Source organism: Callithrix jacchus, chromosome 22 (assembly GCF_049354715.1).
Source record: "Callithrix jacchus isolate 240 chromosome 22, calJac240_pri, whole genome shotgun sequence".
Taxonomy (NCBI): Eukaryota; Metazoa; Chordata; class Mammalia; order Primates; family Cebidae; genus Callithrix; species Callithrix jacchus.
This window is the reverse complement of record NC_133523.1, coordinates 41,691,238-41,754,248: the sequence shown is the minus strand read 5'-3', so window position 1 is coordinate 41,754,248 and position 63,011 is coordinate 41,691,238. Positions and strand designations below refer to the sequence as shown.

Here is a 63,011-nt window from a genome sequence, read left to right as displayed (position 1 = left end):
ATATAAGAAACAGAGGCCAGGCGCCGTGGCTCACGCCTGGAATCCCAGCACTTTGGGAGGCAAAGGTGGGCAGATCACAAGGTCAGGAGTTTGAGACCAGCCTGGTCAACATGGTGAAACCCCGTCTCTACCAAAAATACAAAAATGAGTCTGGCATGGTGGCGGGTGCCTGTAATCCCAGATACTCAGGAGGCTGAGGCAGGAGAATTGCTTGAATCCTGGAGGCAGAGGTTGCGGTAAGCCGAGATCGCACCATTGCACGATCTGGGTGACAGAGTAAGACTGTCTCAGAAAAAAAGAAAGAAATAGAGGCTGCGCATAGTGGCTCACACCTGTAATCCCAGCACTTTGGGAGGCCGAGGAAGGGAGTTGGGGGGATCACTTGAGCCCAGGAGTTTGAAACCAGCCTGTTCAACATAGTGAGACTCCATCTCTACTAAAAATACAAACACTAGCTGGGTGTGATGGTGCATGCCTAGAGTCCCAGCTACTCGGGAGGCTGAAGTGGGAGGACCATTTGAGCTTGGGAGGTCGAGGCTGCAGTGAGCTGTGATGGCATCACTGCACTCCAGCCTGGACAGCCCAGCAAGCACCTGCCTCAAAAAAATAAAAAAGAAAAAGAACAGAAGTGGCTGGGCGAGGAGGCTCATGCCTGTAATCCCAGCACTTTGGGAGGCCAAGGAGGACGGATCGTTTGAAGTCAGGAGTTTGAGACCAGCCTGGCCAACATGGCGAAACCCCATCTGTACTGAAAATACAAAAATTAGCCAGGCATGGTGGCGGGCACCTGTAATTCCAGCTACTTGGGAGGCTGAGGCAGGAGAATCACTTGAACCTGGGAGGCAGAGGTTGTGGTGAGCCGAGATTGTGCCACTGCACTCCAGCCTGGGCAACAGAGTGAGACTCCACCTCAAAAAAAAAAAAAAAGCAAGTAAAATAAAATAAGGTGTATTCTGTGTTTAGAAAGTTGGTTCCTTTCTCTGACTTCTCTAGACCACATTCCCTTCCTCTTGGGAATGGAATTTGGTTTCACACATTCATGGAAAACAGCCCCCTCTTCATTACTGCTCTGGGCCTCGGGTTTCTCTGGAAAATGTCTCCTTTCCAGCCCACCGGTGGGGCAGTTTCTTCATCTTTAACCTGAGAAGCACCAGCAAGGCTGACTTGGATCCCATTTGCATTAGGAAAGTTAATTAACCTGTCCTGATCCTTAAAACCAGGTGGGGGACAGCTCCTCCCTCAGGGAGCGGCACTGACGTTTCCACAGTGAAGGGGCAGTGCTTGGCACGTAGAGGCCCTCCGCGAAGAGTTTAGCTGTGACTTCATCATCATCGTGTCCCGGGGCACGAGTGCTTTTCCACGGAGGGGACAGAAGTGCAGGAGGAGGGGGCATCATTTCGTTAAAACTCCCCGGAGCTGCCTCCCCTACAGATCATGGGTCTGAACCTAATCCTCGCTAATTCCCCTGCCATTCTGCTGAGGCTGGGCCGTGGCAGTAAGAGGATTGGAGCATTTGCTAAATTAGTCCTGGTCAGGGGCAGAGGAAACAGCTGAGGGGAGGGAGGGACAGAGACATATGGGGGCGAGGGAAGAGATGGAGAGAGGGACCGAGGAGAGAGAAGCACTCGCAGCTGAGACCTGGGGAGGAGGGGGTCTCACCTAGTATCCCAGCACTTTGAGAGGCCGAGGCAAGAGGACCATTTAGAGTCCAGGAGTTCAAGGCCAGACTGGGCAACATAGCAAGACCCCATCTCTACAAATGCATAAATAAAAATTCAAGAACAGGAGTTAAATGAAGGATAGAACATGGAAGGGACAGAGACCAGCAAGGAGGCCTGGCAACCTGACAAGGTGAATATCAAGCCTGGGTCCACCCCTTCCTAGCCTGGGACCTCAGGCAGGTCAGCCAGCCGCCCTCTGCCTCAGTTTCCTCATCTGTGAAATAGGGATCATAATAATCGTATCGGCCAGGCATGGTAGCTCACGCCTGTAATCTCAGCACTTTGGGAGGCCCAGACGGGCAGATCACCTGAGGTCGGGAGTTCGAGACCAGCCTGACCAACATGGAGAAACCCCATCTCTACTAAAAATACCAAAAAAAAAATTAGCTGGGCATGGTGGCTCATGCCTGTAATCCCAGCTACTCGGGAGGCTGAGGCTGGAGAATTACTTGAACCCAGGAGACGGAGGTTTTGGCGAGCTGAGATCCTTCCATTGAACTCCAGCCTGGACAACAGGTCGAGACTCTGTCTCAAAAAATAAATAAACAAATAATCATAATAATAGTGTCTATCTGATGGGCTGTGCTGAGAATTAAAAGACTTAGAACTTTTTGATTTTTTTTGAGACGGAGGTTCACCATGTTGGTCAGGCTGGTCTCGAACTCCCAACCTCAGGTGATCCGCCCGCCTTGCCTCCCAAAGTGCTGGGGTTACAGGTGTGAGCCACCGCGCCCCACTGGATTTGCCTATTCTGAATATTTCATACAAATAGGATAATACAATATGTGGTCTTTGTGTGCGGCTTCTTCTATGAATGTGTTCAATGCCACTGAATTAAGTACCTTAAGATGAAGAAAGTGAATGCATTTTATAGTATGTGTATTTTACCACAAAAATACATCAATGTCTGTTGAGCTCTTACCATGGACCGGGCTACAGGACCAAGTAATTAATATAATAACATCATTGTGTTCTCTTGAGGTGGGTCTTCTTAGATGCTCCATGCTACAGGTGGGGAAACTGAGGCTGGGAGAAATGAATCACCTGAGGTCAGATGACCAGAAGAGGCTGAGCTCGGCTCAGACAGCAAGCCTGCCTGATCCTCCATCCTATATGTAACTCCTATCATCCCCCAACAAAAGTCTTAACCTGGGATTCAGCAACTGAGAGGAATACAGGCAGAGAGAGGTGACCTGGAGGCCGGGTGCGGTGGCTCACACCTGTAATCCCAGTACTTTGGGAGGCTGAGGTGGGTGGATCGCTTGAGGTCAGGAGTTCCAGACGAGCCTGGCCAACATGGCGAAACCCCGTCTCTACTAAAAATACGAAAAGTAGCTGGGCATAGTGGTGGATGCCTGTAGTCCCAGCTACTTGGGAGGCTGAGGCAGGAGAATCGCTTGAACCCCGGAGGTGGAGGCTGCAATAAACTGAGATCTTGCCACTGCACTCCAGCCTGGGCAACAGAGCAAGAACCTGTCTCAAAAAAAAAAAAAAAAAAAGCCTAGAGCTGGAAAAACAGGAACTCAGAGGAAGGCCAGGCATGGTGGTTCACACCTATAATCCCAGCACTTGGGGAGGCCGAGGCAGGTGGACTGTTTGAGCCCAGGAGTTGGAGACCAGCCTGAGCAGCATGGCGGAACCTCGTCTCTACTAAAAATAAAAAAATCGTCAGGTGCGGTGGCTCACACCTGTAATCCCAGCACTTTGGGAGGCTGAGGTGTGTGGATCACAAGGTCAGGAGTTCTAGACCAGCCTGGCCAACATGGTAAAACCCCGTCTCTACTAAAAATACAAATATTAGCCAGGTGTGGTGGCGGGCGCCTGTAGTCCCAGCTACTCGGGAGGCTGAGACAACAGGATCACATTTACCCAGGAGGCAGAGGTTGCAGTGATTCAAGATCGTGCCACTGCATTCCAGCCTGGGTGACAGAGTGAGACCCTATATCAAAAGGAGAGGAGAGGAGAGGAAGGGAGGGGGGAAGTGGGTGGAGGGGAAGGGAGGGGAGGGAAAGGGAGGAAAGGAGAGGGAGGGAGGGAGGGAGGGAGGGAGGGAGGAAGGAAGGAGAAAAAGAAGAGAGGGGGAAAGAAAGAAAAAGGTGAAAATCCATCCAAATGAAACAAAGACCTGGGAGTCTGAAAGACAAGAAGCAGAAAAGAAAGAGAGAGAAGAAGAGACGAGAGAGAAAGGGTGAGATTGAGAAGCTGAAAAGTATCAGGGGAAGAGATGGAAAGCAAAAGGGGTAGAAGAGATGAAGCTGCAGAAGGCTGGATGCTGGGAGCCAAGGCTGGCCAAGACTGGGCGTGGCTCTAAATGCTGGCGATTATCTTCACAACCTGCCACTGAGGCAGGGAGCATTCTCATCACCCCCAGTTCTTTCCAGAGGGGCACTGGAAGGTCACAGATGGGTGAGGCCGGGGCTGGTCCTGGGGACCCCTGTTACTCCTCCTACGTTGTATTTTTCTAAGAGACAGGATCTCTTCTCTTCTATCTCCCAGGCTGGAGGGCACTGGGCAGTCATAGCTCCCTGCAGCCTCAAACTCCTAGACTAAAGCAATCCTCTCATCTCAGCTTCCCGAGTATCGGGGACCACAGGCACACATCACCACGCCAGGGCTAATTTTTTTAATTTTTTGTAGAGACAGAAGTCTCTATGTTGCCCAGGCTGGTCTCAAACTCCTGGCCTTCATCAATCATCCGTCCTCAGCTTCTCAAAGCATTGGATTGCAGGCGTGAGCCACTGCACCCAGCCCCTGATCCTTCGTACACTGACTTTAGGGAGATGTCAAGGAAAGGACTGTGATGAGACAGGAGACACAGAATGGACCCATTCCCCACAGAGAGAAGGAACGGAGCAGTTCCTGTTTCTACCTACCCCTCCCAGAAAAAAAAAAAAAAAAAAAAAAAACACAGAAATTAAAGAATCAGCCCAGACTTTAAATGAGATCCAACATTTTAATCGGTTTCATTCTTCGAGTGGCCAGAGAAGGGGGACCCAGAGGCCAGGGTGTAGGGAAGAGGAGGACAGAGAAAGTGACACCTTCTCAGGGAGGCTCCCGGCTTCTTCCTTCTGCCGCCACCAGCCTTGTCACTCTTCCTGGCTTTAGGGCTGTGCACAAGACACAGCCACCCCCATGAATAAGGAGAAGATTCTCATCCACGCCCTAGTCCTGGGCTCCAGTGCAGAGCGTCAGTGTCTCTGAAGAATGTAACCAATAGTGGATTCTGGTCCCAACGTTCACACAGACCCAGGACACAATGTTACCTCATCCCTGCCCCTCCCGTGTGAGTTTTGTCTGGCTCCCCCAGCCTCCCCAATGACACAGGTTGTCTTCTGTTTATATTTTCATCCCACACTGGACACCTGAGCCATCCCTGGGTTTTTTCATTGTTGTTGTGTTTGAGATGGAATTTCGTTCTTGTCGCCCAGACTGGAGTGCAGTGGTGCGACCTCTGCTAACTGCAACCTCCGCCTCCCGAGTTCCAGTGATTCTCCCGCCTCAGCCTCCCGAGTAGCTGGGATTACAGGCGCCCACCACCATACCTGGCTTAATTTTTGTATTATTCGTAGAGACGGGCTTTCACCGTGTTGGCCAGGCTGGTCTCGAACTCCTGACCTCAGGCGATCCGCCTGCCTCGGCCTCCCAAAGTGCTGGGACTACAGGCATGAGCCACCACACCTGGCCCACTCCTGGGCTTAATGTCCCAGAATCCAGCATGACTGGGGCCCATGAGAGATGAATGTGTTTTATGTTGAATAAAAGCTTCTTTTGGGGCTCTGGAGATCAGGGTGTGCCCCTCAGGGGGTCTGGTGCTGGAAACATCTGACACCTCCCGGCCTCTCTTCACACCCAGCCTTTCTCCTAACATTGGGGTGCTGCTGACAGTGTGTACCTGCTCGTAAGCACAGATGGTGCCCTATCTCTTCCCAGCTCATAGTCCAGTGACCTCAGGTTGCTAGCTTGAAGTCATCCGTGGTTGGAGTATTTACACCACGGAAATTGGCAAACGCTGCACACCAAGCTTTTCTTCTTCCTGGGAGAGCCTGTTGTTAGCTCCTGCCAGCACACCACTGCCCTCCTGCCCGACTTTCTTTTTGTACCTCGACTCCTGAACTCCACTGAAGGGCTCTCCGATCCCGCCTCCCCACCCGAAAATGAAAGGCGAACTCCGACTGAGGAGGCAGGGGCCCAACACCCAACTTCTGAGCATTCAACGACCTGAATCCATCTTCAGGTTCTCACAAGGGCTTGCCTGTGTCACCATGAGTAAAATTCTATTCCAAGAAATAATGGTGCCCCCCCTGGAAAACGTCCTCAAGCCAAGTTCTAGTTTTCAATCCCACCATCAAAACTGAAAAGCAATTAAAAAAAAAAAAATCTAAAAAAGGGAATGTATGTTTGAAACGTAGGGCTGCCTCCTCCACATCTATTTCCCCTCTTCCTGTCTCTTATTTACACATTGGAGGCTCCAGCTTCTCTGTGAAATAGCCACAACTATGGGTGGTTCGTCCCATGCAGCTGCCCAATTCCACCGGTGTCTGGATGAAATTCACCTTTAGAAAATGCTAAAACAAAAGAACAAAGGAGCAGAGCTGGAACAGGCAAGTTGCCTTTCTACCAAATCGATGCATTCCCAATGTGCTAATGCGAGAATGAGTGATAAAATGTCTTTAAGAAGAAACTAAGAAGTACATATATGTGTATCCACGTATATGGATATAGCTCTTTCTCTCTCACACAGCCCCCTACACCTACCGTGTAAGCCTGATATCTGTGAAGTCTGTCAAATTTCCAGATAATTTCTTTTTAATGTAACTGCGTCATTGGCCTAAGGTTTCCCGAAGGGGCTTCTTAAAGTCTGTCTTTGGAATTTCTAGAAGGGTCCGTAACCATATGCTAAAGAAATGTCCATGTGTAGGGCCTGGCACGGCGGCTCACGCCTGTAATTCCAGCACTCTGGTAGGCCGAGGCAGGCGGATCACTTGAGGTCAGGAGTTCGAGACCAGCCTGGCCAATATGCTGAAAACCCGTTTCTACTGAAAATACAAAAATTAGCCGGGCGTGGTGGGGCACACCTGTAATCCTAGCTACTCAGGAGGCTGAGGAAGGAGCATCACTTGAACCCGAGACATGGAGGTTGCAGTGAGCCGAGATCACACCACTGCACTCCAGCCTGGGTGGCAGCGAGACTCCATCTCAAAAAAAAAGGAAAAAAAAAATGTCCATGTGGAAAGTTAAGGAGTCGAGCCCCACTACCTGCTTGTTCAAGGGCATTCAAGGACATGGTGATTCTGACCTACACATGACCCCAAATCAACTTTTGGTTTGATTTCTTCTTGGAGCAAGTTCTCAGCAGCAGTTTCTGAAGCCTGGAGCTCGTGGCGTACTTCAGCGGTCACAATCGTGCCAGAGAGTGTTGGGGTTGAGACAATCACTAGGACCTCTGAGCTGTCCCAGGAGAGGGAGGAGCCTCTCCCTGTGGAGGAAAGGGGTGGGCTCTGTGGAGGTAAGCTGGACCCAGAGCCACAGAGGCCACCGTCTTGGGAAGGACCGCTGGTTCCAGCTGCTTTCTCAGGGATGCCTTCCCGGGATCTAAGCTGCAGGGAAGCAGATTTAGATGAGAGAGGGTCCCGAGGCCGGATGGAGAGAGATGGAGACTGCATCCTCTACAAGATCTGAAACTTCCAGGCACTCTGATCCTTGTAGTCCAGAGGGTCCATGGGATTGTAGGTGAATTTCCAAGTACCCGTGGGGTCCTTGAATTCCAAGCTATCCACGGGGCTGTAGGCGCCATAGCTCTGGCCTGATAGGGAGGTGGGGGACTGCGCCAGGGAGGGCCCTACGGAGGGGCCAGAGAGGGGGCTAAGAGCCGGGCCCCCCAGCTGGGGCACCATGGGAGAAAGGTAGGGGTCTAGGCCACTGAAATAGGAGCTTGGAGACCCATAGGCAGAGGGGGAAGAGCAGAAAGCGGAGGCCGGGGCATAGGTCATGGCATAGGGGGCCGAGGTCAGAGATGGTGCGGAGGCCACCAGCCCAGCCCGCTGCGCCTCAGGCAAAGGGGACTCTGAGGCTGGGCTCCAGATGGACACAGTGGCCACAGCTGTGCTGGGGGAGCCTGAGGGGCCGGGCAGAGGGGGGCTGTAAGAATCTGAGATGCCCAGGGGGTCTGGACACACATCCGTGGAGGGTCTTGGGGATGTGCCCGCCTTCCTCTTGGCAGGCCGGGCCTTGGCCTGACCCCCTGGGGGCTGCTGCTGCTGTTTCTGCTGCTGCCGCTGCTGCCTGCATTTAGCCCTGCGGTTCTTGAACCAAACCTGGGGAGCAAGAGGGGAGATGGGGTGGGTAAGTGGGGAAGAGGCCTAGGAGAGCCGCAGGGTTCCCAGGAATGAGGATGCTTATTGGTGAGAGGTGCCAGGGTCACATCTCTCTACTTTGCTTCCAGCTGTGGAGCATCTGTTCATCCATCTATCCATCCACTCATACATGCATGTGCCCGTGAACACATGCATACATCACACCTACATCCATCATCCATACATGTTGTGTACATGAACACACACATATATCACACCTACAGCCATCCATCCAATCATACATGTGTGTGTACATGAACATCACACCTACATCCATCCATCCAATACAAACATAATACACACATACAATTATACACACACCATACACACATACACCATGCATACATTTACCCATCTATCTGATCATACATACATATACCATACATATATTCATCCATCTGATCACATGAACATACAAATATACAATTATAGACACATAAACTGTACACATATACATCATACATAGCTGCACTTTAATCATACATACATACAACACACATTTCATTTATCAATCCAATTATACATACATGTGTGCACATGTGTACATCATGCATACATCATACAAAATACATGCATACAATTATACACACATACGCCATATACACATTCATTATGCATCCATTCATCTGAGCGTACATGCATACCTCATACATGTATATGTCATGTACACATTCACCAGTCCATCTGATCACACATACATTATCCAGACGCTTACCCATCTGATGATACATACAAGTGTACACACATACATCATACATAGGTTCATTCATCCATCTTATACAATTGTATGTACATACATCATACACACATGCATCACACATGTATTAATGGTCTATCTATACATGTGTACATCATATGTACATTCATCCATTCATCTGATCATACAAGCATACAAATATACAATTATACACACATAATCCATCCAATCATACATATATACCCTCCTACAACACACACTTTGTCCAATCATATATACATGCATACACTCATATATAAATACACCCATCCATCCATTCATGCATGCATACATACAACTGTACATGTGTACATACATCATGTATACCTACATCATGCATGCATACATTCAACCATCTATCTTACCTATGTGCATTCATGCAAACACATATATACATGTATCCATTTAATCATACACAGATACTCATGCATGCACAGACACTCATCCACGCTTCCAATCACACATACACACACACACATATACAGTCACACATACATACATTCATCTATGCATCCACCCACCCACCCATCAGTCAGTCAGTTCATAAATGTGCATTAACCATCTTCTACTACTCTGAGGGTCCATCCATGGAACTGACATTCTAGTTGGGAGAGACAGAGCCTAAATAAACAGTAGATACATAAATCAGATGGTATCTTAGAGGGTGATAAATACTGTGGAAGAAACAATTGAGCGGGGTAAGGGGCAGCATGGAATCAGGGTCGCGGGGAAACACCGAGGGGTGAGATGCTGTGGTCAGTGTGCGTCTCATTGATGGATAAGCAAAGACGCAAACAAGGCGATGGGGCCTGCCATATGGTTATCTGGAAAATGAGCATTTCAGAAAGAGGACACTGAGTGCAAAGGCCCCAGGCAGGGGGGTGCCCAGCAGGCAGGTCAGAGGCCAGCGTGGCCGGAGAGGATCGGAGGGCGGTGAGAGCAGTAAGAGGTGGGGAATCAGTGGGATGGCGGAGGGAGGAATTTTTGTCCCCTTTATAACTGTGGCTGTAACCCTGTGATCTCTCCCTCCTCCCATCACTCTGGGTCCAGGGAGGGCCCATGGAAGGTCACAGGAAGGGTCGGGAGGGGTCCGGGGACCCACCACCGCACCTGAACCCTGGACTCGGGCAGACTGATCTTCAGAGCCACCTCCTCGCGGGCATAGACATCCGGGTACTGGGTCTTGGCAAACAGTGCCTCCAGCTCCTCCAGTTGGCTCCGGGTGAAGGTGGTCCGTTCCCGCCGCTGCTTCCTGGGGGCGCCTGGGGTGGGATGGGAAACAGGACCCTCAGATCATCCACATCTGCTGCCATGAGGAGGCCCTGAGGCTGGTGGGATGCCAAGAATTCCATCCTGGGTGCCATCTGCTGAACTAGGGGTGGAATACACGTTCCCTGCCCTCCTACACCTCACCCTGTCCTGGCATCCTAGGGCTCATGCCTGACCCCAAGGGGAACTGGCTTTAGCCCTACAAGGCAGTGTATCCATCCAATATATGTGTCAGTCATTTTCCCTCTTCGAAACTCTCTCATGCACCGTCTAAGACACATTCAGTTGAAGCATGACATTAACAATTTCTAGCCTATAAAAGTAGCAAGTCCACACCGCTCAACTTAGTGGGGAAAAAAAAACCAGCTAAAGAATAACACTACAAATAACTGAGTGCTCACTTCACTCAAAAATAAGGATCTATAAAAATTAGCCAGGTGGGGTGGCAGGCGCCTGTAATCCCATCTACTTAGGAGGCTGAGACAGGAGAATCGCTTGAACCCAGGAGGCGGAGGTTGCAGTGAGCTGAGATGACACCATTGCACTACAGCCTGGGCAACAGGAGCGAAACTCTGTCAAAAAGAAAGAAAGAAAAGAAAAGAAAGAAAGAGAAAGAAAGAAAAGAAAGAAGAAAGAAAGAGGAAGGAAGGAAGGAAGGGAGGGAGGGAGGGAAGGAAGGAAGGAAGGAAGGAAGGAAGGAAGGAAGGAAGGAAGGAAGGAAGGAAGGAAGGAAGGAAGGAAGGAAGGGGAAGGGAAGGGAAGGGAAGGGAAGGAAGGGAAGGAAGGAAGGAAGGAAGGAAGGAAGGGGAAGGGAAGGGAAGGGAAGGAAGGAAGGAAGGAAGGAAGGAAGGAAGGAAGGAAGGAAAGGGAAGGGAGGAAGGAAGGGAAGGAAGGAAGGAAGGAAGGAAGGAAGGAAGGAAGGAAGGAAGGAAGGAAGGGGGAAGGGAAGGAAGGAAGGAAGGAAGGAAGGAAGGAAGGAAGGAAGGAAGGAAGGAAGGAAGGAAGGGAAGGGAAGGGAGGGAGGGAGGGAGGGAAGGAAGGAAGGAAGGAAGGAAGGAAGGAAGGAAGGAAGGAAGGAGAAAGAGAGGAAAGAAAGAAAGAAAGAAAGAAAGAGGAAGGAAGGAGGGAGGGAGGGAAGGAGGGAAGGAAGGAAGGAAAAAGAAAGAAAGAAGGCTTTGTAGGCCAGGTGCAGTGGCTCATGCCTGTAATCCCAGCGCTGTGGGTGGCTGAGACAGTTGGATTATTGAGACCAGCCTGGGCAACACAGGGAGACCCCATATTCACAAAAAAATAATAATTTTTTGTATGTTTTATTAATCCAGATCCTGCACAATCTACAAAAAAATTTTAAAAGTTAGCCAGCCATGGTGGCCTGTACCTGTACTCCTAGCTATTCGGGAGGCTGAGGCAAGAGGATAGCTTGAGCCCAGGAGTTCAAGGCTGCAGTGAGCCATGATTGCACCATTGTACTTCAGAGTGAGCAACAGAGTGAGACTCTGTCTCAAAAATAAAATATATATATATATACACACATACAAGCTTTGCTGCCTAGTCCTGATGTTTCACACCTGCAATCCCAGCTACCCTGGAGGCTGAGGTGGGTGAATCCCTTGAGCCCAGGAGTTCAAGGTTGTGGGGCGCCATGATCACACCACTGCACTCCAGCCTAGAAGACAGGGTGAGACCCTGACTCTGAAAAATAAATGAATAATAAAGTGTTGCTAACAGATGAAAATTCCTCGCTGTCCCTTCCAGATTGCATCCCCTCTTCCCCGCCCTAAAAGGAACCTCTATCCTAAATTTCTAGGACTGTCCGTGCTTCCCTGCATTCCCAAGGGACATGCATTTCAGATGAACCCAGAGAGCTGGTGTATGGTGAGGTCGCCCCCGTGACTGCCTTCTTCCTGCAGGCAAAGGGACCCACAGGTCCTCCAAGAGATGGGGCCAGCCTGGGGTGCCAAGAGAAGTGAATGTACTCACTTGGGTAGGGCACAGCCTGGTGCATCAGATCCACGCTGGGGCCACTGAGGGCCAAGGTGTTGACGGAATAGTGGGGCCCCGGGTTCATATACGCCATCATGATCTTCAGGGACACTGAGGCCCAAGTCAGGGGCCTGCAAGAGAAGAGGAGGGATGCTCGCTCACTTACCAGTTACTCACATGTGGTGACATGTGGTGTGGGAAGCAGAGAAGTTCCTTTTTCAAGTTTCCTTTCTTGGAAAAAGAGTACGTGTGCTAATAACTCTCTGTTAAGCCCTATGCTATGTAGCTGTCAGACATGCCACACTTACAGTACATTCTATATCCTTGTACTTTAACCAGGATATCTGTGCTGGACGTGCTCACAGGCATGGCCCAGCTCTCCATTGCTTTTACCTGTTGAGAAAAGTTTTAAGTTTTTAGCCAATCAGGTTTTAGTTTAGATTGAGAGGTCTGGCCCCAACCAATGGAGATCAGACACAGCAGTAAGGATGACCCCAAATGCATAAGATATAAATTTGTGTGTTTTCCTTTGTTCTTTGTACTCTCGGGGCAAGGTGGCTAGCGAGGGTACCCTTCCTGCAGTCCAGGAAGTAAAAATTGCTTGCCGGAAGATCCACTGTCTCAGTGCTGATTTTTCTTTGCAGCACCGAGCATCTATTTCCAGCATGCAGGCTGAGATTCAAATCCTGCCTCAGTCTCTTCTTAGGTACGTGGCCTTGGCCATTTATCTCACCTCTCTAAGCCTCTGTGTCCGCACGTGTAAAACAGCCTCTGCTTAAGTTTCTCAGAGCTTCCTTGAGACTCTGCAAAGCAGAGAGCTGAAGCCGTCATGCACCTCATAAGTGCAAGCTCTTCTTCCTACTCTATCCTCTATAAAATCTGGTCCTGGCCAGGCACAGAGGCCCACACCTGTAGTCCCAGCACTTTGGGGGGCCAAGGCGGGAGGATCACTTGAGCCCAGGAGTTCAAGACCAGCCTGTGCAATATAGCAAGACCATGTCTCTTTAAAATAAAAAAAAAAAAAAGTGTTTTTAAAAAATTGAGTGTGGCATTGCACACCTGTAACCCCAGCTACCCAGGAGGCTGAGATGGGAGGATCACCTGAGCCCAGGAGTTTGAGGCAGCAGTGAGCTGTGTTCAGGCCACTGCACTCCAGCCTGGGTGACACAGCAAGTCTCTAAAAAACAAAAAAACGAATCTGATCCCATAACACTTCCTCATCCAAAATCCGTTCTTTCTGTGACCACGGGCAAACACACTCAGCCTTACTTATAACCAAGGAGTGCGGGTCGACCAGCAGTCCCTGTTTGCCCAGAATAGAGGTGGGACAGAATGGAGGATGTGTTTCTTGGAACACAGGACTTTCAGTGCTGAAACCAGAATGGTCCCAGACAAACTGGATGGGTTGGTCACCCTGAGGGAGAGTGGCATTAAAACGACAGTAAGGGTCAGGCAAGGTGGCTCACGCCTATAATCCCAGCACTTTGGGAGGCCAAGATGGGCAGATCACCTGAGGTCAGAAGTTCAAGACCAACCTGGCCAACATGATGAAACCCCGTCTCTACTAAATGTACAAAAATTAGCCAGGCGTGGTGGTGAATGCCTGTAATCCAGCTACTCAGGAGGCTGAAAAAGAAAAAAAAAAAAACAGAAAAGAAAAAGAAAATAGCATTTATGTTCAGGTGGTAACATGGTAAGACTCCCCCATCTCTACAAAAACTTAAAAAACTATGGCAGGGTGCAGTGGCTCATGCCTATAATCCCAGCCCTTTGGGAGGCCAAGGCAAGCAGATTACCTGAGGTCGGAAGTTCGAGACCAGCCTGTACAACATGATGAAACTCTGTCTCTACTAAAAATACAAGCAATTAGCCAGGCATGGTGGTGCATGCCTGTAATCCCAGCGACTGAGGCAGGAGAATCGTTTGAACCCAAGAGGCAGAGGTTGCAATGAGCCAAGGTCGTGCCATTGCACTCCAGCCTGAGTGACAAGATCAGTTTTGAAACTCCATCTCAAAAATAAAATAAAATAAATGCAGCATATTTATAACAGTCAAAGTGCAGAACTAGACTGCGTGTTCACCAAAGGGTTTGTATTAACTCAATTACATATATCATGTAAATCGTTTTAAGTAAAATACGGCATTTCCAAGCAAGAGAATTCTATAAAGTCATTTGAAAGGTTAAGGCTGCTCTCTATGAATTGATTTAAAAAGATTTCTGGTACATAGTTTTAAAAAATTGTTCGAGGGGGCCGGGCACAGTGGCTCATGCCTGTAACCCCAGCACGTGGAAGGCCAAGGCGGGTGGATCACCTGAGGTCAGGAGTTCAAGACCAATCTGACCCACATGTAGAAACCCTATCCCTTTTTTTGTTTGATTTATTTTCATTTCAGAGCTACTAGAAATCAAGAGAAACCCCATCTCTAAAAACAAAAAATATTAAAAAGACAAAGAAAGGCCGGGCGTGGTGGCTCACACCAATAATCAGAGCACTTTGGGAGGCCAAGGAGGGTGGATCACGAGGTCAGGAGATGGAGACCATCCTGGTCAACATGGCGAAACCCCGTCTCTACTAAAAATACAAAAAAAATTAGCTGGGCATGGTGGCGCGTGCCTGTAATCCCAGCTACTCAGGAAGCTGAGGCGGGAGAATTGCCTGAACCCAGGAGGCGGAGGTTGTGTTGAGCTGAGATTGTGCCATTGCACTCCAGCCTGGGTAACAAGAAGGAAACTCCGTCTCAAAAAAAAAAAAAAAATTGCTCTAGGCTTGGCAGTAAGACAAAAGGCTGACAGCATGCCATTTCCAAGTCGTCTGGAGCCTGCCTAACATCTGACAGACCCACCCGAAGTGTGCTTCATATTCTAAGGCAGCAGTTTGGGGTTTTTTTCCTCAGTTGTGGCATATACCTTTGCAAATAAGGGCTGCAGTTTTCAACCTTTTTGGTACCAGGCACTGGTTTCACGAAAGACAACTTTTCCATGGACGGGGGTGGGCCATGCATTCGATTCTCACAAGGAGCGTGTAACCTAGATCGCTCACATGCACAATTCACATTAGAGTTCATGCTCCTATGAGAATCTAATGCCGCCACTCATCTGACAGGAGCTGGGGCTCACCAACTGTGCAACCCAGTTCCTAACAGACCACGAACCGGGGGTAGGGGACCCTATTCTAAGGGACTGTACCTGTGTTTGATTTACTTTTTTTTTTTTTTTTTTTTGAGACAGAGTTTCACTGTCACCCAGGCTGGAGTGCAGTACTCACTGCTACCTCCACCTCCCAGGTTCAAGTGATTCTCCTGCCTCAGCCTCCTGAGTAGCTGGAATTACAGGCACCTGCCACCACACCCAGCTAATTTTTGTATTTTTAGTAGAGATGGGGTTTCACCATGTTGGCCAGGCTGGTCTTGAACTTCTGACCTCGTGATCCGCCCACAGCCTCCCAAAGTACTGGGATTACAGGCGTGAGCCACCTCACCTGATTTACTATTCATTATTGATTAGAGTCTAGACTTCAACAAGGTAAATGGTAATTTCAGGGGCCGGTGCAGTCGTTCTCGCCTGTAATCCCACCACTTTGGGAGGCCAAGACAGGTGGATCAGGATGTCTGGAGTTCAAGCTCAGCCTGACCAAGATGCCGAAACCCCATCTCTACTAAAAATACAAAAAGTAGCTGGGTGTGGTGGCAGGTGCCTGTAATCCCAGCTGCTTGGGAAGCTGAGGCAGGAGAATTGCTAGAATTCGGGAATCAGATGTTGCAATGAGCCGAGATCACACCACTGCACACTGCACTCCAGCCTGGGCAACAGAGCAAGACACTGTCTCAAAAAAAAGAAAAAAAAAAGGTAACTTCAGGAAGTTTGGTTCCAAATGATTTCCCTCTGGTAGAAAAGATAACCTCAAAGGTTACAGTTATATTTCCCAGTAGGTCTTTAACCAGTTTTGTATCTAACCTGGTAAACTTTCTCACACACATTTTTCCTGAGTAAAGGTATTAACCTCTGTTCATCAAAGTATCTTTTTTTTTTTTTTTTTTTGCTGGAGTCTCTCTCTGTCACCCAGGCTGCAGTACAGTGGCACAATCTCAGCTCACTGCAACCTCTGCCTCCCAGGTTCAAGCAATTCTCTTGCCTCAGCCTCCCGAGGAGTTGGGACTACAGGCACAAGCCACTACACCTGGCTATTTTTTTGGATTTTTAGTAGAGACAGGGATTTACCATGTTGGCCAGGCTGGTCTCAAACTCCTGGCCTCAAGTCTGTAATCCCACCACTTTGGGAGGCCAAGACAGGTGAATCCCGATGTCTGGAGTTCAAGCTCAGCCTGACCAAGATGCTGAAACCAAGATGCTGATCCACCTGCCTTGGACTCCCAAAGTGCTGGGATTATAGGCTTGAGCCGCTGCACCTGACCCAAATTCTCCTTTGAAATAGCTGGTTCCTTAAATAAACCTTTGACCTGTGCTTATTATATATGTGTCAAGAATCATATTTGTTTTGGGGTTTTTTTTAAAGACAAGGTCTTCCTCTGTCATCCAGGCTGGAGTGCCATAGTTCACTGCAGCCTCCACCTCCTGGGCTCAAGTGATCTTCCCATCTCAGCCTTCCAAAGTGCTAGGACTACAGACATGAGCCACCACACCTGGCCAAATGGGTTTTTAAAAAAATTTAATTGCACTTTGGCCGGGCACAGTGGCTCATGCCTGTAATCCCAGCACTTTGGGAGGCCGAGGCGGGCAGATCACAAGGTCAAGAGTTCGAGATCAGCCTGGCCAACACAGTGAAACCCCATCTCTACTAAAAATACAAAAATTAGCCAGGCATGGCATCGTGCACCTGTAGTCCCAGCTACTCGGGAGGCTGAGGCAGAGAACTGCTTGAACCTGGGAGGCGGAGGTTGTGGTGAGCCAAGATCGTGCCACTGCACTCCACGTAGGCGGCAGAGTGAGACTCCATCTTAAAAATACTACTACTAATAATTAATCAATAAATAAAATCAGGCATGGATTTTACTCATGTGTAGAATATACGGTTGTATATGCATAGGAAATTCACAGGAAGTAAGCTACTGGTACCAGTGACTGACTGCCTGTAGGAAGGATTGCTAAAATCGTATCTGTTTCTGTCGTTGTTTGGGTTACTTTTTAATTGTGTGTGTGTGTGTGTGTGTGTGTGTGTGTGTGTGTGATCTTGCCAAAAGTAAAAACAGCAATGAAATCTTCGGAGAGCAAACAGCACATGAAAACCCTCTGAGGATTCCTCATTGGCCTCATTAGGATGGCCTCAGAAAACCTCTCAGCCTCTGCAGCTCGTTGCATAAGCCCTTTCCTGGGTCGGGAAGGCCTCTCCCCAAGCCCAAACCCCTCTCACCAGCTAACCCCTTCTCCTCCACGTCTCAGCTCAACTAGTTTCTCCAGAGAAGCCAACCTACCCCGAAACTGGATTTTATACACACACACATACACACTCCCTAACTCATTTTCTTCAAGACACAGCATGTATTATGTGACATATTTACGTGTGTTTATTTATCTCTCTCCCCCAAATTCTATCAGTTACCTGAGTTCAGGGACTGGCATCTCGGTTCCTGCCATGTCCCCAGCACCACCAATAAATACTTGAAACATAAGAATTAAAACTGGGTGGCGTCCTAGCTCCCACCCCTGCCTTCCTCTCACTGTCCTTTTCTTCTCATCCCTCTTGTGAGGAAGGGGAACAGGTTCTGTTTATTTATTTAGAGACGGAGTTTCGCTTTTGTTGCCTAAACTGGAGGGCAACGGCATAATCTCGGCTCACCCAAACCTCCACCTCCCAGGTTCAAGTGATTCTCCTGCCTCAGCCTCCTGAATAGCTGGGATTACAAGCGCCTGTCACCTCACCCAGCTGATTTTTTGTATTTTCAGTAGAGATGGGATTTCGCTATGTTGGCCAGGCTGGTCTCCAACTCCTAACCTCAGGTGATCCACCAACCTCAGCCTCTCAAAGTACTGGGATTACAGGCATGAGCCATCATGCCCAGCTAGGTTCTATTTATTCTAAATTGAGATTCTACTGTTCATTTAGTAGATATTTTTTGAATGCCTCCCCTGCTCTAGGAACCAGGAATATAGCAAGAAATAAGACCACAGCTTCTCTGTTCATATGGAATTGAATTTCTTGGTTCCATTCCTAGAGAAACAAACAATGAACAAAGAAAGATTTTTTTTTTTTAATAAAGATGCCATGACTGGGGGCATTGGCTCATGCTTGTACTCCCAACACTTTGGGAGGCTGAGGTGTGAGGATCACTTGAGGTCAGGAGTTTGAGATCAGCCTGGCCAACATGGTAAAACCCCATCTCTACTAAAAATATGAAAATTAGCCAGACATGGTGGTAGATGCCTGTAATCCCAATTATTTGGAGGCTGAGGCAGGAAGATAGCTTGAACCCGGGAGGCAGAAGTTGCAGTGAGCCAAGATGGTGCCACTGCACTCCAGCCTGGGTGACAGAGCAAGACTCTGTCTCAAAAAAAAAAAAACCACAAAATACCTTCAGAGAGTTTCAAGAACTCCCAGGAAAAAAAAACAGGCTGTTATGAGAGTGAAGGAGAGTTTGGGGTGGGGTGAGGCATCTAAGAAGTTTTGTGGATCTGGGATAGAGATTTCCAGGCAAAGAACAAAGCAGGTGCAAAGGTTTGGAGGCTGGACTCTCACTCTGTCATCCTGAGTGAGACAGGGTCTCCACTTTGTCTTGGTGGAGGAGAAACAAGGCACCCGGTGTGACCATAGCAGAGTGATCATGGAGAAAAGCAGAAGGATCAGGGAAAACCTGGTAGGAGTGTCAGGAGGAGGCTCAGTGCTGATGATAAAATCAAAAGCAGCTGCATTCATTCCCCAAAATCAAACTGCCTCCAAGTTAACTTCCAACAATCCCTAACCTCTGATATTCACGCCCTGTGTCGTCCCTACTAACAAGGAGGCTGACGTGTGTCACCAAAGGGATACTGCAGGAGTGACAGAGCGTGGCTTCCATGGTTAGCACTTGCTCTAAGGGAAGTCAGCCGCCATGTTGTGAGGATGCTCAAGCCACCCCATGGAGAGAGAGGTCTGTGGTGAAGAAATGAGGCCTCCTGCCAACAGCTGTGAGAGGAAGCTACCAGGGAGCTTAGTTCCCCAGCCTCAACCGAGCCATTAAATGACTTCGGTCCTGGCTGAAATCTGACTACAGCTCCATGGGGCACCCCGAGCCGGAATAATCCAGTTAAGCCACGCTTGGATTCCCGTCCTTTGAAAACAATGAGAGATCAGAAATGTGTATTGTTTGAAGCTGGTAAGTTTTGGGATAATTTGTTACCCAGCAATATGTAACCAATACACAAGGATGTCATTAATCCCCACCATGATGCTGGGAGGCAGAGACTATATTACTGTAATGCTTACATTTTAGTTTTGGTTTTGGGGACAGCATCTCACTCTGTCACCCAGATTGGAGCACAGTGGCACAATCATAGCTCACCGCACCCTGGACCTCCCGAGCTCAAGCCATCCTCCCACCTCAGCCTCCCAAGTAGCTGGGACTACAGGTGTGCCACCACACCTAGCTAATTTTTTAATTTCTGTGTAGAGAGGGGTGTCTCGCCACGTCGCCCAGGCTGGTCTTGAGCTCCTGGCCTCAGCAGATCCTCCTGCCTCAGTCCCCGCAAAGTGCTGGGATTACAGGCATGAGACACTGCTTCTGCCTGATGCTTACAGTTTAAAGAACATCTTCAGGCTCAAAACTGTGACCTACCCAGGATCACACAGTGGAGAATCCAGGATTTCAAGGCTAGAGTAATTCCTGAAGTTCCTGTTCTTTTGGCCACCTAACCTGGGTTCCCTCTGTCCTCTCCCACTTCTTCAAAAAGCAATAATGTTGGCCGGGCGTGGTGGCTCACGCCTGTAATCCCAGCACTTTGGGTGGCCCAGGAGGGCGGATAACCTGAGGTCTGGAGACCAGCCTGGGCAACACTGTGAAAGCCCATCTCTATTAAAAAAAATACAAAAACTTAGCCAGGCGTGGTGGCGTGCGCCTATTGTCCCAGCTACTCGGAGGCTGAGGCAGGAGAACTGCAAGAACCCAGGAGGCAGAGGTTGCAGTGAGCAGAGATCATGCCACTGCACTCCAGGCTGGGCAACAGAGCGAGACTTTGTCTCAAAAAAAAAGCAATAATGTTAAATATGAACCTCCGGAGAGTGGAGACAAGGAAACCAGTGAGCTTGCCCTACAGGAGACCATTAGCAGGGCCTGGAACAGACGCACACGCTTTCATTGTCTTCACCGTCAAGTCTGAGCCAGGTTGCCCGGCAAACACCTGACCCTCCAGGAAAGGCAAGAGAGCTTGCGTTTAGGATCATCCCCTTCTGTTGCTGGTGGTGGTGATGGTGCTGTTTTGAGATAGAGTCTCACTCTGTCACCCAGGCTGGAGTGCAGTGGCGTGATCTTGGCTCACTGCAACCTCCACTTCCTGGGTTCAAGCAATTCTCCTGCCTCAGCCTCAGGAGCTGGGACTACCACTGCTAATTTTTTTTTTTTTTTTTTTTTTGTATTTTTGGTAGATACAGGGTTTCTCCATCTGGTCAGGCTGGTTCCGAACTTCTGCCCTCAGGCGATCCTCCCACCTCTGCCTCCCAAAGTGCTGGAATTAAAGTGTGAGCCACAGATCCAACAGCTGATAGTGATAATAAAGTGCTGGACAAGATGTCAGCAGAGAATCATCACGATGCAAATAACATCCCACATCCATTGAAAACTGTCCGAGGGGTTGGCAACAGCCTGAGGCAGCTGATAACAAAACAGCCTCCTTGCAGGTGTGGCGGCCCCCACCCGTAATCCCAGCACTCTGGTAGGCAGAGGTGGGAGGGTTGCTTGAGCCCAGGAGTTGGAGGCTGCAGTGAGCCATGACGGAGCCTCCACCCTCCAGCCTGGGCGACTGAGCAAGACCCTGTCTCAAAACAAAACAAAACAGGTCGGGCACGGTGGTTCACACCTGTAATCCCAGCTCTTTGGGAGGCTGAGGCAGGCGGATCACCAGAGGTCAGGAGTTCAAGACCAGCCTGGCCAAATGGTGAAACCCCGTCTCTACTAAAAATACAAACAGTAGCCAGGCGTGGTGTTGTGCACCTGTTTTCCCAGCTACTGGGGAGGCTGAGGCACAAAGAAACGCAGGAATCAGTGAGGAAGAAGCTGCAGTGAGCCGAGATTGCATCACTGCACTCCAGCCTGGGCAACAGAGCAAGACTGTCCCCTCCAAAAAAAAAAAAAATCAATCAAAGGAAGACCAGTCTCATGAAGAGGGAGGGAAGGAACATCCAGGAATTTGTCACTCGGCAGACACTCGACCCAGGCTTTGTATGCAAGATCTCACAACGAGAATATTTCCAGACACTGATTGTTTTTGTTTTGTTTTGTTTTTTTGTTTTTTGAGGCTGAGTTTTACTCTCATCGCCCAGGCTAGAGGGCAGTGGCACGATCTCGACTCACTGCAACCTTCACCTCCAGGGTTCAAGCCTGCCTCAGCCTCCCCAAGTGCTGGGATTACAGGCATGAGCCGCCTCAACCCGCCCAGACACAGATGTTTTATGATTTCAAAGGGTGGGACAATGGACTCAGTGTCCCTCCCTTGCAGATTAACCTGGGGGCCCCAGGCTGGTTCTCAGAGCTCTAGAGTTCAGCACCTCCTGGGTCCCAGGTTCCCCCCGAGCAGTTGTTCTCACAGGTGAGGTCTGAATGCTCACAGCCACCTCGTGGGGCAGACACGCAGATAACTCCATTCTACAGCAGGGGACACTGAGCCTGGCAGGGAGGGAAGTGCCCACAGCTCAGGCGGCTGATGACCTTAAGGACCTCCAGGGGGTCCCAGCTTCTCACAAGACCCCAGGGAATAATCACCCCATGGAAACTTCCTCCAAGGTAGCTCCTGGTAACATCCCCACTTTACAGAGGAGGAAACCGGCTCAGAGAAGCTCCTTCTCCATTTCAGTCCAGCACATCAGCGTCAGAGCCAAGGCTGAGCCCGCACCTGCCCCGGAGCCTGTGCCCTCCCGACCACCAGGCGACGTGGCCTCTTGGGATGCTCGCCACAGCCCCACGGAGCTCAGAGGCCCCTTTCTCAGAGGAGGAAACTGAGGCTGAGAGGTTTAGTCAATTCCTGAGGTCACACAGGTGATGAGTGGAAGAACCAGGGGTAGAATTCAAATCTCTCTGACCCCAGAGCCCCGCTCTTCACCCACCTCAAGTCTACATGGGGTTCCCAGAAGCAGAACAAGCTGGTCTGCCCTGCTCCCACTGCCTAGGGTCCCCAGGGCTCATCCGGCTGGATCATCGTGACACCTTGTCCCCACATTTTTTTTTTTTTTTTTTTTTGAGGCAGAGTCTCGCTCCGTCGCCCAGGCTGGAGTGCAAAGGCACAATCTCAGCTCACTGCAACCTCCGCCTCCCGGGTTCAAGCGATTCTCTTGCCTCAGACTCCCAAGTAGCCACCACCACACCTGGCTACATTTTGTATTTTTAGTAGAGACAGGGTTTCACCTTGTTGGCCAGGCTGGTCTTAAGCACCTGACCTCGTGATCCACCCACCTCGGCCTCCCAAAGCGCTGGGATTATAGGCGTGAGCCACTGCACCTGGCCAAAATCATCACTTTTCACGAATAGGCCACAGGAGGCTCAAAGGGGGAAAGTGTGAGCCACAGATCGAACAGCTGATAGTGATAATAAAGTGCCGGACAAGATGTCAGCAGAGAATCATCACGATGCAAATAACATCCCACATCCATTGAAAACTGTCCGAGGGGTTGGCAACAGCCTGAGGCAGCTGATAACAAAACAGCCTCCTTGCAGGTGTGGCGGCCCCCACCCGTAATCCCAGCACTCTGGTAGGCAGAGGTGGGAGGGTTGCTTGAGCCCAGGAGTTGGAGGCTGCAGTGAGCCATGATGGAGCCTCCACCCTCCAGCCTGGGCGACTGAGCAAGACCCTGTCTCAAAACAAAACAAAACAAAACAAAACAGGCCAGGTGCAGTGGCTCACGCCTGTAATCCCAGCGCTTTGGGAGGCTGAGGCAGGCAGATCATTTGAGGTCAGGAGTTCAAGACCAGCCTGGCCAACATGGTGAAATGCTGTCTCTACTAAAAATACAAACAGTAGCCAGGCGTGGTGTTGTGCACCTGTTTTCCCAGCTACTGGGGAGGCTGAGGCACAAAGAAACGCAGGAATCAGGGAGGAGGAAGCTGCAGTGAGCCAAGATTGCACCACTGCACTCCAGCCTGGGCAACAGAGCAAGACTCTGTCCCCTCCAAAAAAAAAAAAAATCAATCAAAGGAAGACCAGTCTCATGGACAGGGAGGGAAGGAACATCCAGGAATTTGCAGAAGAGGCAACCAAGGCCCAGAGAGCCCACATGAAGTGCCCAAGGCCACACAGTGAGAAAAGGACAGGGTTTAAACCCAGACTCATGTGGCTTCACGCCAGCCTGTGGCAAGACCCTCCCAGCTCAGCCACCTTCAGAACCCTCGCTTGTCAGCCCCTCCAGCCTCTCTCTGCAGCCTCTGTTGGCTCCTCTGTCCAGTGGGGACAAGGAGCTGGGTGGATGCACCGACTACCAGGCATGGGACTTGGTAGAAGCCAGGATTCATGGCACCATCAGAGCCTCAGCAAATCAACCCAGTGATCAATAACGTGGTCCCCGAAAGATCCCGAGACTCAAATGCAGTGGACAGCCCCCAAGTCCGACCTCACTGCGGCAGTCGCGCCCTTGCTTGGTCCTTTTGGGGAAAACCGCATTGCACCTCCTTTCTGTGGCAGTCTGTCTACCTGCTTCTGCCCTTCCGCCGTTCATTCATTCATTCATTCATTCATTCATTCATTCCCTCCATATTCACTCAGTACTTACTGTGTGTCTAGGACTGACCCAGGCACTGGGAAAACAGCTGAGAACAAGACAGACAAGGTCTCAGCTCTTCTGACAGGGACAGACAAGAAACAAGGCGTCAATCAGAGTTTTGCAGAAGATGGGCGGGGCGCGATAGCTCACTCTCATAACCCCAGCATTTAGGGAAGCTGAGGCAGGCAGATCGCTTGAGGCCAGGAGTTCCAGACCAGCCTGGCCAATGTGATGAAACCCCATCTCTAACCAAAAATCCAAAAAAATAGCTGGGCATGGTGGCGCACACCTGTAATTCCAGCTACTCAGGATGCTGAGGTAGGAGGATTGCTTGAACCCAGGAGGTGGAGGCTGCAGTGAGTGGAGATCATGGCACTGCACTCCAGCGTGGGCAACAGAGCTTCATCAAAAAAAAAAAAATTACTTTTGCAGAAGATCAGACAGGATGACTGTGCTGGAAGTTAGCAGGGTGCAGGCGTGAGGAGCCTCCAGTCCTGAAGTAGAGTCTGGGCTGAGAGCCAGAGCCTCTGGGTGCATTGAGGTCCCAGGTGATGGATTCACCAGCACAGTGATCCCCAGTCATCACATTCCCGCTCGCTCGGGCAGGCTCAAGTCCACCCGGAGTCCTTCCCGCTGCAGCCATAGACCTGAGCTCTCTTCCTGTATGTCTGTCGGTCCCACGCCTGTCATTCATTCATCCATCTATGCAACACATATTTAGGCAAATCCCAACCACACACTGGGCACTGGGGAGAAAGGAATGTTCAGTGAGGGAGACAGGACACTGGTGGATAATCACACACACGAACATTTCAGGCAGTGCTAAGAGTTTTGGTGTTTTTTTTAAAAGACAGGGTTTCACCATATTGGTCAGGCTGGTCTCGAACTCCTGACCTCAGGTGATCCGCCCACCTCAGCCTCCCAAAGTGCTGGGATTACAGGCGTGAGCCACCGCGCCTGACTAGTGCTGAGTTTTAGAGACAATCCAACAGAGTGATGTGCTGAGGAGTTGCCTTAGAACCACCGTGAGAAGCCCCCAACCCTGGAGGCCGTCAGGGCTTGAGGGGATCCCCTCGCCCACAAGCCACCCTGAATCCTCCAACGCCGGTCCCTGCTGTCTGACCTCACTTGCTCCTTCTGCAATCACAGCCCAGCCCCGATTCCCCAAACGCCGGGACAGGACCCGTTTTGTGTGTGACTATTCAGCAAACATCAACCAGCAGAGCACAGCAAACACAGCCTTGGATAGAAGAAACCCAACTTCTCCCCTCTTTTTCTTTCTCCCCCACTCCCTCTCCCTTCCTTGGTCCCCTCTGCCTCTCCTGCAGACACTCACCTTCAGAAAGGAGGGACGGGGCTCTCCTGGTGGCCCAGGACATAGAGCGGGCAGACTGCAGAGGCTGGAGGAAACACGTCCCCTCACATGGGGAGATTTTAAGCCCGGGCTGGGAGTGATGTCATTTGTCATGGCCTGGATCTCGGAGGGTAATCCCGGCCAAGGTGGGGGACTCCACTGGGCACCAGGAGGTGACATTGGCTGGGAGGGGGAGGGGCACCCGTCTGCTTAATCCCCTCCTCTTCCCCCCATGACATCTTGGCAATTAGGGCTGATGGGGAAGGGAGGCCCCATAAGCCTCTACTCCTCAGGGAAGTCCTTCCTTAGGTCTAACTGGTGTCTCTCCAGCTTCAGCTAGTAGCCCGAGAGGGAGGCATCAAAGAGGAAGGGCAGAACTGTCAGATGGTGCTGAGAGATCATCTGAAAAAAAGAGAGGCCCAGGGCTTTCGGGATGCCTCTCCCAGGTCCCCGCTTTCTCTCCACAGCAGTCTGTCTGACAGCTAGTTTATCTCTGTACTGCCTCATTGTTCTCGGTTTCTGCCTCAGTTTCCCCTTTTGGTCAACTCTTGTCTGTGGCCTGACTCTATGTTGTCAGACATGACAGTGTCCTCTTGTTGGGGGCCGGGAGTGGTGGGGGTTGCTCCCAGCACTAAAAATAGGCAGACTTATTAGAAAGGATGTCTTGTTTTTCTGTTTTTGGTGACGTTTTGGGGTATCAGGGGTTTTTTTCTTTTTCTTTTTTTTGAGACAGGGTCTCACTCTGTCACTCAGGCTGGAGTACAGTGGCATGATCATGGCTCACAGCAGCCTTGACCTCCTGTGCTCAAGGGATCCTCCCTCCTCAGCCTCCTGTAGCTGAGACTTTACAGGCACACACCACAACACCCAGCTAATTTTTATTATTATTATTATTATTTTCGTAGAAATGGAGTCTCTCTGTGTTGCCCAGGCTGGCCTCAAACTCCTGGCCTCAAGCAATCCCCCCACACCTCGGCCTCTGAAAGTACTGGGATTGCAGGCTTGAGCCACCCAACCCAGCACTCTCCATCTCTCTGCACACCATTGGTCTTTGTCTGGCATCTCTGTTTCTCGGTTTCTTTTTCTCTGGGCCTCAGGCTGTGGCATTTCTGCCTACTTGCAGAAATACCTGTCTTCTATTCTCCATCTGCTTCTCTCTGTCCCTGTCCTTATTGAGAAACCTGCATTACTTCCTCACTCTCTCTTATTCTCTCTGTTTCTCTGTCTCTTCATCTGTCTTGCTCTCTCTCCCCTCTCCCTCAGCCGCTGTGTCTTTGTTCCTGTTTGTCTGTCCCTCTCTTTGCTGTCTTTCCGCCTGTCCCGCTGTCCCTGTAGCTCCAGCCTCGTCTCTGTTCCTCTGTCTTCACTTACCCACCACGCCTCTCTGCAGCTCCAACCTCTGTTCCTCCTTCTCTCTTTCCCTGTCACTCTCTCTCTCTGATTCTTCCTTCCCCTCCCTCTGGATTGCCTGTTATTTTTGTTTGTTTGTTTTGGTTTGGTTTTGCTTTTATTTTGAGACCGAGTCTTGCTCTGTCACCCAAGCTGGAGTGCAGTGGCACCATCTCCGCTCACTGCAAACTCCGCCTCCCAGGTTCAAGCAATTCTCCTGCCTCAGCCTCCAGAGTGGCCAGGATTTATTTCATTTCTGTCCTTCTCCCTTTCCTGGTACCTCTGTTTCTGTATTTCCAGTTTTCCTTGTCTCCATCCCTCTCTGTGTCTCTCTCCTCTCATCTGTCTCTCTGGGTATTAATATCTCCCTGAGCTCCTGGGCCCCACACGGGTCTGTTTCACTTCCCCATGCACCCAAACACGCACACAAGCACACACGAGCACACACACACACACATACCCCCAGTAATCCCTCCTGGTGCCTGGGTCATTGTGTCTCAGCCATAAGGAGCCCTTTCTTTCTCCTCCCTCCCCTAAACCTCCTGCTAGGAGAGATTAAGGCTGAGGAATCAGGACAGGTCTCATTAGCTTGAAGAGCCAGGGGTGACAGCAAGAGAGGGAGGGGCTGTCTGACCCTCAGTGAACAGTCCAGAGGCTCCTGATGGGAGACTCCAGTCCTGGAACAGACCCTCTGGCCCTGGAGCAGGGAAGGAAGGTCAGCTATGCAGGGAGAGGGAGGAGAAAATCACTTCTCGCGGGATATAGAAGGCGTCAGCAACTCTTAAATCACCTGCCCTGGGGAAATGGGTATTGGTTAGCTCTTGGGTCCAGAGTCCTTGCAGGGGTGGGGGTACAGAGAGGTGGGTTTCAGCTCATCCTGCACATGGCCCTGGGATCAATTAAGCTGAAACCAAATCCAAGCGCTTCCTCTTTGAGCCAGGTCTTCTAAGGCAAGTTGCTTTCTTTCTCATCTCCACCCAGTGGCTCAAGCAGAATCTGGGCACTCAGCCTTGCCCCCAACCCCTTTCTCCTCACCAGCCACATCCAATCTATCCATAAGTCCTGCCATCTCTTCTTTCAAATAATTGTCCTACTGAAAAAATATAACACATGGCTGGAAGAAATTAAAGGAGTCTCAAGTCAATAGTGAATTATACCATGTTCATGGATTGAACATGGACTGGACTCAATATTGTTAAGAGGTCAATCCTTCTCTTTTTTTTTTTTTTTTTTTTTTAAGACGAGGTTTCACCATGTTGGTCAGGCTGGTCTTGAACTCCCAACCTCAGGTGATCTGCCCTCCTTGGCCTCCAAAGTGCTTGGATTACAGGCATGAGCCACCACACCCGGCCAGGTCAATCCTTCTCAAAGAATCCTTAGATTTACTGCAGTCCCAGTCAGAATCTCCTCAGGATTTTTCTGTAGAAATTGACTGTCAAGGCCGGCTCACGCCTGTAATCCCAGCACTTTGGGAGGCTGAGGCGGGTGGATCACGAGGTCGAGAGATTGAGACCATCCTGGTCAACATGGTGAAACCCCGTCTCTACTAAAAATACAAAAAATTAGCTGGGCGTGGTGGCACGTGCCTGTAATCCCAGCTACTCAGGAGGCTGAGGCAGGAGAATTGCCTGAACCCAGGAGGTGGAGGTTGCAGTGAGCCGAGATCGCACCATTGCACTCCAGCCTGGGTAACAAGTGAAACTCTGTCTCAAAAAAAAAAAAAATTGACTGTCAAACTGATTCTGAAGTTGCTATGGAAATATAAATGATCTAAAATAATCAAAGCAATCTTTGGGGAATAAAACAAGTTGGAGAACTTATGCTACCTGACTTTGAGTCTTACTGTAATGCACATGATTGCCACTGGAAAAAGTGGTGTTAAATGCTGGAGACAGTCTGAAGATGTGTGGAATACTGGAGGATCCCTGGATCAGGTTGTTGATCAGTTTCACTCCAGGCTGTACTGCAGAATGGGGGGATGCCTGCGCCCCCTTAGCTCCCTAACACATTCTTCCTGTTTAACCTTTGGCAAAACTCTTATTGGCACCTTGTTTCTTGTCTGCCCTTGTCAGGAGGATGGAACCCTGGCTGTCTTGTTCTCAGCTATAGCCCCAGTACCTGGGACTGTCCCAGACACACAGCAGTAAGTGCTCAGTGTGAAAGAAATGGATGAATGGATGGACGGATGCACAGATGGACGACAGATGGATGGATGGATGGATGGATGGATGGATGGATGGATGGATAGACGGACGGACGGACGGACGGATGGATGGATGGATAGATGGATGGATGGATGGACAGATGGATGATAGATGGATGGATGGACGGATGCACAGATGGATGACGGATGGATGGATGGATGGATGGACAGATGGATGATGGATGAATGGATGGACGGATGCACAGATGGACGACGGATGGATGGATGGATGGATGGATGGATGGATGGATGGACGGATAGACGGACTGACGGACGGATGGATGGATAGATGGATGGATGGATGGACAGATGGATGATGGATGGATGGATGGACAGATGGACGACGGATGGATGGATGGATGGACAGATGGATGACGGATGGACGGATGGATGGATGGATGGATGGATGGATGGATGGATGGATGGATGGTGGGGCAGAACCAGGTCGAGAGGCTGGCACAGAGAAGAGGTCTGATATTTTCCCAAAAGGACCAAGGGCTTGGGATTGCAGCACAGTGAGGTCGGACTGTGGGGCTGCCCACTGGTATTGGAATCTCTGGATGCTCCCAGGATCTTACTGTCGCTGAGTTAATTCATTCAGGTTCTAACAGTGCCGGGAAACCCGGCTTCTACCAAGTCCCATGCCTGGTAGTGGGTGCATCCACCCAACTCCTTGTCCTCACTGGACAGAGGAGCCAACAGAGGCTGCAGAGAGAGGCTGGAGGGGCTGACAAAGGAGGGCCCTGAGCATGGCTGGGCCGAGAGGGTCTTGGCAAGAGCCGGCATGAAGCCACATGAGTCTGGGTTGAAACTCTGTTCTTTTCTCGCTGCGTGGCCTTGAGCCCTTCATGTGGGCTCTCTGGGCCTCAGTTGCCTCCTCTCAAAGTGGAGACAGTTACAAGCTATGACAATGAGCCATGGGAATCCCATATGTCAGGCCTAGCATGCGGTGGCCTGGCGTGGGAGTGGGAGCAGGGGAGGGAGCTTACCTCATCCAGCTTCTAGGAACCCCAGGTAGACTTGGGGGTGAAGAGCGGGGCTCTGGGGTCAGAGAGATTTGAATTCTACCCCTGGTTCTTCCACTCATCACCTGTGTGACCTCAGGAATTGACTAAACCTCTCTCAGCCTCAGTTTCCTCCTCTGAGAAAGGGGCCTCTGAGCTCCATGGGGCTGTGGCGAGCGTCCCAAGAGGTCACATCACCTGGTGGTCGGGAGGGCACAGGCTCCGGGGCAGGTGCGGGCTCAGCCTTGGCTCTGACGCTGATGTGCCGGACTGAAATGGAGAAGGAGCTTCTCTGAGCGGGTTTCCTCCTCTGTAAAGTGGGGATGCTACCAGGAGCTACCTCGGAGGAAGTTTCCACGGGGTTGTTGTTCCCTGAGGTCTTGTGAGAAGCTGGGACCCCCTGGAGGTCCTTAAGGTCATCAGCCGCCTGAGCTGTGGGCACTTCCCTCCCTGCCAGGCTCAGTGTCCCCCGCCGTAGAATGGAGTTATCTGCGTGTCTGCCCCACGAGGTGGCTGTGAACATTCAGACCTCACCTGTGAGAACAACTGCTCGGGGGGAACCTGGGACCCAGTGGGTGCTGAACTCTTGAGCTCTGAGAACCAGCCTGGGGCCCCCAGGTTAATCCCCAGGGGAGGGAAAAAAAGGAAAGAAAGAAACAAATTTTAAGACATGCAAAACAGATCTCACAACTATAACACTGCGAAATAGAAGCCACACATAACAGTGTGCAGGAGAGAGAGAGAATACAGTATGATCTGTCCTCCAGCCTGCACTCCACAGAGTTTTTGAGACAGGGTCTCACTTTCTCTCTCTGCCGCCCAAGCCACTGCACTCCACCCTGGGCGACAGAGCAAGACCCTGTCTCAGAAAAATACATATATAAATAAATATATAAGCAATATTTGGACCAGCCATGTTTGCTTCTCAAAACCGTGCCCTCGACTACCCCGCTACACACGACACACGACCCAGAGTCTAAATAAGACTTGCCCCAAGTCCCCTAGAAACACCCAGGGTCCTCTCCAGCTCTTAGAATTTAAAGTAACTGAGGGCCCAAAGAGCTTTTATTGATATTGGCTATGTATCTATTGCTACTTATTGTATTGGAAATTATTTCATTTACATTTTTTTTGAGACAGGATCTTGCTCTGTTGCCCAGGCTGGAGTGCAGTGACGTGAGGACGTCAGCTCACTGCAGCCTCAACCTCCTGGGCTCAAATCAGTCTCCTGAGTAGCTGGGACTACAGGTACATACAACCATACCTGCCTTATTTATTTATTTTGTAGAGACAGGGGTCTCACTATGTTGCCCAGAACCTTCTGATCTCAAGTGATCCTCCCACCTGGGCCTCCCAAAGTGCTGGAATTACAGGCATGAGCCACTGAGCCTGGCATGAATTAGAAATCAAAAGTGTGGAATTTAAAAAATCCTTTCGAAGACTTTAAATTTTACTTAAAATGTATTTTGAGCCAGGCACAGTGACTCACACCTATAATCCCAGCACTATGGGAGCCCAAGATGGTATATCATTTGTGGTGAGGAGTTCAAGACCAGCCTGGACATGGTGAAACCCCTGTCTCTACTAAAAATACAAAATCAGCCAGGCATGGTGGCACACACATGTAATCCCAGCTACTTGGGAGGCTGAGGCAGGAGAATCACTTGAATCCAGGAAGCAGAGGTTGCAGTGAGCCTACTGCACTCCAGCCTGGGCAACAAGAGCAAAAGTCCATCTCAAAAAAAATATGTATTTTAATTGTGTCAAATTCTTTTTCATGTTTTACTTGGACAGCTCCAAAATGCAAGATGCTTCACATCATAGGTAGACCCCTGGCTCTGCAAAGATTCCTTGCAGCTCAGACCCTTCCAAGACATTCCCAGCTCAGGAAACCTCAGGTCATCTCCGAGGGCCTTATCAGACCCCTCCAGACCCCCATGCTTGCAGCTCCCTTCCCAGTGGCCAGACCCCCATTATCACTAAAGGAACAGAGAGGGGAGAGAGTAGGAAGTGAGGGTAGAGGTTCACAATAAACTTTATTAGCATTTTTTTAAGACAGGGTCTCACTATGTTGCCCAGGCTGGTCTCGAACTCCTGGGCTCAAAGGATCCTCCTGCCTCAGCCTCGCAAAGTATTGGGATTACAGGCATGAGACAGAGCACATAATGAACTTTAAAAATCAACAATGTTTGCCGGGCACAGTGGCTCACACCTATAATCCCAACACTTTGGGAAGCTGAGGTGGGCGGATCACTTGAGGTCAGGAGTTCGAGACCAGCCTGGCCAATATGGCGAAACACCATCTCTACTAAAATACAAAAATTAGCTCTGCATGGTGGTGGGAGCCTGTAATCCCGGCTACTTGGGAGGCTGAGGCAGGAGGATCCTTTGAACCCGGAAGGCAGAGGTTGCAGTGAGCTGAGATCACATTACTGCACTCCAGCCTGGGCAACACAGCAAGACTCTATCTCAAAAGAAAAAAAAAAAATCAAACCCTTCTAACCCCTTAAATGCCGTTCCCTAAAGAACCAGGGAGTGGGCCTGCTTCCCCCTCCCCCCACTGCCCCTGCCCTTCTCTGCCCGCTCTGTCTTCTGGTCTCCTGAGTCTCTGCCGCCCCCTGGAGGCCGTGCTGCCCCTGGGTCTCCCCAGCGCCGCCTCTCTGATCCTGTCCTGGTCCGATTTAGCAAATGTCCCAATCCTCTTAGACCAGGCCAGCCTCAGCAGAGCAGAAAGAATTAGATCCGATTTGGGGGGACGGAGTGGGGGACAGACTTCCAGGATATAATGAAAACTCCTTCTGCTTGTCAGACCCTGGAAGGGGGTAGGCACACAGCAACTCACACACTGGGACAACACAAGAAGCAACAAGGAGGGGAAACTGAGGAACAGAGAAAGGGGGAGATAGAGGGGCAGGGTGGGGGGATGTCGAGGGTGGAGAGGGCACCTGGAGGCTGAGCGGTCTTGCTCCCCGCGCCTGGGAAGTGTTCTTCCAACTCAGCTCTTACCGCCACAGTCACCGGAACGCCTAGTGCCTCTGCCTGTAATTCTGGACCATTCCTCTCTACAAGGACCCGATTTTCTCAACCAGCGTTATTTATTCATTCTTGGCATGTGGTTTTTTGGGTTTTCTATGTGTGTGTTTTGGGAGGTGGAGTTTTTTTTGGGGGGGGGTTGTTTGTTTGTTTTTTGAGACAGGGTCTCACCCTGTTGCCTAGGCTGGAGTGTGGTGGGGAAATCACAGCTCATTGCAACCTCAGCCTCCCAAGCTCCAGCGAGTCTCCCACCTCAGCCTCCCAAATAGCTGGGAATACAGGCGCACATCACTATGCTGGCTAATTTTGGGGGGCTTTTATTGTTTTTTGTTGGATTTTTGTTTAGTTTTTTTGAGACAGTGTCTCACTCTGTCACCCAGGCTGGAATGAAGTGGCACAATCTTGGCTCACTGCAACCTCTGCCTCCCAGGTTCAAGCAATTCTCCCGGAGTGGCTGGGATTACAAGCGCCCACCACCACACCCAGCTAATTTTTGTATTTCTAGTAGAGACAGAGTTTCACCATGTTGGCCAGGCTGGTCTTGAACTCCTGACTCAGGTGATCCACCCGCCTCAGACTCCCAACGTGCTGGGATTACAGGTGTGAGTCACTGCACCTGGCCAAGAATGGATTCCATGATCCCTTCTTCACACTTTTCCACCAACTTCATCGCCACCTACATCCCTTTTGCCCCAGGCCCCAGAAGACCTCCCTCCACCCAGGTGACTCTGGGAATTTGGCCATTGCCTGGGGAGCCCCAGGAGGAATCTCCAAAATTCCATCCAACCCTGAATGGACAAGAGAAGGCACAGGAGGGGCAGGGTGTTGATGTGCCCTAGGGTGGCATTCAAGGCCAGAAATGCTCCTTCTTTCCCAGCTTGTACATTAAAAAATAATTATAAGCAGTAGAAAATAGAGAAAATAGGCCGGGTGTGGTGACTCATGCCTGTAATCCAGTACTTTGGGAGGCCGAGGTGGGCGGATCCCCTGAGGTCAGGACTTTAAGACCAGCCTGACCAACATGGAGAAACCCCGTCTCTACTAAAAATACAAAATTAGCCAGGCATGGTGGCGCATGCCTGTAACACAGCCACTCAGGAGGCTGAGGCAGGAGAATCGCTTGAACCCGGGAGGCAGAGGTTGCGATGAGCCGAGATTGCACCATTGCACTCCAGCCTGGGCAACAAGAATGAAACTTGGTCTCAAAAGAAAAATACAGAAATTAGCCAGGCGCGGTGGCATGTGCCTGTTTTCCCAGCTACCTGGGAGGCTGAGGTCGGAGGATGACTTGAGCCAATGAGGCGGACGTGGAAGTGAGCCGAGATCACACCACTGCACTCCAGCCTGGGTGAAAGAGCGAGACCCTGTCTCCAAAAAAACAAAAGAAAAAAAAGAAAAATGTACATATAATATATACATTACATACGTATATATGAATTTCGTATGTGCTTATTAAATGTATACATTCTGTGCCTGAGACAGCATTCGATACAGAAAACACAAACTCAATCATTCGTACATCATTAGTCAGCAACTTTGAGCCTTTCCTGTTAGACACGAGGATTCCAGAGAAAAGTAAAAAGCCTGGCCGGGCGCGGTGGCTCAAGCCTGTAATCCCAGCACTCTGGGAGGCTGAGGCGGGTGGATCACGAGGTCAAGAGATCGAGACCATCCTGGTCAACATGGTGAAACCCCGTCTCTACTAAAGATACAAAAAATTAGCTGGGCATGGTGGTGCGTGCCTGTAATCCCAGCTACTCAGGAGGCTGAGGCAGGAGAATTGCCTGAACCCAGGAGGCGGAGGTTGCAGTGAGCCGAGATCGCGCCATTGCGCTCCAGCCTGGGTAACAAGAGCGAAACTCCGTCTCAAAAAACAAAAAAAGCCTAACAACGTCTCTGTGTTGAAGACACATTTATCTCAGGAAGCAGCAAGCAGACATCCACCAGGCTATCCAGACAAAAAATAAATTTAAAATCATTATTTGTTACTAGCAGGTTACCACTTCATTCCTTTCTTAAACTTTTAGTTTTACACTTTTCTTAGCATTGCCACAATTATTTAATCATCTTCTAATTTGTGGGTGTGAATTAACCCAATTAACTCAGTTGATATTTCAAAGAAATGCTACACTGAGCCCTCATATCTGTGCTTATTCACAGAGGAGCAAGTCTTTTCCCAGGATGTCTTTTTTTTTTTTTTTTTTTTTTTTTTGAGAGGAGTTTCGCTCTTGTTGCCCAGCTGGAGTGCAATGGCTCAATCTTGGCTCACTGCAATCTCCACCTCCTGGGTTCAAGTGATTCTCCCACCTCAGCCTTCAGAGTAGCTAGGATTGCAGGCACCAGCCACCACACCCATCTAATTTTTGTATTTTTTTTTTTTTTTTTTTTTTTTTTGAGACGGAGTTTTGCTCTTGTTACCCAGGCTGGAGTGCAATAGCCACTGCGCCCGGCCCTAATTTTTGTATTTTTAGTAGAGACAGTGTTTCACCATGTTGGTCAGGCTGGTCTCCAACTGCTGACCTCAGGTGATCCACCACCTCGGCCTCCCAAAGTGCTGGGATTACAGGCCTGAGCCACCCCGCCAGGCCATGCGGCATTCTGTTTATCCACACCTTGGTGGATCCAGGTTTTGGTGTTTCTTCCTTTTGGGCGATCGTGAATCATGCTGCCCTGAACTTGCTTATATTTAAATGTCTATCTTCACAAAATAGTACCAGTGAGCTTGTTCATCTGTTTCTGCCTTTCTTGGCCAAAGAATAGACACGGTGCAAAATCTCCGTGGTCACCCCTGCATTCCCAGCACATCCTGTGGGCGCAGCGGAACAGCTGACCGACGGGGAGTCGTTGCTGGGGATGCGGCTTTCTTTTTTTTTTTTTTGAGACGGAGTTTCGCTCTTGTTACCCAGGCTGGTGTGCAATGGTGCGATCTCGGCTCACCGCAACCTCCACCTCCTGGGTTCAGGTAATTCTGCCTCAGCCTCCTGAGTAGCTGGGATTACAGGCACGCGCCACCATGCCCAGCTAATTTTTTTGTACTTTTAGTAGAGACGGGGGTTTCACCATGTTGACCAGGATGACGTCAATCCCTTGACCTCGTGATCCACCCGCCTCGGCCTCCCAAAGTGCTGGGATTACAGGCTTGAGCCACCGCGCCCGGCCTGGGGATGCGGCTTTCTACAACAGACTCTGAGCAGCAGGTGAAGACAATCAGCAAGGCTGTGGGAACAATGTCAACGTTTGATTGAGTTTCGAAATTGATTGCACCAGCCATTTCTAGTTCCCCGCACCGTGAGCCTTGTCAATCTCTCTGGGCCCTGAACCCACGTGGGTCCCGCCATGGAGAGAGGGGGGCAGCCAGGTGTCTGACAGAGAAGATGCATCTCTGAGGGACCCGACTTGTGTGGACCAAGGTCGTGGGTCCCCTGTGTCATCAACAGTGGATTCATTCACTCACAAGGGCAGATCAACAGCGGCCCACGGGAACGTCCATCAGACCTGGGCCCCCTCCTGATACAGGTCTGTGCAGCTCAGAGAGGCTGGCATCATGTGAACCCAGCTCATGAACCCCTTCCATAAACTGGAATAAACCAGCACCGAGGTCATTTACTCAGCGGGAGAAACCAGCAGAGGTCTGTGTGAATGCCCATCAGACCTTCACCCCATGGGCAAATCCACTGCAGAAACCAGCCCATATCAGCAGGGCCAGTGTGTACTGAGCTCTCCTGACGCCCAGGCACCTGAGGGCAATTTTTTGAAGGGATAGTTGGGGCCAGAGTGGCCTCGAGGGACCAAAGAGCAGGCTGTGGAGTCATCCAGGAGGGAGGGATGGTGGCGGGGAGGGACGAGGCGGGCAGCCTGGGAGCCGGGAGAGTGGGTAGACTCGCTGGCATTGGTCCTTGGGGCCCCGGCCCTGGGAAGGAACGAGGATGACTCCTGGGGGCTGGCTGGATGGTGGTGCCTCTCCTGAGCTGAGGACCCCAACCATGGGTCATGATGCCGATTCCGCTGACCCCATGTGGAACGCCCTCTTGCCTGGGCTAGGGCCCGTGAGGATGAAACCAAGGTGGTGTTGGCCCTGAGGTTCCCCAGCTCCCAGCACAGCTCGGCAGCCAGTACCTGATCAGTGATGAAAACTTAATCCAGCCAAGTGTGGTGGCTCACGCCTGTAATCCCAGCATTTTGGGAGGCCAAGGCGGGTGAATCACAAGGTTAGGAGTTCAAGACCAGCCTGGCCAACCTGGTGAAACCCCCATCTCTACTAAAAATACAAAAAAATTATCCGGGCATGGTGGCGGGCACCTGTAATCCCAGCTACCTGGAAGGCTGAGGCAGGAGGCTTGGACCAGGAGATGGAGGTTGCGGTGAGCTGAGAGTGCACACCATTGCACTCCAGCCTGGACAACAGAGCAAGACTCCATCTCAAAAAAAAAAAAAGAAAAAGAAAGAAAACTTAATCTGTCATTCAACTCCTCCAGGAGGAGGGACTGGCAGGGCAGGGTGGGAAGGGAGGGTCCCAGCAGGGCGGGGCAGGGCAGGGCAGGGCAGGCACAGCGTAGAAGTGATTTAACAGCCAGAGTCGTGTCAGTGCACACTGGTGTTTGGGAACAGAGCAGGACTCAGGATGCAAGACCCTAGCGATCCCCAAGGTAAGCCGGGACAGTGCTGTGAAGGGCCCAGGCCGATCCTGTGTCAGACAGAGGCTGCAGAGTGCAGATCTGGGCATCCAAAGAAGGGCTGGGGCTGTGCGGGCAGCCTCCTGCCCTGCAGATTGGGGAGGACTTCGTGTCGTTTGGGAAATGGGATCAAATGGTGCAGCGGGGAGCAGCAGCTCACGCCGGTGACCTCAGCTATTTAGGAGGCCAAGGCGGGAGGATCACTTGAGCCCAGGATTCTGAAACCAGCCTGGCCAACAGAGTGAGAGCCGTCTCTACCAAAAATGCAAAAATTACCCAGGGGTGGTGGTGCACACCCGTGGTCCCATCTACTCCGGAGACTGAGGCCGGGGATTGCTTGAGCCCAGGAGGTGGAGGCTGCCTTGACCCGTGGTCAGGTCACTGCACTCCAGCCTGGGTGACAGAGCAAGATCCCCTCTCCAGGAAAAAGACCGAAGGAAAGAAATTAAATCGTGCGACTGAGTGGAGCAGAGGACGGGCCGGTGGTGGTGGTCTGCGGGTGTCAGGGTCCCTAGAGCCCTTGGGTCTGCAGTTGGGGAGGGCTGAGCAGGCCGGAGGCAGCCCCGTCTGCACCCGGGTGAGGCGCCCAGGCTGCCTGCCTTCCCCTCTGTGGGGTCCCGAAAAATACAGGGGCTGTTATCACGCCCATTGCCAAGATGTGGACCCTGAGGCCCAGAAAGGTGCAAGGTCTGGTGGATGCCTGGCTGCTCTCCCAGCGCTGCCCCAGCCAGACAGCCTGGGCTCCTCGCCTGGCGCAGGGGACCGGGTTTCTGGGGTGGCTGGGGGCTGCCAGGGAGCCTCTCTGACCCTGTTTCCCTCCCGCTCCCAGGACCTTCCCCGGACCCTCCAAAGAGACAGCGGCAGGAGCGCACGGTCTACACTCGCAGCCAGCAGGAAGAGCTAGAAGCTCACTTTCTGGAAAATCAGTACCCGACCTTTGATGAGCGACAGGAGCTGGCTCAGAAACTCAACCTTGGGGAGCACCAAGTGCAGGTCTGACCCCAGTCCCACCCCGCCCCGCCCCAGTCACCCCACGAAGCCTCCCCACCGCTGTCACCGGGGCCTGGCACTCCCGGCCACCTCCCGCCAGGATAGACCAGGGCTGCACCCCAAAACCGGCTCCAACTCTGCGGGCCCAAACCCGCCCACGTGATCGGCCCAGGCTGTGCCCCACGGAGTCTCCCGGTGCCCAGACCTCAGGCCCCCTGAGAACCCCCAGGGTCCCTCCCCTCGAACCCTCCCTGGCCCCCGGGCTCCTGGGCTGCAGGCCCGCTCCTCCTCCACCCCACCGGCCTCTTACTCCTTTTCCCTCCCTCTCCCCTCCCTTCTCGTGGCCCTCCTATGGTGGGGAGCGGGGTGGAGGGGGTGACCACAGTGTGAGGCTTGAGGCCGGCCAGCCCCCCCAGCGGCTCCCCTTCACACTTCCTCCCTGTCCCCTCTCCCCCTAGGTGTGGTTCAAGAATCGGCGCGCCAAACTAGCCCGCGAGCAGCGGCTCAAGAAGCAGCCCCAGAGCGGCCCAGGGCGGAGAGGCCGCGGAGCACGCGCTTCGCCCCCAGTCCCTGCAGCCGCTGCCTCCGCCCCTGGAGGTCCTGAGTTCCCGCAGGGCTGGGATTCCTGGATGTCCCCTCAGCCGGGCCCCTCGGGAATCCTCCCAGCAGCAAAACCCACGACCTACAGCCTCCACCAGGCCTGGGGTGGTCCTGAGCATGGTGCACAGGGTGGCTTCCCGGCTGCCCCGGTTCCAGGCCCCGGCCCGATCCCAGCCCCAGGCCCGATCCCAGCCCCACTCCGTGGCCCAATCTCAGCCCCAGCTCAGATCCCAGGCTGGATCCCGGGTCCCATCCCAGGCCCAGCCCAGTTCCCAGGTCCAATCCTAGCCCCAACTCCAGGCCCAATCTCAGCCCCAGCTCAGATCCCAGCCTGGATGCCAGGCCACAGCCCAGACCCAGCCCAGATCCCAGGCCCAGGTCCCATCTTAAACTCTGGCCAAATGCCAAGCCTAGGCCCACTCCCAGGCCCAATCCCAGGCCCAGGATCACTCCCAGCCCCAATCCCAGGCCCAGGATCACTCCCAACCCCAATCCCAGGCCGGGTATCAATCCCAGCCCCAATCCCAGGCCCAGGATCACTCCCAGCCCCAATCCCAGGCCCAGGATCAATCCCAGGCCCAGGATCACTCCCAGCCCCAGGATCACTCCCAGGCCCAGGATCACTCCCAGCCCCAGGCCCTGTGTGGCCTCAGAGCCCCTAGACCTCCAACTTCTCCCCAGACACTCCATTATTACCTGACTTCATGGAGCTGCTCACACCTCTAGACCCCTTGGAGGGATCCTCAGTCTCCACCACGACATCTCAGTACCAAGAAGGGGATGACTCTATGAACAGAGAAGACTCAGGGTCTCAGCGTCAAGAGGATGGCTCTGTGAAAGAAAACTACTCAGGCCCCAGGTCATTACTGGATGTATGGGGGCCTGTGTCTGCAAAGTCCTGCAGATCTCAGTGGGCCTGGAGTGGCTGGTCTACACTGCTGGTGACCTTCTGCATGAATGCACCACGCTTTACCCACCTGGCTGCAGGTAGACATTTGCTGTCGTCACTGTGTGGCCATCATAGGAGCCTCTGCTACAAAGGTGCCTGCTTCTCATTTGAATTGAGCCTGAGCTTGTTTCTGGGGGATTGAGTAGTCACTGGTCACTGGGATATTTGGCATTAGTGAATGTTGCTTAAGAGCTTTTATTTATAAAGGGCTTTTCCCATTGCTTCTGATGGTCAGCATCTTCCCCAACACTTAGGATTGTGAGACTTTTTAATGTTTGTCAATTCAATGACTTGTGGTTTTGTTTTGGTTTTAATATCCATTTCCCTGATGACTGAGAGGTTTAGAAATTCTCAGATGTTAATTGAATCTTAGATATCCTCATAATGTGTCTATTTGTTTACCCATTGTTCATTTATATGAATAAATTATTATATTCTCTTGGTAATTAAAGGGCTGTAGATGCCTTTCCTATTTGTACTTTGTTTCATTAGTAGCATTTCTTGATTTTAATGTTATCTATTTCACCACTTTTCAGATTACCTGTTGTTATGGACCAGTTTTGTCTTTTTTATTTTCCATTTCTATCAGCAGCAGATTGATCACATAAAACACAATGAAGTTATTAATAAAAATTAAAATGGGCCAGGCATGGTGGCTCATGCCTGTAATCCCAACACCTTGGGAGGCCAAGCCGGGGGGAGGCCAAGCCAGGTGGATCACTTGAAGTCAGGAGTTCGAGACCAGCCTGGCCAACATGGTGAAATCCCATCTCTTACTTAAAAAAATACAAAAATTAGGCTGGGCACAGTGGCTCATGCCTGTAATCCCAGCACTTTGGGAGACTGAGGCAGGCTGATCACAAGGTCAGGAGATCCAGACCATCCTAGCTAACATGGTGAAAACTATCTCTACTAAAAATAGAAATTAAAAAAATAGCCGGGCGTGGTGTCATACACCTATAGTCCCAGCTACTCAGGAGATTGAGGCAGGAGAATTGCTTGAACCCAGGAGTCAGAGGTTGCAATAAGCCGAGACTGCACCACTGCACTCCAGCCTGGCAACAAAGTGAGACTACATCTCAAAAAATATGTATACTATATACAAAAATTACCCAGGCATGCTGGCAGGCGACCAGAATCCCAGCTACTCGGGAGACTAAGGCAGGATAATCACTTAAACCTGATGTTGCAGTGAGCTGAGATGCTGCCACCACACTCCAGCCTTTACTACAGAATGAGACCTTGTCTAAAAAATATAAAATGATAAAATAATAAATTACTTTTACAAGATATCTCAATATATCTCTATTTTCAAATTGACAGAAAAGCTTCTAAAAGTTGGTGTTTCTAAAAGGCCTCTGGTCCTAATTGTTACTAATTAGAGACAAAGCCCACAGGTGGCACCAGTCTGAAGTGTTTGGCTTACCGCTTTTAAGTTTGCTCCATTTTCTCACTTTTCCCTTCTAAGAGTAATGCCTTTTTTTTTTTTTTTTTTTTGGCTTGCTTAAAATATCTTTCTCCAATATCAAGTACTCAACAGGAAAATAAGAAATCTTTCATTATCACATGATGATGAAGGTATTCTGTTTTGTTCTCTAAATGTTTATAGTTTTACCTTTCATATTTAGGTCTTTCATACATCTAGAATTGATGGTGTATGGTGTGAGGTAAGGATTTTTCTTTTCCCGTGGATTTCCAATTGTCAATTTATTGAGAACCTTGTAATTTATTTTGTATTTTGTCACAAATCAAGGGTCCATTAATGTCTGAGTCTGTATCTACAAAGTCTTTCTGTTTGTTTGATTTTTGTTGTTGTTTCTTAGATAGTCTCACTCTGTCACCCAGGCTGGAGTGCAATGGCACCATCTCAGCCCACTGCAGCCTCGGCCTCCCAGGTTCAAGTAATTCTCCTGCCTCAGCCTCCTGAGTAGCTGGGATTACAGGCGTGTGCCACCAGGCCCAGCTAATTTTTGTTGTTGTTGTTGTTGTTTTGTTTTGTTTGCAGCCACGTTTAAGCTAAATTTTTTTGTATTTTGAGACCATCCTGACCAACATAGTGAAACCCCATCTCTACTAAAAATACAAAAATTAGCTGGGCGTGGTGGCACACACCTGTAGTCCCAGCTAATTTGGGAGTCTGAGGCAGGAGAATTGCTTGAACCTGGGAGTGGAGGTTGCAGTGAGCTGAGATGGCGCCACTACACTCCAGCTGGTGACAGAACAAGACTCTGTCTCAAAAAAAAAAAAGGCTGGGCGCGGTGGTTCACGACTATAATCCCAGCACTTTGGGAGGCTGAGGCGGGTGGATCACGAGGTCAAGAGATCGAGACCCTCCTTGGCCAACAAGATGAACCCCGTCTCCACTAAAAATACAAAAATTAGCTGGGTATAGTGGTGCGCGCCTGTAGTCCCAGCTACTCGGGAGGCTGAGGCAGGAGAATTGCCTGAACCCAGAAGGCGGAGTTTGCAGTGAGCCGAGATCACGCCATTGCACTCCAGCCTGGGTAACAACAGTGAAACTCCGTCTCAAAACAAACAAAAAAAAGAACAAAAATGGGAGAGACGGGGCTTTGTCACGTTGACTATGTAGGTCTTGAACTCCAGGCTTCATTGATTCGCAGCCTCAGCCTCCCAAAGTGCTGAGACCACAGGCATGACCCACCACACCTGGCTTGCTTTTTTTTTCCCTTTTGTTTTTCTTTTTCTTTCTTTTTTTTTTTTTTTTTTTGTGACAGGGTTTCACTCTGTTGCCCAGGCTGGCGTACAGTGGCACAATCACAGCTCACAGCAACCTCAACCTCCGAGGTTCAAGTGATCCTCCCCCAACTCTGCCTGCTGAGTAGCTGGGACCACAGGCACACACCACCATGCCTGGCTAATTTCTTTTTACTTTTTGCAGAAACAAGGGCTCACCATGTTGCCCAGGCTGGTCTTGAATTGCTGGGTTCAAGTGATCCTCCCGCCTTGGCCTCCCAAAGTGCTGGAATTACAGGTGTGAGCCACCACGACTGGCTCTACAGAAAGTCTCTACTGAGCTCTTGGTCTCTGTGTCCTTGCACAATCGCATGCCACCCCTTCCCTCCGTCCTCTCCTCTCCTGCTTCCTCTGCCATCACTTTGCGGCCCCTGTGTCTTCCCGCAGCTAGTTCTCTGACCCCGTCCTGGTCTCATTTAGCAAATGCTTCAATCCTCTTAGGTCAGGCCAGCCTCAGCAAAACACAGGGAGCATTAGTGCGGATTTGGGGGAAACATGTGACAGGCTGCATTTGGAGGTGGGGACAGACGGCCAAAATATAATGAAAAACCTTCCTGCTTCTCAGAGAGACCCAGAGAGGGATGTACACAGAAAACCACACTGAGGCTCCCGAGGGAAGCACAGCGACTGGAACAGGGAGAGATGGGTGGTGGGTCCAGGGAGAGAAGAGAATGAGGTGCAAAGAAAAGGGGAAACTGAGGCATGGGAGTTTCTTGCCCTCAAAACCAGAATAGGCAGGGTCTCCCTAGCATGTGTCACTTCCCATGTGACAGCAGCTGTCCTATGTGCTCTAATACCCTTACAAAAGGTCCTTTGAGGCTGGCAGCCTGTAATCCCTTTGCCTTCGGGGGTTTATGCCAACCATCAGGGTGTTTAAGTGCCTTTCTGAGTAGACTGAAAATATTCAGTCTGAGCGTGGACCAGGCCTCCCAGCTGAAGAGCGCTGCCCTGAACCCCTCCACTCTTTCAAGTGATACCAAGCTCATCTGTTTCTTGGACTGCCTGGAGGACGACCTGTGGGCATCTGGATGTCCACGAGACTTTGGGTAACAACTACACCTTCTCCACACGTGCAGGGTGTGAGCAATATTGGGTTATGCCATTTACATGCCCAGCACAGAGCCTCGCATACAGGAAGCTCTAAGTAAATGGGTGATCTCATTATTTTGCCATTTACACAACACCCTCCACCCATATCTCTTCCCTCCTCTAACTCACCTCCTACTTCTCTGCCCTGTGCAGACCCATGCTCCCCCTTCCCTCTCCCTCCCTAGTCTCTCCCTCCCTCCCAGTCCCTGCGCTTCTCCCTAGCAGGTTTCCCTGGCCTTGACCTAATCTAACTCACCACCTGCGCCAATCCTCTTAGAGCCAGGTGAGGCGGCATCTGCAGAATCTCAGCCAGGTCAGGGAAGAGTTGAAGGGGACGTGGGACATATTGGTGGATGATGTCAAAACCCTTTGCAAGCTTGTGCTGGCACCTTCTCATGCCTCCTCGATGGCTGTGAGACTTCAGTTACAGCAGCAGGTGCTGCCAGTGTCTCCTGGAGTCCTTCCCCTGCATAAGCCCCAGGGAGACCCTTCAGGAAGACGAAAGGGAGCTGCAGAACTGGCCAGTGAGTGGAAGCACATGCTGTCGATGTTCACAGATGCGCCTGATTGTCTCTGCATATTTGATGAAAAATGTAAACCCTCCCACCACTTTTTTGTTCTTTTTTTTTTTTTTTTTTGAGACGAGTGTTGGCTCTGTCGCCAGGCTGGAGTGCAGTGGTGCCATCTCAGCTCACTGCAACCTCCGCCTCCTGGGTTCAAGCGACTCTCCTGCCTCAGCCTCCTGAGTGGCTGGGATTACAGGTGCCTGCCACCACGCCCAGCTAATTTTTTTATTTTTAGTAGAGACGGGGTTTCACCATGTTGGCCAGGATGGTCTCGATCTCTTGACCTGGTGATCCACCTGCCTCAGCCTCCCACAGTGCTGGGATTACAGGCGTGAGGCACCGCGCCCGGCCTTGTTCTGTCTTTTGGCTCCAGTCAGCTCCAGGAAAGGGGACGGAATGGAAATTTATTTTTAGTTGGGTATTCATTCACTTTTTTTTTTTTTTTTTTTTTTTTTGAGACTCTGTTGCCCAGGCTGGAGTGCAGTGGCATAATTTTGGCTCACTGTGACCTCCACCTCCTGAGTTCAAGCAATTCTCGTCCCTCAGCTTCCAAAGTAGCTGGGATTACAGGCACCCACCATCACACCCAACTAATTTTTTGTTTTTTTAGTAGAGACAGGATTTCACCACGCTGGCCAGGCTGGTCTCGAACTCCTGACCTCAAGTGATTCACCTGACTTGGTCTCCCAAAGTGCTGGGATTACAGATGTGAATCACCACACCCGGCCTGTTCACTTCTGTATACTTAGAATTTCTTGCCATAGAAGAGTTTCTATTTTATCATTACAGAACTGTATCTTGGATAAAGTACAGCGGTAACTCTTTTTTTTTTTTTTAGTTGGTTTCGCTCTTGTTACCCAGGCTGGAGTGCAATGGCGTGATCTCGGCTCACCGCAACCTCCGCCTTCTGGGTTCAGGCAATTCTGCCTCAGCCTCCCGAGTAGCTGGGATTACAGGCGCATACCACCATGCCCAGCTAATTTTTGTATTTTTAGTAGAGACGGGGTTTCACCTCATTGACCAGGATGGTCTCGATCTCTTGACCTCGTGATCTTTTGAGACAGAGTCTTGCTCTGCAGCCCAGGCTGGAGTGCAGTGGCTCAATCCCGGCTCACTGCAACTCCACCTCCCAGGTTCAAACAATTCTTCTGCCTCAGCCTCCCAAGTAGCTGGGACTACAGGCACCAGCCACCACGCCCGGCTAATTTTTGTATTTTTAGTAGAGATGGGGTTTCACCATGTTGGCCAGGCTGGTCTTGAACTACTGACCTCGTGATCCGCCAACTTCAGCCTCCCAAAGTGCTGAGATTACAGGCATGAGCCACCACGCCCGGCTGTAAAGCGGTAACTCTTGTAGCTGACATAAGAAAATATCTACAGAATAAATACACACCACACACACACACACACACACACACACACACACACACTCCTGGGATTAATAAATGAATTTTCCCAGGTTCCAGGATCCAAAATCAGTAAACAAAAACCAATTGTATATCTTGGTGCTGTGCGGAACATTTTATTTAAAAAAAAAAAAAAAAGAAACAAATTGTACTTCTATATAATAGCAACAAAAAACTGGAAAATAAAAGTTTTTTAAAACGCTATTTACAAAAGCATTAAAAAACATGAAATAGGCTGACTGTGGTGGCTCATTCCTATAATCCCAGCACTTTGGGAAGTCGAGGCAGGAGGATCACTTGAGACCAAGAATTCAAGACCAGCCTGTACAGCACAGCGAGACCCCATCTACACACACAAAACAAACTCTAGCTGGACATGGTGGTGCACAGCTGTAGTCTCAGCTACTTGGGAGACTGAGGTGGGATAACTGCTTGAACCCGAGAGGCAGAGATTGCAGTGAACCAAAATTGAATCCCTGATTCCAGCCTGGGCGACAGAGCGAGACTCCATCTAAAAACAAAAATGCAAAAGGCCAGTAAGCCCATGACATCAAAAATCATCAGGGAAATGCATAATAAAACCAAAATGAAAGCCTGTAATCCCAGCCCTTTGGGAGGCTGAGGCAGGTGGACTACTTGAGGCCAGCCTGAGAAACGTAATGAGACCCCTATCTCTTCCAAAAAAATATTAAAGTTAACTGAGCATGATGGTGCACACTTGTAATCCCAGCTACTTAGGAGACCAAGGTGGGAGGATGACTTGAGCCCAGGAGGTCAGGGATACAGTGAGCCATGATCACTATACCGCAGCCTGGGGACAAATTCTAACAGACATGGCTGGGCAAGGTGGCTCACACCTGTCACCTCAGCACTTTGGGAGGCCAAGGCAGACAGATCACCTGAAGTCAGGAATTCGAGACCAGCCTGGCCAACATGGTGAAACCCCATCTCTACTAAAAAATACAAAAAGATTACCTGGGCATGGTGGTGCACACCTGTAATCCCAGCTACTCGGGAGGCTGAGGTAGGAGAATCGCTTGAACCTGGGAGGTGGAAGTTGCAGTGAGCAGAGATGAGATCGCACCACTGCACTCCAGCCTAGGAGACAGAGTGAGACTCCATCTCAAAATAAATGAATAATAGGGGAAACAATTGTGGGAGGGGGGGTACATAGGAACTCTCTGTACCACTTTATCATTTTCTGTAAATCTAAAGCCATTCTTTAAAGTATACTTTTTAAATAATTAAAGTGATTAACCAGAGGCTTAAAAAGTTAGATGGGAGAATTTCTTCTTTTTTTCAAGACAGAGTCTCGCTCTGCCACCCAGGCTGGAGCGCAGTGGCGCGATCTTGGCTCACTGCAACCTCCGCCCTCCAACCTCAAGCAATCCTCCCACCTCAGCCTCCCAAGTAGCTGAGACCACAGACACGTGCCATCATGCCCAGCTGTTTGTATTTTTGGTAGAGACGGGGTTTTGCTATGTTGCCCAGGCTGGTCTCAAACTCCCGGGCTCAAGTGGTCTTTCTGCCTCAGCCTCCCAAAATGTTGGGACTATAGGCATGAGCCGCTGTGGCAGGCCATTTATTTTTCTTTACGCCCTTAGTACCCTGGGTTAATTATAGGGGAAACAGGCCGGGCATGGTGGCTCACGCTTGTAATCCCAGCACTTTGGCAAGCCTAGTGTCCTGGGCTATTTCCAAATCCTATACACGTAAAAGTGCAACAAGTAGAAGCACTTTTAGAGAAATAAAAGATTTTTATTACCCTCAAAAAATACGTGTATATATGTGTCTCTGTGTGTGTAATAGGTTTACAAGGAGTCACTGAGTTCTTTTTTTCTGAGACAGAGTCTTGCTCTGTCACCCAGGCTGGAGAGCAGTGGCACCATCTTGGCTCACTGCAACCTCCACCTCTCAGGTTCAAGTGATTCTCCTGCCTCAGCTTCCCAAGTAGCTGGGATTACAGGCACACGCCACCACGCCTGGCTAATTGTTGCATTGTTTTGTAGAGACGGGGTTTCACCATGTTGGACTTGAACCTTTCACCTCAGCCTCCCAAAGTGCTGGGATTACCGGTGTGAGCCACCTCGCCTGGCCTACGTGCTCTTCACTTATTTTTTGTTTGTTTGGTCAGGGTCTTGCTCTGTCACCCAGGCTGAAGTGCAATGATGTGATCTCAGCTCACTGCAACCTCCTGGGCTCAAGGGATCCTCTCACCTCAGCCTCTCGAGTGGCTGGGACCACAGGCATGTGCCACCACGCCCGGCTAATTTTTTGTATTTTTGGTAGAAACTGGGTTTTGCCACGTTGCCCAGGCTGGTCTCGAACTCCTGACCTCCAGAGACCCTCCCACCTCTGTAAAGTGGCACTTTACAATCTCCCACTGTAAAGTGTCAAGATTACAGGCGTGAATCACTGCGCCCAGCCTCATTTTCTCAATATGTATCCAGTGACTATGTAAGTACTGTTAACCCACTCAGGTGGGGTGGGACGACTGTCCTCTCTATACCATCCCCTCCTGGTTCACACCCCCCTTCCCAACCCCCCTACCCTTCTCACCTTTGTCACATGGAAGCACCCCTACCTCCTCCTTCTGCCACTCTGCCTCTCCTCTGCTGCCCCCTGGTGGCAATCCTGGCCCCTGGTTCTCCCCAGTGCTGTTCCTGGCCCCCTTTAGCAAGTGTCCAATCCTCTTAAACCAGGCCAGCCTCAGCAGAGCACAGAGAGAATTAAATCCGATTTGGAGGCAGGAGACACCCGACAGGCTACTGGGGGAGGGGGCGAGGACAGACAGCTTTTTTTTTTTTTTTTTTTTTTGAGATGGCGTTTCACTCTTGTTTCCCAGGCTGGAGTGCAATGGCACAATCTCAGCTGCTACCTCTGCCTTCCAGGTTCAAGCGATTCTCCTGCCTCAGCCTCCCGAGTAGCTGGGACTACAGGCAAGCACTACCAGCTAATTTTATATTTTTAGTAGAGACGAGGTTTTTCCATGTTGGTCATGTTGGTCAGGCTGGTCTCGACCTCCCAACCTCAGGTGATCCGCCCACCTCAGCCTCCCAAAGTGCTGGGATTATAGGTGTGAGCCACGGTGCCTGGCCCTAGACAACGTGTTTTAAAACAAAAGCCCCTCCTGCTTTTTTTTTTTTTTTTTTTTTTTTTTTTTCTGTCACCCAGGCTGGAGTGCAGTGGTGCCATCTCAGCTCACTGCAACCTCTGCCTCCCGGGTTCACAAAATTCTCCTGCCTCAGCCTCCCGAGTAGCTGGGATTACAGGCACCCACCACCACACTGGCTAAATTTTTTGTCTTTTTAGTAGAGACAGGGTTTCACCATGTTGGCCAAGCTGGGCTTGAACTCCTGACCTCAGGTGATCCACTACCTCGGCCTTTCAAAGTGCTGGGATTACAGGCGTGAGCCACAGAGTCCAGCCTTCTCCTGCTTTTGACAGACTGGGAGAGAGACAGACACAGAACCCACAGAGTGACAGACGGGGGGATCGAGAGAGAGGCACATGGGTTAGAGTGAGCCCCCACCCAAAGAGGGCTGGCAGACTCTGCCCTCTTCACCACTAAGGGATCAGAGGTTTTGTTATGTCTCATCTAGATTTCTAGGCACACAGTTTATTGTATTGAAATATCATTTTCCTCTGAAAGGAACTCGAGGTCCTTGACATAAATGCTGACTCCAGGTCTGGGCAGGAAATAAGATATGCCTGGAACACTTCATCAAGCCTGAAAATAGGATTTTCAGAGATGGCAGAGATTATGTCCGTGGAACTCAGGCACAATTTGGGAGGCCTAGGTGGGTGGATCATCAGGTCAGAGATCGAGACCATCCTGGCCAACATGGTGAAACCCTGTCTCTACTAAAAATACAAAATTTAGGTGGGCGTGGTGCATGCCTGTAGTCCCAACTACTAGGGAAGCTGAGGCAGGAGAATCGCTTGAAGCCAGGAGGCGGAAGTTGCAGTGAGCTGAGATGGCACCACTGCACTCCAGCCTGGGCGACAGAGCAAAACTATGTCTAAAAAATGAGAGAGTTTATTTGGATTATTTGTAACAAAAGTTAAATGCTTGAGGAGATAAATACCTCATTTACTCTGATGTGATTATTATGCATTGTATGTCTGTATCGAAATAGCCCATGTGCCCCATAAATATATACACCTACTATGTACCCAGAAACTTTTTAATTTTGAGTAGAAGCCTCACTCTGTCACTCAGGCTGGAGTGTAATGGCTCAATCTCAGCTCACTGCAACCTCTGCCTCCGGGTTCAAGTGATTCTCCTGCCTCAGCCTCCTGAGCAGATGGGACAACAGGCGCGTGCCACCGTGCCCTGCTAATTTTTGTATTTTTAGTAAAGACGGAGTTTCGGTTGGAGACTCCGGGACGTCGGTAGTTTCCTGGGCCGGGTTCTGCGGCCTTGCTTCTGTTTACTTTTCCACTCCAGGCCACTATGCCGCAGTACCAGACCTGGGAGGAGTTCAGCCGCGCTGCGGAGAAGCTTTACCTCGCTGACCCTATGAAGATTTAAACTACCTTTTAATATAAGGGATTTGTAGTATCAGCTTGTTGAGCAATGACTTCGAATCTAGTTTTCAGAAGCAGCAGTTATTTGAGTGCATGAATGGAATGATGATCACTATAATGTACTGAAACCACCATATTACAGAAATATTTGCTACTTATTTTCCATCTGTAGTTTCTCAGAAGGGCTATAGATTATTTGAACTGTCAAATCCTTGCATACTTCTGTGACACCCCTGCCCATTTTCACTCTCTATTTAACCAAGGTGTTAGATGTGACTGTCACAACTGTTATGTTTCCCAGTAAACCAGAAGTATGATATTATTTGATACTTACATTTGTATCCTAAATTTCACCACCTAAATGTAATGTTCACATGTTGATTCCTCAAGAATGAAGTGAAGGTACTACATTGAAATATGTTTTGTAGAAATTTGTCATGTTGAGCAACATTTTAGCATGGTAAGTTCCCTTAGCTATATGAATTTTGGCATGTTTCAGAGAGATGAGCAAATAAAATGTTACATAAATATGTAAAAAAAAAAAAAAAAAAAAAAGACGGAGTTTCGCCATGTTGGCCAGGCTGGTCTCGAACTCCTGACCTCATGATCACCCACCTCGCCTTCCCAAAGTACTGGGATTACAGGCGTGAGCCACCTTGCCCGGCCAAATTTTAATTTTTAACTTTTTAAAAAGAAAGTGTCATGTCACCCAGCCAAAGATGGTGATTCACTTGACTACTCTGGTGACCCACAGGGATTCCGCAGGGTCTTCCACGGTGATCCGAGGTGAACTGAGAAGATGCAGTTCTCAGACACGGCCACACGCTGTCGCCGTTAGACAGGAATTCACGGTGTCTCCCCCGTTAGGCTGGTGATGTGCAGGCTGAATTCTTGGAAGGTGTGAATGGTCTCGACTAAGCCAAAGTCAGATGGTGGCGTTTTCATGCATATGGTACAATTAAAACAAGAGCTCTGGTACATACTTGCAGTGCTCACCAAGTTTTCAAGTTCTCATCCCCTTCCTTTTTTTTCAGACGGAGTCTCAGTCGCCCAGGCTGGAGTGCAGTGGCGTGATCTCGGCTCACAGCAACCTCCCCCTCCCCTTCCCAGGTTCAAGCGATTCTCCTGTCTCAACCTCCCAAGTAGCTGGGATTACAGGAGCCTGCCACCACACTCGGCTAATATGTTCGTAGTTTTTTAGCAGAGACGGGTTTTCACCATCTTCACTAGGCTGGTCTTGAACTTCTGACCTCGTGATCCACTCACCTCGGCCTCCCAAAGAGGGCTGAGCCACCGCATCCGGCTTCTCATTCCCTTCCTAAACATAGTCTAAATTCCCTAGCCAGGTTCCACAGGTGGGCTCGGGTTTTGTGGGCGGAGTTCTGAAAGTGGGCGGGACTGTGTAACTGGTTCTGGCCAATGGGCTGTGACGAAAGCTGATGCGTCACTTCCTGGCTGACGCCTTTACCGGCCAATGCCTGCTCTGAAGGCCAAGGCGAGTAAGATCGCTTGAGACCAGATTCAAGACCTACCTGAGCGAGATAGCGAGGACTCCCACCCTGCCCCATCCCGCCCAGTTCCCCTCCAAAATGAAAAATAAATTAGCTGCGAGTGGGGGTGCGCTTGTAGTACCGGCTACTCAGAAGGCTGAGGTGGGAGGACCACTCAAGCCCAGGAGGAGTTCGAGGCTGCAGTGAACCGTGCTCATGCCACTGCACTCCACCCTGGGTGACAGAGCCATACCTTAGTCTCTTTAAAAAAAGAAAAGCAGGCTGGGAGCGGTGGCTCACGTCTGTAATCCCAGAGCTGTGGGGGCCGAGGCGGGCGGGTCACGAGGTAGGAGATTGAGACCATCCTGACACAGTGAAACCCTGTCTCTACTGAAAATACAAAAAATTAGCCAGGCATGATGGCAGGTGCCTGTAATTCCTGCTACTCAGGAGGGTGAGGCAAGAGAATCGCTTGAACCTGGGAGGTGAGGTTGCAGTGAGCTGAGACCGAGCCACTGCACCGCAGCCTGGGTGACAGTAAGTCTCCGTCTCAAAAAAAAAAAAAAAAAGAATGACCCCGTATGAAGCCATCGAGCTCCCAGGCAAGAGGGGCGTCAGAGGGCATGACTCCCCCAGCACCTTGATCTTGGATTTCTGGCCTCCAGAACTGTGAGAAAAATATCTAGGGCCAGGCGCAGGTGGCCCACACCTGCAATCCCAACACTTCAGGTGACAGAGGCAGGAGAATCATTTGAGCTCAGGAGTTCAAGACCAGCCTGGGCAACATAGTGAGACCTCATCTCTACAAAAAAAAAAGGCAGGTGGGGGAGCAGTAGCTCAAGCCTAAGTATTCCCAGCAGTTTGGGAGGCCAAGGCAGGTGGATCCCTGAGGTCAAGAGCTCGTTATCAGCCTGGCCAACATGGTGAAACCCTGTCTCTATTAAAAATACAAAAATTAGCTGGGTGTGGTGGCGCGTGCCTGTAATCTCAGGTACTTGGGAGGCTGGGGAAGGAGAATCACTTGAACCTGGGAGGCGAAGGTTACAGTGACCCGAGATGGCACCACTGCATTCCAGTCTGGGCAACAGAGCACAATTTCCTCAATAAAAAAGAAAAAGAAAAATCAGCTGGGCATGGTAGTACTCCCGTGTGGTCCCAGGTATCAGGAGGCTGAGACAGGAGAATCACTTACACCCGGGAGATGGAGGCTGCAGTGAGCTGGGATCACACCACTGCCCTCCAGAGCAAAATTCTCTCAAAAAATCATAACCTCAGTATTTCTGCAAAGTGCTTCCTTATGAGCAGAGGGCTGGTGCACTGAGCACTCAGCACGTGGTCAATAATCTGGGATGGGGGCCTGGAGGGAGGCAGCCCAGGGGTAAAACAGGATACGCTCCTCACACGCACATTCGGTTAAACTCGTCCAATATTTATTGAATTGTGAACAGCTGACTTTGCCACAATCAGACACCCATCCTGATGCCTCTCTTGGCTTCCCCTAGAGAAGGATGCCTGAGGCGGGATGTTCCCCAAATTCTGGGGGACAACAGGGGAAACATGGGGTATGCACAGATATCTGATAAAATCGGGGGATGGGAGGAGGGTGGGGCAGTGTGGAGCCCGGGAAGACACACACACACAGAGGCAGAGATCAAGGGCATCAATCTCTGCCCCCAAGAGCAGCCACGAGAGCATCGGGGAAGGACCAGGCGTCCACGAGGCATTTCACTCCTTCCCGTCATGAAGCGTCTGCTGAGAGGGGCTGGATTAAGGTCCCTGGACTGTGGAGAGAAAAAAAAAGGTGGCTGGGGGAGGGAGTCAGTTTGCAGGAACAGAGGCCAAGCTTGGGGCCCCCGTCACAAGGAAGAAAGATAAATAAGCCGGGCGCAGTGACTCTTGCCTGTAATCCCAGCACTTTGCAAGGCTGAGGCAGGCGATCACTTGAGCCCAGAAGTTCGAGACCAGTCTGGGTAACATGGCAAAAAAAAAAAAACATCTCTACACAAACTGCAAAAATTAGCTGGGCATGGTGGTGCACACCTGTAGTCCCAGCTACTTGGGAGGCTGAAGTGGGAGAGTCACTCGAGCCTAGGAGGTCAAGGCTGCAGTGAGCTCTGATTGCACCACTTAACTCTAGCCTGGATGACAGAGGGAGACCCTGTCTCTCAAAAAAAAAAAATAAAACCTCACAAAACAAAACGTCAGGCGCAGTGGCTCACACCTGTAATCCCAGCACTTTGGGAGGCCGAGGTGGGTGGATCGCCTGAGGTGAGAAGTTTGAAACCAGCCTGGCCAACATAGTGAAACCCTGTCTCTACTAAAAATACAAAAAATTAGCCAGGAATGGTGGCAGGCGCCTGTAATCCCAGCTACTTGCAAGGCTGAGGCAGGAGAATTGTTTGAACCCAGGAGGCAGAGGTTGCAGTGAGCTGAGATCGCGCCATTGCACTCCAGCCTGGGTAACAAGAACGAAACTCCAACTCAAAACAACAAAAAAATAAACACAATAAGGATAAGGAAGGGTCGGAGGAAAATTAAGATGCAGAGAAAAACTGAGGCACAAGGAAATGAAACACCCAGGAGGGAAAGAAATTGTAACTCCACAAAGTGAGTTTGGCTAAAACCTAGTTCTCAGTTTTCTGCGGTGAGGAATTCTGATGAGGAAACTGAGGCAGGTGTGATGGTGCTGAGGGGCAGCCAGCCACGGACCTCACAGAAAGCCTTGCTAGCCACCCCCGCACATAGTCAAATCTGGTTTCCAGAGACCTATTAAACAATAGACATTGTTTTCTTTTTTTTTTTGAGGCGGAGTCTCGCTCTGTGCCCAGGTTGGAGTGCAGTGGCCCCATCTCGGCTCACTATAATCTCTACCTCCCAGGTTCAATCGATTCTCCTGCCTCAGCCTCCCAAGTAGTAGCTGGGATTACAGGTGCCCGCCACCATGCCCGGCTAATTTTTTATGTTTTTGGCAGAGATGGGGTTTCACCGTGTTAGCCAGGATGGTCTCCATCTCCTGACCTCGTGATCTGCCTGTCTCAGCCTACCAAAGTGCTGGGATTACAGGCGTGAGCCACCTTGCCCGGCCAACAGACACTGTTTTCTTTGATACCCAAGGCAGTCCCCCTGGGTATCAGGCGGTCCCCCCACAGGGACCTCTGTGTTCCTCATCAACTGCCTGGTTTAATCACTGTGCAGGGAGAAGGCTCACCTCGGCCAAAGATCTGCGCCTTGCCCAGCTCCTGGGAGGTCCCCTGTAAGACCTTGCAGTGTCCTGCCTCAGACTGGACCTGGTTGGACCAAGCGCGGTGGCTCACACCTGTAATCCCAGCACTTTGGGAGGCTGAGGCGGGTGGATCACTCGAGTCCAGGAGTTCAAGGCCAGCCTGGCCAACAGAGTAAAACCCCATCTTACAGAAAAACACAGAAATTAGCCAGGTGTGGTGGCACGTGCCTGTGATCCCAGCTACTAGGGAGGCTGAGGCAGGGGAATTTCATGAACCCAGGAGGCAGAGGTTTCAGAGATCACACCACTGTACTCTAGCCTGGGCAACAGAGTAAGACTCCGTCTGGGGGGGAAAAAAAAACAGCCAGGGTTGGTGGCTCACGCCTGTAATCGCAGCACTTTGGGAGGCTGAGGTGGGTGGATCATTTGAGGTCAGGAGTTACAAAAATTAGCCAGGCATGGTGGTGGGCGCCTGTAATCCCAGCTACTCAGGAGGCTGAAGCAGGAGAATCACATGAACCCGGGAGACGGAGGTTGCAGTGAGCAGTGATCATGCCACTGCATTCCAGCCTGGTGACAGAGCGACACTCTGTCTCAAAAAACTAAATAAATAGGCCGGGCGCGGTGGCTCAAGCCTGTAATCCCAGCACTTTGGGAGGCCGAGGAGGGTGGATCACGAGGTCAAGAGATCGAGACCATCCTGGTCAACATGGTGAAACCCCGTTTCTACTGAAAATACAAAAAATTAGCTGGGCATGGGGGCGCGTGCCTGTAATCCCAGCTACTCAGGAGGCTGAGGCAGGAGAATTGCCTGAACCCAGGAGGCGGAGGTTGCGGTGAGCCGAGATTGCGCCATTGCACTCCAGCCTGGGTAACAAGAGCGAAACTCCGTCTCAAAAAAAAAAAAAAATTCAAAGCTCACATGGTGGCTCCCCACCCCCACACTTCGCAACAGCTAACACAGCTTTGGGATTCTGCAATTCCATTTTTCTTATCCATTATTTTAAAGGGATTTGCTTTGCTTCAGAGCTGCACATAAGGGAAGGTATCATCTGTATGTCTGTACTGCACTACTTCAAATTGGCACGTCCCAATTCACATTGAACATGACCTCATTCTGCTCTGGTAAGGAATTCTGGGAAATGGAACTTCAGCTTAAGGCACTTGAAACTAGTTTTCTGGCACAAGGCCCGCTGGGAGCTGGCACTCAGGTCCACCTTGTGCTGGACGGGACACTCTGTTCTAGATCAGCATGGAGTGGGAACTGGAGCTGAAGTTGAGGGCGGAGTAGAAAGAATGGCCGTGCGCAGTGGCTCGTGCCTGGAATCCCAGCATTTTGGGGGCCAAGGCGGGTGGATCACCTGAGGTCAGGAGTTCAAAACCTGCCCGGCCAATATGGCGAAACTCCATCTCTACTAAAAATACAAAAATTAGCTAGGCATGGTGGCACCCGTCTCTAATCCCAGCTATTAGGAGGCTGAGACACAAGAATCCCTAAAATACAGGAGGCGGAGGTTGCAGTGAGCTGAAAATCCAGCCTGGGTGACAGAGCGAGACTCCATCTCAAAAATAAATCAATAGGCGAGTGCTGTGGCTCTCGCCTGTAGTCGCAGCACTTCGGGAGATGGAGAAGAGTGGATCACCCTCACACCTCTAAGCCATCATCCATCTCAGCTGTCACCCTCACACCTCTAAGCCATCATCCATCTCAGCTGTCACCCTCACACCTCTAAGCCATCATCCATCTCAGCTGTCACCCTCACACCTCTAACCCATCACCACCATCTCAGCTGTCACCCTCACACCTCTAACCCATCACCATCTCAGCTGTCACCCTCACACCTCTAACCCATCACCACCATCTCAGCTGTCACCCTCACACCTCTAACCATTCACCACCATCTCAGCTGTCACCCTCACACCTCTAAGCCATCATCCATCTCAGCTATCACCCTCACACCTCTAACCATTCACCACCATCTCAGCTGTCACCCTCACACCTCTAACCATTCACCACCATCTCAGATGTCACCCTCACACCTCTAACCCATCACCACCATCTCAGCTGTCACCCTCACACCTCTAACCCATCATCACTACCTCAGCTGTCACCCTCATACCTCTAACCCATCACCACAATCTCAGCTGTCACCCTCACACCACACCTCTAACCATTCACCACCATCTCAGCTGTCACCCTCACACCTCTAACCCATCATCCATCTCAGCTGTCACCCTCACGCCTCTAACCCATCACCATCTCAGCTGTCACCCTCACACCTCTAACCCATCATCCATCTCAGCTGTCACCCTGCACACCTCTAACCCATCATCCATCTCAGCTGTCACCCTGCACACCTCTAACCCATCATCCATCTCAGCTGTCACCCTCACACCTCTAACCCATCACCACCATCTCAGCTGTCACCCTGCACACCTCTAACCCATCATCCATCTCAGCTGTCACCCTCATACCTCTAACCCATCACCACCATCTCAGCTGTCACCCTCACACCTCTAACCCATCATCCATCTCAGCTGTCACCCTGCACACCTCTAACCCATCATCCATCTCAGCTGTCACCCTCACACCTCTAACCCATCACCACCATCTCAGCTGTCACCCTCACACCTCTAACCCATCATCCATCTCAGCTGTCACCCTCACACCGCTAACCCATCATCCATCTCAGCTGTCACCCTCACACCTCTAACCCATCACCACCATCTCAGCTGTCACCCTCACACCTCTAACCCATCATCCATCTCAGCTGTCACCCTCACACCTCTAACCCATCACCACCATCTCAGCTGTCACCCTCACACCTCTAACCCATCATCCATCTCAGCTGTCACCCTCACACCTCTAACCCATCATCCATCTCAGCTGTCACCCTGCACACCTCTAACCCATCATCCATCTCAGCTGTCACCCTGGCACACCTCTAACCCATCATCCATCTCAGCTGTCACCCTCACACCTCTAACCCATCATCCATCTCAGCTGTCACCCTGCACACCTCTAACCCATCATCCATCTCAGCTGTCACCCTCACACCTCTAACCCATCATCCATCTCAGCTGTCACCCTCACACCTCTAACCCATCATCCATCTCAGCTGTCACCCTCACACCTCTAACCCATCATCCACCTCAGCTGTCACCCTCACACCTCTAACCCATCATCACCATCTCAGCTGTCACCCTCACACCTCTAACCCATCACCACCATCTCAGCTGTCACCCTCACACCTCTAACCCATCACCACCATCTCAGCTGTCACCCTCACACCTCTAACCCATCACCACCATCTCAGCTGTCACCCTGCACACCTCTAACCCATCATCCATCTCAGCTGTCACCCTCACACCTCTAACCCATCATCACCGTCTCAGCTGTCACCCTGCACACCTCTAACCCATCATCACCGTCTCAGCTGTCACCCTCACACCTCTAACCCATCATCACCATCTCAGCTGTCACCCTGCACACCTCTAACCCATCACCATCTCAGCTGTCACCCTGCACACCTCTGACTCCATCTCAGTTGTCATCCTTCATCACCCAGCTCTGTCTAACTTCACCCTGCTTGCTCTGGGGACACAATATGTCCCCCTCATCTCCCAAGCTCTCCACCCTGGGTCAAGGAGTCAGAGGATGGGGCTGGGAGAAGATTGGAAGGGTGGTTCCCTGTCTAGCGGGCCCCTCCCTCTCACCTCTGCCTTCAGGGCACATTAGCCCTGAGCCAAGGCGGCTTTGATGGCGGCCACCAGCTTCAGAAACTTGCTTTCCGTGTCCACGTAGCCATCGCCTTTCTAGGGAGGGGAAGAAGAAAGAAGGGATGAGCTGGGACCAAGACACCGACCTCAGCTGCAACCCACGCTAGCGCCAAAACGAGGCAGGACAGACGGACGGACGGACGGACGGACAGACAGACAAACCTTCTTAGAGTGAATCAACTTCCCAGCTACCGTTACTTCGAAGAACCCGGTGGCTTGGGGAGTTCCCTCGCCGGACTGAGGAAGGGAGAGAGGATGTTGGAGGCGCTGAGACATCCTCTTGGGGAGACCCTCCCTTTCCCAGGGGGTTACCTAACACCCCCCACCCCCAATGCCATCCAGGCCTAAGGGACCAACACTGCCTGTGCTCAAGACTCACGATGTCCAGGCGGCCAGGGAACTCATCTTCTAACTTCTTCTTGAGCTGAAGATACTGAAAATGGGGTGGGAGGTCACGGCAGCCATCGTACCAGTTAGCCTCCCTCCTGATAGGCGCTCTCCCCGTCCCCAGCTTCCAGGAATCCCTCCCACCCCCCAGGCCCACCTGCTTACCTTGGACTTGTAGCCTCAAGCGCCACTGGTGGAAGAGTCCAAGACAGCAGGGCCCAGGGGAGAGAGGGTGAAGTGGGGGATCCGGAAAAGGGGAGAGACAGGCAGTGTGGCGGGGAGCAAAGTGGGGCCAGGAAGAAATAAAGAGGAACACAGATGACCAAGCAGAGGTGGTGACAGATGGCACCAGCCAGGCAGAGTGTTGGGGACACAGCACGGGGTGGCACCAGGACACACAGACACACACAGAAAACCAACACCAAGCAAGAGACGGAGAGGGGGAGGGGAAGAAGGGGAGAGAGAGGAGACAGGGACACCACAAGGGTGAGATAGATGGGGAGAGAGGAAAAACCAGGAGAACTGGATTAGGAGAACAGCGCAAATGTCCCCACCCACTCACTGTGCCCACGGCCCCCACCCACAGCCGTTGGAGCACTCCAAGGAAAACCTAGCGGCTGCTGGATTCTTACACCACGCCTGGCTAATGTTTGTATTTTCGCCCTGCTGCCCAGGCTGTTCTCAAACTCCTGACCTCAGGGGATCAGCCAGCCTCCGCCTCCCAAAGTGCTGAGATTACAGGCAGGAGCCACGGCCCAGCGGCTCCAGGATTCTGAACACCTTCCCAGTCCCCGGGATGAAATACAAGCTCACCCGACCCCCACACCCCCACAGCGGGCTATTTTGGGACTGGAATCTGCTGCACAGGCCTGGTGGGCGTCTCAAAATGTCACTCTTGCCTCTGCTTTGTCGAGCAGGCAGAGACATTCGAAAGCTGCTGGCAGACCCGGGTTCCAGTTACCCCCGTCACCTGCAGTCCAGACTTGAAGCTACTGACCTGACCCCACCCCAGCTCCAGCCTCAGTTTTCTCGCCTGTAAGACAGAACTAAAATTCCCCTCTCTTATTTTTTTTTTTTTTGAGACAGAGTCTCGCTCGGCCGCCAAGGCTGGAGTGCAGTGCTGCGTTCTCAGCTCGTGGCAACCTCCACCTCCCAGGCTCCTGCGATCCTCCTAACTCAGCCTCCGGAGTAGCTGAGACTACAGGTGCATGCCACCACGCCCGGCTAACTTTCTAAGTTTTTGTAGAGATGGGGATCCCCCTGTATTGCCCAGGCTGGCCTTGAACTCTTGGGCTCAAGCGATCCACTCGCCTCGGCCCCCCAAAGTGTTTGGATTACAGGCGTGATCCGTACCTGGCCTAAAATTCCCCTCTCAAGGGATTTGTGGGAGGGTAAATTCATTGAACATGTGTTCATTAAATACCTAAGTGAACGCCAGCATAGTATTTGCTGCTGGGGAGTGGGGAGAATGTAAAGTAATTTATATCCCATCCTATTACATCCTTCCTGAGACTTGGAGAAATTAAACGTGTTCGGTGCCGACGCGCAGCCTCCCTCTCGCCACAGACAGGAAAACCCAGGCCAGAAACGGAGAGGGGTTCGTGGCCAAAGGAAACCGTTGGGCAGAGGCCCACAATTCAAGTGTTTTCGAAACACGGGCTGAGACATTCTCGAACCTTCTGGGCTCTCACCGTCCCCACCCCGCGACTGTTCTGGATACTTGGGGAGGAGAAGACTTAGGGTGGAGGAGCCTGAGGTCCCTTTACAAAGCTGACCGCCAGCCCCTTCCCCCAGCGCAGCCCGGGAGTCGGGAGCTGGAAATTGACACGCAGCCGTCTCAGCGCCACCTTTTGGAACGCCGGGTGCCCAGCGTGTCACAAGCCGAAGAGGCGGCCCGGGGACCACCGCCCTCTGCTTTTCGCCCCTCCGCACGCCCACCCCACCCACGCAGGAATCGCTTTTCCCATAGAGGGGTCCCCACGGCTCCTCGCCCAGACGCCCCCAGACCCCGGCTCCGAGCGTGCGGAGGATCCGGTCCCAGAGGGGGTCAGGAACAGGGGCGCCGCTGCCCGCTGCGCTTACCAATAAACGACTCGGACGGTGAGAGCCATGGCTCTGGGCTGCCACATCCGCCGGGAGCAGAAGCCCGGGCCACACCGACCTCCCGCCCGAACGCGCGAGGTCTGCACGAGTGCGGCAGGAACCTGCTCAGTGAGGACCTGGCCTCCGCTTCCCCTGGCGCCAACCAATGCCGGGGAGGGGCGGGGGGGGAGAGGTGCCAAGGCGGGGGACGAGGGACCCGCGGCCCGCCAGCTTGAGGCCCCCACACAAGTCTCCTTCCCATCCTCCTGTTGGGCTGGAGAGAGTCTGGACAGAGGCAGTCTCCGGGGGACGCCCTCCGCGCGTCCCCTCCCAGGTCCCCCCCGGCCAGAATGGTACGGCCCGCGCGGGTGCTGGTTCAGGGGCCGCCGCTCCCAGCTGGGCCCGGAATCAGCCTCAAGGGTGGTCCTTTCAGAAAACGCGTGGGCTGCGGGGCGGCGCGGTGGGGACGGAGGCGGGGCGCGATTCTCGGGTCCCTCATCTCTTGGAGAGGGCCAGAGGGACGAGCGTGGAAGATTCGGGGTAGACCAGGTGAGAGCGGAGGGAGCGGGTTGGAAGGAAGGTTTTTCTGGGAGCGGTCCAGAGCCCACAGCTGCCTTATAAAGAACTGCAGCTGCAGGGCGCGCTGGCTCATGCCTGTAACCCCATGGCTTTAGGCAGAGGCGGGAGGATCGCTTGAGCCCAGTTCAAGACCGGCCTGGGCAACATGTCCAGACTGCGTCTCTACAGAATAATAATCATCATACATTAGCAGCTGGGCGCGGTAGCTCACACCTGTAATCCCAGCACTTTGGGAGGCCGACGTGGGCGGATCATTTGAGGTCAGGAGTTCGAGACCAGCCTGGCCAACATGATAAAACCCCGTCTCTACTAAAAATATAAAAATTAGCTGGGCGTGGTGGCGCACGGCTGTAAGCCGAGCTCCTCTGAAGCCTGAGGCAGAGGCAGGAGAATCGCTTGAACCTGAGAGGCAGAGGCCGCAGTGAACCAAGATCGGGCCAATGCACTCCAGCCTGGGCAACAGAGACTCCATCTCAAAAAATACATACATACATACATAACAAATTAGCAGGGCGTGGTGGCCTGTGCCTATAGTCCCAGCTACTAGAGAGGCTGAGGCAGGAGGATCACTAGAGCCCAGGAGTTGGAAGCTGCTGTGAATGGTGATTGCACCACTGCACTCTACCTTGGCCCACCAAGTGAGACCCCCTCTAAAAAAACAAAAGACCTGCTGTGACCAGGTGGCTCATACCTGTCATCTCTGCTTTGGGAGGCAGGAGGATAGCTTGAGCCAACGAATCTGAGACCAGCTGGGGCAACATAGTGAGTTCCCATCTCTACAAAAAAATTTAAAAATTAGTTCTAGTGGTGGCATACACCTGTACTCCCAGTTGCTGGGGAGGCTGGGGTGGAAGGATTACTTTAGCCCAGGAGTTTGAGGCTTCAGTGAACCATGATTGCGCCACCGCCCCTCCAGCCTGGGCAACACAGTAAGACACTGTCTCAAAAAGAAAAGGCCTGGTCAGGCGCGGTGA

At 51.1% G+C, this 63,011-nt stretch overlaps 3 protein-coding genes across 5 annotated transcripts; 1 reads left to right on the top strand and 2 right to left on the bottom strand.

The window, feature by feature from the left end:
- Window positions 1-4,654: 4,654 nt before the first annotated feature.
- CRX (cone-rod homeobox) lies at window positions 4,655-25,367 on the bottom strand. Of its 2 annotated transcripts, XM_054249551.2 has the most exons (5): window positions 25,293-25,367; window positions 23,966-24,702; window positions 12,060-12,193; window positions 9,921-10,072; window positions 4,655-8,035 (listed from the first exon to the last, which is right to left on the bottom strand). In XM_054249551.2, the coding sequence occupies exons 3-5, from the start codon at window positions 12,157-12,159 to the stop codon at window positions 7,388-7,390; spliced, it is 900 nt and encodes a 299-aa protein (XP_054105526.1). In that variant the 5' UTR covers window positions 12,160-12,193; window positions 23,966-24,702; window positions 25,293-25,367; the 3' UTR covers window positions 4,655-7,387. The 2 variants fall into 2 exon arrangements, with proteins under 2 accessions (XP_054105526.1, XP_054105525.1); XM_054249550.2 differs by lacking the exon at window positions 23,966-24,702.
- A 12,132-nt stretch (window positions 25,368-37,499) lies between these two features.
- Window positions 37,500-40,597, top strand: LOC100412938 (tetrapeptide repeat homeobox 1). Its single transcript, XM_078360248.1, has 3 exons — window positions 37,500-37,585; window positions 38,442-38,605; window positions 39,061-40,597. Exons 1-3 carry the CDS (start codon window positions 37,561-37,563, stop codon window positions 39,862-39,864), a joined length of 993 nt encoding a protein of 330 aa, XP_078216374.1. The 5' UTR covers window positions 37,500-37,560; the 3' UTR covers window positions 39,865-40,597.
- Window positions 40,598-53,395: 12,798 nt separating this feature from the next.
- SELENOW (selenoprotein W) lies at window positions 53,396-61,623 on the bottom strand. 2 transcript variants are annotated; one of them, NM_001278377.1, is given in 6 exon segments: window positions 53,396-53,791; window positions 58,927-59,025; window positions 59,152-59,226; window positions 59,369-59,422; window positions 59,542-59,566; window positions 61,459-61,623. In NM_001278377.1, coding segments are annotated over 5 exon segments (264 nt in total). In that variant the 5' UTR covers window positions 61,488-61,623; the 3' UTR covers window positions 53,396-53,791; window positions 58,927-58,944.
- Between the last annotated feature and the right edge of the window lie 1,388 nt (window positions 61,624-63,011).

What these genes read in the sequence shown, in the direction of transcription:
- CRX (XM_054249551.2), bottom strand. Translation starts at nt 12,159, where the DNA reads ATGATGGCGTATATGAACCCGGGGCCCCACTATTCCGTCAACACCTTG. An exon ending in CCAGGCTGTGCCCTACCCAA is followed by an intron (nt 10,073 to 12,059) that starts GTGAGTACATTC and finishes ATCCCACCCCAG; the next exon opens with GCGCCCCCAGGAAGCAGCGG. An exon ending in TGCCCGAGTCCAGGGTTCAG is followed by an intron (nt 8,036 to 9,920) that starts GTGCGGTGGTGG and finishes CTTGCTCCCCAG; the next exon opens with GTTTGGTTCAAGAACCGCAG.
- LOC100412938 (XM_078360248.1), top strand. Translation starts at nt 37,561, where the DNA reads ATGCAAGACCCTAGCGATCCCCAAG. An exon ending in AGACCCTAGCGATCCCCAAG is followed by an intron (nt 37,586 to 38,441) that starts GTAAGCCGGGAC and finishes TCCCGCTCCCAG; the next exon opens with GACCTTCCCCGGACCCTCCA. An exon ending in TTGGGGAGCACCAAGTGCAG is followed by an intron (nt 38,606 to 39,060) that starts GTCTGACCCCAG and finishes CTCTCCCCCTAG; the next exon opens with GTGTGGTTCAAGAATCGGCG.